The 61,878-nt window shown below is 43.9% G+C and overlaps 1 protein-coding gene across 7 annotated transcripts; it reads left to right on the top strand.

The window, feature by feature from the left end:
* Positions 1-1,385: 1,385 nt before the first annotated feature.
* On the top strand, positions 1,386-37,484 carry LOC115198711 (transcription factor EC). 7 transcript variants are annotated; one of them, XM_029760891.1, is made up of 8 exons: positions 1,386-1,466; positions 29,106-29,357; positions 29,934-30,035; positions 32,279-32,321; positions 33,731-33,787; positions 33,901-33,976; positions 34,893-35,040; positions 36,262-37,484. In XM_029760891.1, exons 2-8 carry the CDS (start codon positions 29,265-29,267, stop codon positions 36,727-36,729), a joined length of 987 nt encoding a protein of 328 aa, XP_029616751.1. In that variant the 5' UTR covers positions 1,386-1,466; positions 29,106-29,264; the 3' UTR covers positions 36,730-37,484. The 7 variants fall into 7 exon arrangements, with proteins under 7 accessions (XP_029616751.1, XP_029616746.1, XP_029616749.1 ...); XM_029760886.1 differs by lacking the exon at positions 1,386-1,466 and adding an exon at positions 23,318-23,565 and having other exon boundaries at positions 29,091-29,357; XM_029760889.1 differs by lacking the exon at positions 1,386-1,466 and adding an exon at positions 23,319-23,565.
* The last annotated feature ends 24,394 nt before the right edge of the window (positions 37,485-61,878 follow it).

Genomic DNA, 61,878 nt, shown 5'->3' with positions numbered 1-61,878 from the left:
AGGTGGACTAAAAAATGTTTTATTTTCCAACACGTGTCCAGTATCTGAGATAGAATGGGCAATTATCTAGCACCCCGGTGTTCTGCAATAGCTGGCAACAGAAAAAGAAGGAGCAATTAAATGGTGTTTGCGTTATGCACAGAGAGAGGGATAGGGATAGGGGGAGAGGGAAAGAGAGGGAGGGAGAGAGGGAGAGTGAGGGGGAGAGAAAAAGAAGGGGAGAGAGGGAGAGAGAGTCAGCCAGAACCTTGCCAATTACATCTCCATGTGAAAGAAGGGATGAAGAGGAGAAGGGCCATTGCTTAGGGCCCACACACTTCTCCTTCCCTTCCACCTCACTGCCACTTCTCCTTACCTCCCTATTAGAGGCACCTTCCCTTCTAGTCTCTGCTCTGTTTATTTCTCAAAGCTGTCTCTGAGTGTGTGGGGCCGTCTCTCCATTGCCTGAGCTCTAATGGGGAACACATAGGGATGACACGCGGACATTCAGACAGGCATGGGCCAGGGTAGCAGAATCTGGCTGAGGGGTCCTCATTTGTGCCACAGGTGATTAACAATGTAGGCAGAAGTTGCCCGACTCCATATCTAAACAAAACCACCAGGAAAATGAAAGCTGTCAACTTGTATGTTATGTATGGTTAGGGCCAATTATTTGACGCATGTGTACTACTGAGAAAGGCCCCATATTGACTTGTTGACGTACAATCTCTCTGTGGGACTATACAACATAAAGTAAAACATGGCATTTAAATTTATTACACTGTTTACAGACAGGCCCACTGCACTGAAGCATGATTTGGATGAATACTCCCCAATATGTCACTTTAGGTCACTTGCAGTTAGCTCTCGTTATTTACTGATAACATTGGTTTGTTGGCAGACTTGCTTTCCCAATTCAATTGCCCAGCTTGATTTAGTTTATGTATCAACTGAATTCAGTATGCCGCGGTAATTTCGATGGTTTATACAGAACATGATGCTCTTTATTACTACAGTGACACTCTCATGATCTCCTAAAAGATTTAGTAGCTTTGGGAAGAGACAAGGACATTACCCAGCAAACATGACCCCATGGCCCCATATGGATATTTGGTGAGCAAGGTGGGCAGGGGCAAACATTACAGAGTGGCTTAATGACTGTATAGGCCCTTGTCTGTCCTGTTTCTCTTCGACCCAGACAAGACCATTCGTGGAGAGCCATGTTCGATTCCCCGACTGATCCGCCTGTGGTGCAGCTGGTGAGGGGTCAACTAAGGGGACAGCCTGAGGGGGTGAAGCAGGAATACTTGGGCCCACCAGGACCACCTCCCCACCCCCATACCTGGCCCCAGCAGCACCGGCCCTACCTCTACCCTCCTCATCCTGCCTGTCCAACCCGGCCTGCCCGCCCTCCATGCCCATACCTGGGGGCGTACTACACAGAGCAGCAGCCTCCAGCCTGGTATCAACCACACAACACATGGAAGGTATGGACAACCTTCTTGTTCAATTTCTCACATGGGGGGGATGTACAACTCTTTACTTACAGTTGAAGTCAGAAGTTAACATGCACTTAGGTTGGAGTCATTAAAACTCGTTTTTCAACCACTCCACAAATTTCTTGTTAAGAAACTATAGTTTTGGCAAGTCGGTTAGGACATCTACTTTGTGCATGACACAAGTCATTTTTCCAACAATTGTTTACAGACAGATTGTTTCACTAATAATTCATTGTATCACAATTCCAGTGGGTCAGAAGTTTACATACACTAAGTTGACTGTGCCTTTAAAGAGCTTGGAAAATTCCAGAAAATTATGTCATGGCTTTAGAAGCTCTGATAGGCTAATTGACATAATTTGAGTCAATTGGAGGTACCTGTTGATGTATTTCAAGGCCTACCTTCAAACTCAGTGCCTCTTTGCTTGACATCCTGGGAAAATCAAAAGAAATCAGCCAAGACCTCAGAAAAAAAATTGTAGACCTCCACAAGTCTGGTTCATCCTTGGGAGCAATTTCCAAACGCCTGAAGTTACCACGTTCATCTGTACAAACAATAGTACGTAAGTATAAACACCATGAGACCATGCAGCCGTCATACTGCTCAAGAAGGAGGCGCGTTCTGTCTCCTAGAGATGAACGTACTTTGGTGCGAAAAGTGCAAATCAATCCCAGTACAACATAAGCTGAAAGGCCGCTCAGCAAGGAAGAAGCCACTGCTCCAAAACCACCATAAAAAAAGACAGACTACAGTTTGCAACTGCATATGGGAACAAAGATCATACTTTTTGAAGAAATGTCCCCTGGTCTGATGAAACAAAAATAGAACTGTTTGGCCATAATGACCATCGTTATGTTTGGAGGAAAAAGGGGCAGGCTTGCAAGCCGAAGAACACCATCCCAATCGTGAAGCACGGGGGTGGCAGCATCATGTTGTGGGGGTGCTTTGCTGCAGGAGGGACTGGTGCACTTCACAAAATAGATGGCAACATGAGAAGGGAAAAGTATGTGGATATATTGAAGCAACATCTCAAGACATCAGTCAGGAAGTTAAAGCTTGGTCGCAAATGGGTCTTCCAAATGGACAATGATTCCAAGCAAACTTCCAAAGTTGTGGCAAAATGGCTTAAGGACAACAAAGTCAAGGTATTGGAGTGGCCATCACAAAGCCCTGATCTCAATCCTATAGAAAATTTGTGGGCAGAACTGAAAAAGCATGTGTGAGCTACAAACCTGACTCAGTTACACCAGCTCTGTCAGGAGGAATGGGCCAAAATTCACCCAACTTATTGTAGGAAGCTTGTGGAAGGCTACCCGACACGCTTGACCCAAGTTAAACAATTTAAAGGCAATGCTAACAAATACTAATTGAGTGTATGGAAACTTCTGACCCACTGGGAATGTGATGAATGAAATAAAAGCTGAAATAAATCATTCTCTCTACTATTATTCTGACATTTCACATTATTAAAATAAAGTGGTGATCCTAACTGACCTAAGACGGGGAATTTTTACTGGGATTAAATGTCAGGAATTGTGAAAAACTGAGTTTCAATGTATTTGGCTAAGGTGTATGTAAACCTCCGACTTCAACTGTATGTGCAGCCTATGTGTTTGATTGACACATCTACTGAACATTGTAAAGCAGTGGTCACCAACCTTTTCTGAGTCAAGATCACTTTCTGAGTCAAGATCACTTTCTGAGCCAAGATCACTTTCTGAGTCAAAATGCATGCCGGGATCTACTACTCCATTTTTTTTTTAACATGACTTAAAAAACGTAAGCCTATGCAACATTAACCAATTAAGAACTGTACTGTAGCAATGAAGTTCGTGCAGTAAGCTATAGGTCCAATACCTTATCACTGTATACTGGCTTTGTTTTAATTGCCCTGCCAATGCATTGTTGTTCGGGACATTTTTTGAAATTATATTTCAAAATTTGACATTGGCTATATGATCACACCGGTAATAGATCAATCAGTTGTTGTATTACTTGTGAGGCACAGCTGAGTGCGCATACATTTAAATAATTAGCTTGTCATTTGTACTTTACTGGGCTGAAGGTCCCTGCATCTGATGGTCAGTCTCAGTGGAGGGAGAGAGCAGCAGACTGACATGCTGACCACACCACTTGCGTCGCGTGCCCTGCAAAATACATTTGCACATATATGTTATTCAATCATTGCACCCCCACTGCTCGCAAGCGTCTGTGTAGCCAGGCGCTAAAATAGAACTTGGTTCTATTTGTGACGCTTCACACATTGCAAGTCCCTCCTCTCCCATCTCCTCATTGGTTTTTAGGAGCATATACCCATGTGGGTGATTGAAAGATGAACTGAGGTCCACACTCCAGTCCAGTTGGTAGTGGTAATGCACCTTAAAGTTGGTTGCCAACCACCATATAAAGTCCAAAGAAGCCTGAAGTTTGCGAGATTACTAGAAACGAACTCGGTTTAACGTTACCCTTTCATCTGTGGATTAATTGTTGGAGTAGAGGACCTTGTGCATTTCAGGTAAAGTAACAATCCAATGTTTATATCCCAGGACAAATTAGTTAGCAACAGCAAGCTAGCTAGCTAAATTGCCATAAATGTTTAATGCTTTTCGACCTGTCCCCAAATTAATATAGTTGGTTCAGAGTTGGTTTTGATATTTCAACCTGTGTGTCCTGATCGCGTCTGGTGTGCATGGACAAAATCAACATGCGAGCGAGAGGTCTGGTCAGCATGTGAGTGTCCGCCTCTCAACGTTCCTCCGCTCTCCCTTTCCTCTGCTGACACTGACCAAAAAGGGACACCGTCTTCCGGCTGATGACGAAATTTGAGTTGCACCGCATTAATCCTGCCTCATGCACAAATACCTGTTGTTACTCCAATGAACAGAGAAAGTGATATTCTTCACTATTAAAAAAGACCCAAGCCACTAATAATAACAACGCAAGCCTATCGATACACTTTGCTACTCATTCATTACAGTGCTGGTTGTTGTCTGAGTGGAAGTAGGAAGAACATGCATTTTATGGCATATAAAAGTATCAACTTTGCTGTAGCTTTTTTTTATGCCTGTTACGTCACTGCCGACACGGTAATCTGAGCCATCCGATTGGCCAGCAGTAGGCCTAGTGCACTTGATTTGCTCTCCTGGCCTGCAGTGAAGTCAGAGGTTGTACCTTCAGACACATGAAATGGTTCAAAATTGGAACATTTCTCATACCCGGCGCGCAGGGCAGCTGAATTGGGTACACCTACCGCCAACAACGGGAGACAAAAAAAAAAAACATTGATGATTTATCGTTGGGTTTTTATACAGAATGTTTGACGATGGAATAGGAATGCCTCGGAGATCGACCAGTTCCGGTCGACTGTTGTAAAGTATGGCTGTATCAGTGAAGGCACACAAATCCTTTTCATTCATAAATCAACAAGGTGAATGATGCTCATCGTTCATGATCCTGTCACATTCTGGAGCTCAATATGGCTAGGTAGGCAACTAGAGCAACCGAGGTGAGGCCCCTAGCTCTGTTCAAGGAATGTGTTGTTACTGTCCCTGGCCCGGTGGTGGTGGTGGAATCTGTATTTTGATTGGATTAGACACCCCATATCAAACAAAACTTTGAGAGGAAAGCAATGGATGAGTGTGTTGTGTGAGACTTGGCTGAGTGTGTGTGTGTCTGTCCGTGCGTTCTGGCTGTCTCTGCTCTGCCATCAATACTTCATCTCATGATGTGTTTAAAAAGGCATGCCGATGTCCGCACATTTGAGCCAGGAACCACCCAAAAAGTCTCTTTGTGTTTCAAGGGTCCATTTCTCAGGAATTCTGTTCCACAGGATTTGGCCAGTATTTTCCCTGAGAATAAGTCCTCCTCACAAAGTGCTGATGGACCACTGAGCCAAGACATGTCACTGGAATTATAGCTTTCAGGGTTAACATGTGTGTGTGTGTGTGCGTTTATTTTGGTTGTACTAACACTAAATCCGGTTTCTTTTGAGTTTTTTTCCTCTCTCTCCTCCCCTGGCTTCTAGCTATGCAACTGAGAGTTTATATTTCCCAGTTTGGGGATGTTGGGGCTATTGTCTATGAAGTCGAATAACTCCCAGCTCAGTTACAGTTGGCCAAGACAGGTTACCCAAAGCAAGAAACGAATCAGACTTTCACCCGGTGTTGGGGAGAAGTCAGGGAAACTTCAAAGCAGCAATTCTGTTTTCTCTGGTCTGCAGGAGGCCTTTCATGTGTTAAAGTGTGTCTGGTTCAGGGGAGCTAGGGCCTTACCTGCATCTCGATGTGTGTGCCACTGAGTGTGTGTGTGTGAGAGAGAACGAGAAAGAGCGATAAAGAGTGTGTGTGTATACACCTGTGTATTTATTTGTGTGTACCAAGAACCAAGAAGGTCGATCCTATCAGAAGTAGGGTCTCCCCTAAGGTTGCTGGGGGCATGGGGGATGGATGGGAATCCAGCAGTGTGTATGTACAAGCAGCCCCTGCTGTGAGCCTGATTATGCCTGATGTTGACTGTCTCAGGGCAGGTGGAGGTGGAGGGGTTGGCGGGGGGCCCAAAGCTGACAGGCATATGGACCCCACTGAGGGGCTGGGTGTAGGAAAGGGGGGAGGTGTAATTAGGGGGGATAGCTAGGCTCCTTACATGCTAAGCCACAGAGATGCAGGCAGTGATTGGGCCAGACCACCCATCTGGGCTGGTGCGGTGCCTGGGGGTGTCGTGCTGTGGCCCACTAGGCCTGCAGTCAGTATGAGGGCGTCTATCTATGTATCTACAGACTCCAGTCCAGACCCCATCTCTGCTGGGATGAATCCAAAGGAAGAGCCAGAGGTAGGGTATTAAAGTCCCACAACCAGGGCAGCTGGGGTTCAACAGAAGAGCTTTTATAGTGTAGGCCTACACACACTCTGAGCCTGCCTGGGAGACCTGAGGGCCAGTTGCAATTACTATACAGTACTGTAGCATCTTTGAACTATACCTAGGCTACTCAGCTTTTTTAGGTTTCTTGTCTCTGGCCAGAATACTGTGTCAGGGAAACAGTCCATCTACCATATGGAGAAACACTGTTGAGTAGATGTGGATTCCCCTGGCACATGATTCTGATCCAATCCCTCTAAGTGGATAAAGGGAAAACCCAAAAATACATAATGTACTTTGTTGTATATGGAAGCTGGTGTTCGGAAGATATATATATATAAAAACACTTTTTTGGTTACTACAGGATTCCATATGTGTTATTTCATAGTTTTGATGTCTTCACTATTATTCAACAATGTAGAAAATAGTAAAATAAAGAAAAACCCTGGAATGAGTAGGTGATGTCCAAACTTTTGACTGGTACTGTATATCTCATACTGTACTTTCCTCCCCAGATTGATAAAAGAAGGAAATACACTTTTTCCATTCGCATGTAAAACATCCATTCCAGTATTAATACTCCCTATACATTAAAGCAAAGGCCTTGTTTGACATTTGGAGATTTCCGGATGTGATTCGTAACAGCATTTAAACGTTGTGTATTACGCCCCCTCGGGAAATAGTCACCTTTTTACTGAAGAATGTGTCTGTTTTTTAGGATTGTGTTTTGATCTTTGTATATTGTCGTGTATAATTACGTGTAGTTTAATGTGTTTATTGTATTGTGACGTGTATTGTGGTGCTATACGAGACCTTGGTCTCGGCATTGACTCCCTGTCAAAATAAAGGTTAACAATAATAATAACAACACGTTATCCCGGGGCAGTCCCATATGTCCAGCCTTTTCTTTCTACCAAAAAACGTATTTTGGCGAATCACTTTTTGATGTTTTGTAACAGATGTCTCTTTCCATGTATCAAATGGGTGCACAGTGCACTGTTTGGATGCTGGAATTATTTTGGAGTGGACGAACATACACAGGTAGCCTACTAAGTGACACACGCGCACGCACGCACGCAGGCACACACACACACACACACACACACAGAGAGAGAGTCCCAGTCCTGAGCCCCACCCTCACCTCTTCCTCCTAATAAAGTCATTGTATTATCCCTCCCTCTCTTCCTCCCTCCCACAGATGGGTTCTTGGCAGCCTCACCGGCCTAGGCTGGGGCTGGGGACAGGGACGGCCTTCAGTGTGTTCTGCCAACTCTCAGATCCCTGCCCCATCATCCACATACACACAGGGCCTACTGCACACTGGAACACTGGCATCCCTGGCCCCCATTAACAAGTGGCCCCCACATACTAGACGTTATGAGATTAATGCAGTGCATGTAGCAGGTGTCTGCCAAAATTCCATTCCTATTTAAACCTCCCGGCCCATACCAGCGGTTAATCCTATTACGGCTAATTGAGTGAAGTCGTCAGTCTTTTTCAGTTAAACCAAGTTCAGCCACTAATAGGATTCAAAAGAAAAGGTACAATGGTACAATGCATGAAATAGAATAAGCAACCAGTTAGTCCAGTAGTGTGTGGCTGGAGCAGTGAGCGGTGAGCAGTGGCTAGTAAGGCCAGAGGAGATCTGCCCCCCTGCTGATTTGGGATCTGTTTTATAATGAGAGAGGGGTGAGGCCGGGGTCTCTGGAGGCTAGAGGTGCTGAGAGGGAGATCAGGACTCAGTGGTGGGAGGGTGTGGTGGTGGGTTTGAAGGGGTTATGGTACTAGTGAGGGGTTTGAGGTGGGGGCCGTTGGTGGATGGTGACGTTCCTGTCTGATTATTGGATTGATCCTGTGCTCATCAAAGGGACCACACAAGGGACAAATGCTCTATTATTTGTGTCATGTTCATGTACACATGGACAATATGAACCTGGAGCCCATTTCATGCTGATCATACTTTAGAGAAATAGGACTTGCTTGAGCAAAGCCCTTAACGTTTCATAATTTCCCTACGTTCTAAACGGCAAAGCAGACACATTTTTCCTAATCGTTCATGACAGAAGCAGAGTTGATCTCGATTTGTTAACACCACCAGGTCAAATGCATCAGTGGCCTCATGAAAGACCCTAGCGTGATCTTATCTTCTCCTCCCTAGTCACCTCTGACCTGCTCCTATCTAAAGAGGATGAGAAGCGAGAGAAGAAACAACTCCCTCACACAGACCCACTGTGTCCTGTCATCATTTGGTGTAATTTTGCCCCCTCCCCCTCGTCCCTTCAGCCCCATCTCCCCTCTCCGGCCACCAAGTTAACTAGGCCAAACCAGGACACACCTATTACCAGTGGCGTCAGGACAGACACTGCCGCAGGAACTAACCTTTGGAGAGGGGACAGGGACCAGTCTGAGACTGGTCTTAGCCAGGGGTTCTGGGCTACACAGACTCCCTTTGAAGAGGACAGCCATGGAGACCAGGCTAGCAGTGCTACACAGTAGTTCCATGGGGTGAGATTAGAGACACGTCTGTCTGTTCATGACAGACAACTATTAGTCTCCCTAGGCAGACGGGCTGTTGCCAGGGTGGCAGGTTGCCTGGCCAGTAACAGAAAGGTTGCTGATTCCTGGTAAGTTGGAAAAATCTGCCGTACTGCCCTTGGGCAAGGCAGTTAACCCCCACGATAACTGCTTCCCGGGCGCCGATGACGTGGATGCCGATTAAGGCAGCCCCGTACACCTCTCTGATTCAGAGGGGTTGGGATAAATACAGAAGACACATTTCGGTCTAATGCGTTCAGTTGCGCAACTGACTAGGTATCCCCTTTCCCTAGGTCTGGGATTTCCGTCACTAGACAACTAAGGGAGCATTTAGAGGACTAGCTGACATAGAAAGAACACATCTTCTTAAAGTCCAATGAAGTCGAAAATAAATACAAATCTTAATCTGGTTTTGGAGATGCAAAAAAACTTGAAAATAAAAACCTAAAATACAATTAATGATGAAGTATGAGATATGCAATATCTTATATAAGCATATTTAAATTATACGCAACTAACTTCAATTTTAAAATCCCTCAATAAAAAGGCAAACTGGTTTAACGACATCCTGAAATAATATAACAGGTTTAAAAGAATGTGACCTTTCACTAAGCACGGAAGACTGGCCCAACATAGAACCATAAAATTCACAACTCTCCTTTTCTACAGTCTACTTAGAACAATCCCTTAAATCCCCTAAGTGTTTAAAGAGCTTACAGGCAAAAAAACAACAGCAATTACCGAGCTAATTCAAATCCTCACACTAATTCCATTGGTGGGTGCTGCACTGTGGACTCCTGTATATTTTATACATATAAATAAAAGTACATGATCTAGCTATAGAATCGCCCATGAAAACTTTACTTCCCTCACCCATCATCTCCAGATAAGGACATGACATCTCCGTATTCACGCTTTCAGATGGAGGGAGAGATAAAGTGGCCCCAACAGACAATAAAATACTGAGTTGCCGTCTTTTCCGACCTAATCACATTGACACGGGTGGCTTAACAGATGACGGCCCCTCTCCTCCGCCATGGCCTTCACGACTAGGATAATATGTCCTTTGTTTCTTCTATTTACATGGAATCCTCTGTGATGTTGAGGGTGTATGACTTGACCTGCAGCAGTAAGAGGGGAGCCCATAGCATTGGATCCCAATATTATCAGTTACAGTACAATGTCAAATCAGTGCTTCTGTTGGAGGTGGTCTCTCTAGCAAAAGAGATGTTATCTCAATGAGACTATCCTGTATAAATAAGGGTTTAATTCAATTAAAATGAAAGGGAGTAAGAAGAATGTCTCTCAGTGTTTGCAGTCCAATAGGGATAGGCCTATTCCATTCTAGCTTGGTTCCAGTCTGATTTATATCTGGCAACAGAGGAGTTAGAGGAGTCCATTCTTTTCTGAAGTGCACAACCCACGTATTGTGGGGTTTAGTATCTTACTTGGTAGGATAGACAGACAGACAACAATGTGATTGACTATACTTTATCTATACTATCTATCTATACCATAAATCAAGTGTGGCCTTTCCAACAGGCTGTTAACTGGCTCAAACTGTGACAGAGCTCAGGGCGGTTAACCCTTCATTCAGCTGTGGGAAATGAAAAGGAAAGAGCAAGCAAAGTCCACTGTGGAGAGCCATGTAGTTTTAGCTGGGTTTGACTTGTGGGAATCAAGGTTAGGGACAGAGAGTGTCTTGAATGGCTGGTTGAAGCAGGAGTTGTGGGTTTGAATTTGTTACGTAACAAACTACATCACTTTGGATAAAAGTCTTTAAATGCTAAAATGGTCATGAATGATTACACACAGAGAGTTTATCCCTCCTGTCAGAGACATTTAAAGTTCAAATGGTATGTCTGCCCCCTGGTCTGTCCTCTGAATTAGAGAGGGTTTAAACCAGGGGTGGGAAAACTACGGCAAGCGGGCCACACTAGATAGAAAGTACGTAGAAATGATAAATATACTATATACTGCCCTTTTTCTGGTCTGCAAATTGCTTTGGACAACAACAACAAAAATCAGGCCCGTGCTAAAACTTTTGCACACCCCTGGTCTAAATTGTCAATTCCCCCGTTAACATCACCAACCACAATGACCCCCAGATAAGTGAGGGGGGAGAGGGGTATTGTTGTTGTGGAACCTACGAACCCTAAAGATTAAGAACGAGAACCCAAATGAAACAAAGGGGGGGCCAGGAGAAAAAGGAAAAGATTTTAAAAAAAATTAAGAATTGGATTAATTGGCATAATGCAAGGTGGCTAGGCACAGGGAGGGAGAGTGTCAGTGTTAGTAGGCAGAATCCCCACCATCCTCAAAGTAAGATGGTCTGCACAATTAGCCATGTGACCCTTGACCCCAGTCAGAATAATTAATGAATAACAGAGGGGATAAAGACAAAAGACGTGGAGCGGTTTGGGTGAGGAGCACGGGCGGCGTAATACATCAAAGCGGGCCGGTAATTGGCCCGGTGGCTTTCGTTCTTTGCCCTATTTCTTTCAATTCATTGACTCAAAATAATGGGTTCAGGTTCATTATCAACAGGTCGTAAGCTCTGGGAGTGCAAAACTTTCAACAGTGGTAGTGGTTAAGCTGTGCTGAGCTGGGCTGTGCCATGTTGATGGGTGAGTGCTAAGCTAGCTATCCCCCCCCCCCCCCCGAGACCTGACGACATTATTAGCCAACAACGCCCAGGGAAAAGCAAGGAGTTGTACAGATACAGAACCGAAGAGTCAGAGTGGCCACCATATTTTAAGAACAGTTTAAAACGGAACAAACACTGCTACTACCAAGCGATTGCCATTATGCTGGAATATAATTGGTGTGGACAGGTAAGTCAAACGGAAATGCTGTTTCTAGCTGTGTTTTGTTTTCGTCACTCATTCCAAAGTTAGATTAGAAATAATGTAGAATAAATAACAATAATTATCAAATGGTACTAATAATATAATATGGCATCACTCTTTGAGAACTACGGGCATTTTACCAATTCACAAATAACATTTTCAATAGAGTACATGAATAGACCACGTGTATGCAAAGCTGTAACAATTGAATTCACTTTCAGATTAAGCAACTGTATTGTACACAAGGCCAGGAAAGGATCATCAAAGTTTAAGGAACTCTGATGATAAGATACATATCCCTTGGCCAAGGCCCAACCACTTGGTCTATAGATAATCATCTCTGGCATGCTCTTATCATGACCGCTCATTTTCTCCTGCAGTGTAGTTATCCTGTAGGGTGAGACGCATCGTTGAGTTAGGATAACAGGCTACGAGATCGACAGCATGTGCACGGGAAAGTCTGGTGACGTCAGCATTGTTATGGCTACATGATTACTGTAATATTATGATTAAACTAGTAGTCTAACGACCATGTAATACACACATGGTCATAGAACAAGTAGAAGAGGGAGAGAGTTGTGGCATTTCGAGAACTGTATTTTCTTTAAAGGGGAAAGCTATAGTAAAGGCTACAACCTGAGTATTTAGAAGGTTTTCTGAGCTTTCGTCTTTACACCGAGGTCACCTTTTACAGAAAACAACAAAAACAACAAAGAAAATATTTTGAGAGACATATCATGCAAAGAGAATCATAGATTGGTGTGGCAGATAGCCTATTGGTTAAGAGCGTTGGGCCAGTAACCGAAAGGTCGCTGGTTCCAATCCCCGAGCCGACTAGGTGAAAAATCTGTCGACGTGCCCTTGAGCAAGGCACTTAACCCTAATTGCTCCTGTAAGTCGCTCTGGATAAGAGCGTCTGCTAAATGACTCAAATTTAAAAATGTAAAGTAGGCCTGTTATCAACTCAAACTGAGGACAACATCAGGTTCACATACTCTGTGTTGCCTGATGACAGACAGAGGTGTGTATCTTGCAGTACCACCAGTGAGGGTTAGTCACAATACACAACCTATACTGGTGTTACTATTCTGGTGCTAACCGTGGCGCTGAAAGAGCGTGTGTACGGTAGTACATTCCACACAGGGAAAACACTGAGCCCCATTCACCTATCCCTACTATCAGGTGTCTCTGACTGTGTTTGCAGATGGCATTCCGTGTCAAAGGACACAATTCAGAAGGAACCGAAACATCAGATTACGTGTAATTAGCCCAACGCACGCTACATACCGCGGCGGAGAGAAGAGTGTAGGAGAGTTTAACTCAATTGCCTTAACCCGAGTTTTCAAGCAGAAGACACGTGATAGGTTGTTGTAAAAAAATAAAAATTACCTCGGCACTTGTTATTGTTTGAATCTAATCTCTTACAACTCACGTTTCTTTCTTTTTTGGAATCTGTGCTTTATTTGCTGTTAAAAGGTTTCCATAGTACCATTGCCTGGGTGTGCCATGTCAAGCAATTAATATCCTAATAAGTCTAAAGTCAGTCTTTTGGTCTGGAGGGCACCCCGCTGTGATGAAAAGACTGGTGCCATGTCATATTAGCCTCACACAGGTGCTCGCTCTCTTTCTCTCTCTTTCCGTCTCTCTCCGCTGCACATCAGATCATAGTAACGCTCAGCCCGAAAGAAAGGGGAGAGAGATGGAGGGAGAGAGGTGGGGGGGGAGAGAGGTGATGGGGAGAAGTGAGAGGAAAAGGGGGAGTGAAGAGGTGGTGAGAAACATCTCAGGAATGTTCTGTGCTCTGGTAGTGCTAGAGTTAACGCTGGGATTATTAGCCGTCCCTTGTAACATTAAAAAGACCAGGCTGAAACAACTGTTGGACCTCCTTAAGGATTGCTATGTTACACCTTTAAAGGGTTTAGAGGCTTACTGCTGAGCTGACCCACTCTGACATCACATGGAACACCATTTGAACTGTCAGGGCAGTTAGTACTCAGGGTTCAGTGGGCTTGAGCGAAGTCAAAAACATCTCAGCTGTTATCCTATTGTGAGATTAAGATTAAAGAGAACCTCCGATAATTTATTGTTTTTGCAGATTGGAATCCCTGTGATTGTTCTTGTTATCGTGCAATAGCTATGGTATAGATCAGGGATGGGCAACGTTGATGGGGGTGGGGGCCACCAAAAAAATCGGAACTCTGCATACCCCCATCCATGGAGGAAAAAATAAGAAGTTTTAGAGTTAAATACTTGCAATTCTACACATTTTGCCATGGGGCAGAGAGAAGATTTTGCAGTTTTGCAGCAATTGGGTGGAGAGAAATGTTTGCTAATTCGACCAAATTTAGATCGCTGGACGCTAGACTAATTTACCAATCTAAACTAATTTAGCTGACGTGGGCTAAATGAGCGACTGTTAGTGAAACAGAAAAACTGTCGATGCACAACCACATTTAGAAATTGCACCCTGTGTATTCTACTATTCTAACTCTCAACCGTAAATTGAGACCCCCAACAGTTTTTACATTCGTTTTTACGAAACTGATCCGCGGGACACCAGTATATTGTGCTGGTATAGATTGTGCTAGCCTACACCTGCTACTGTATGCATACAAATCAAAGTAGATCAGTTGGTCATGAGAGGGTTTTAGAAGCGAGGAGAACTTAAAAAGAAAAGTGGCTTCTCCTCTACACGCAGACAGGCTAAGAATACAGCTGATTCGCCGAGATGAGAAACGGAACTTATCTGATGTCTAACAAATCATTGTATATTTCCTCCGTGACTATCTTGGCGCTCGATCCTGGATCAGGTCCTAAAGAGATAGGACTGGGACAGGGGACGGAGACCCACGACAGGACAGGGGGAGACAAGGCCCCTCTTTGACAGGCCGGCCAAGGGAGGCTGGCACAGTGGTGTACTTTGTACTCTTCGCTCTGGGGGCCTCGTCTTCTTCAATATCAAATTAAACTCAGGCTGAGATGATTAATCAATTAAGAAAAAAGGGGGGCCATTGATCCAATTTAAAGCAGACTGGCCTGGACAATTAATGTATTAATCTATAAAGAAATGATTGAATATTACAATCTATTTGATTAAGTTATAACAGTACCGTTATGATCTATAGTAGAGTACTTTGGGGATAGTTTATGGTTCATTACATCCCCCTGTCTGTTGTCAGTGGAAAGAATGCATGCCAAGTTGTAAGTATTTATAGAACTTTAATAGATAGTAGAGTACAATTAAAGCCAGTAAAACAAACAAAATACAGAGGTCAATTACAGTGCCTTCAGAAAGTATTCATACTTCTTGACTTATTCCACATTTTGTTGTGTTCCAGCCTGAATTCAAACTGGATTAAAAATATTTATTATCTCACCCATCTACACACAATACCTCATAATGATAAAGTAAAAACATGTTTTAGACATATCTCATTTACATACGTATTCACATGCCTGAGTCAATACTTTGTAGGATTTTGCCTGTGCTTAGATCCATTCCATATATTTTTTATCCTGAAAAACTCCACAGTCTTTAACGAATACAAGCATACCCATAATATAATGCAGCCACCACTATGCTTGAAAATATGTAGAGTGGTATTCAGTAATGTGTTCTGTTGGATTTGCCCCAAACATAAGACTTTGTATTTAGGTTAAAAGGTTAATTGGTTTGCCACATTTTTGCAGTATTACTTTAGTGCCTTGTTGCAAACAGGATGCATGTTTTGGAATATTTATATTCTGCACTCTGTCAATTAAGTTAATATTGTAGAGTAACTACAATGTTGTTGATCCATCCTCAGTTCTCTCCCACCACAGCCATTAAACTCTGTAACTGTTTTAAAGTCACCATTGGCCTCATGGTGAAATCCCTGAGCTGTTTCCTTCCTCTCCGGCAACTGAGTTAGGAAGGACGCCTGTATCTTTGTATTGACTGGGTGTATTGATACACCATCCAAAGTGTAATTAATAACTTCACCATGTTCAAAGGAATGTTCAATGTCTGCTTTTTTTTTTGCCCATCTACCAATAGGTGCCCTTCTTTGTGAGGCATTGTAAAACCTCCCTGGTCTTTGTGGTTGAATCTGTGTTTGACATTCACTGCTCTTCTGAGGGACCTTACAGATAATTCTATGTGTGGGGTACAGAGATGAGGTAGTCATTCAAAAATCATGTTAAACACTATTATTGCAACTTATTCTGTGACTTTTGAAGCAAATTTTAGGCTTATTTATTTAGGCCTAAATATTTATTTATTTAGGCTTTCCATACCAACTCAATCGACTCAAGACATTTCAAATTTTAATATTTTATTAATTGGTAAAAATGTGTAAAAACCTAATTCCAATTTGACATTATAGGGTATTGTGTGAAGGCCAGTGACAAAAAAATCGACATTTATTCAATTCAGGCTGTAACTGTCACGCCCTGACCATAGAGAGCCCTTGGTTCTCTATGGTGTAGTAGGTCAGGGTGTGACTAGGGGGTGTTCTAGTTCAATATTTCTATGTTGGTGTTTTGTATGGTTCCCAATTAGAGGCAGCCGGTTAACATTGCCTCTAATTGGGGATCATATTTAGGTAGCCATTTCTCCCACTTGTATTTGTGGGATATTGTTTGGTTTTGTGCTTGTTGCACCACGTAGTCACATTTTGTTGCTTGTTTATTGTTTTGTTGAAGAAGTTTCACTGTAATTAAATATGTGGAACGCAACACGCGCTGCGCCTTGGTCCGTTTCTTACAACAACCGTGACAGTAACACAACAAAATGTGGAAAAAGTCAAGGGGTGTGAATACTTTCTGAAGGCAAATGGGTTACTAAGAGTGTGACACATAACAACAAATCCCCGGGGCAATAGGATTGTGATGTTTTGCAAAATGTATATCCAGTCATTATTCCCTTGGGTAAGACAGGCTAAAAAAAACATTTGTCACAGTATTTGTCAAAATGACACATGGCATGTATCAGAATTAACAAGGGTAATAAAAGTGACTGTAACATATGATTATGTGTAAACAACATTTAGCTGGGCTATGCAATGCGAGCGTTGAGATTTGTGTGCTGTTGTGTGTGTCGGGAATGTGGAGTTGTTAAGATGACTTATGGGCTTTTTGTACGTACAACATTTTCACAGTATCTGAGTGCATCCAAACAGTGTCTTGTGAGCATAACCACAACGATTTTAATTTACGATCTGGCAACTTTTCTTAAATCCTAATTGCTTTACACTGTATGTGGGTTTCCCCCTTGCTTCTACAACACAGTAACCACCTCGTAACAGGACAGGGGACAGGGTGCCCATCTGCTCTACCTCCTCCCCCCTATCCTTCACGCCTTCACTGGCTCACGGTTCTAACCTCAGCCTGGGTGCCTCTGGGTAGCACAGATCCCCCTCCTGTGCGCACGTGCACTCTGTCTCCCTCTCCCCCTCTAAACATCCAACTGTGCGACGACAGGGGACCAAAGACGCTCAGGACAAACGCGCCTTTGTCCGCCACACACAAACCACATATTATTTGTTCCTGTAAGGTCAAAGTTGATCAAATGTTCTGCTTAGTTCTCATTAAACAGCTATTGCATTATTTAATTTCCCACAATCAGATTAGGGGGGGTAATGAATATATCGAGTGAAAGGTTTTGAAAGGTGAATGGCAGATTTAGCCCAGATATATACTTATTGTGCACATTCAAAAGTTTGGAGGAGGATTTTACTCCAGGGAGATCCAAAAGGTCAGTTGGGGGAGGAGGTACGGCAGGGATGCGACCAGTACGGCAGGGCTGCTTTTAGTAACTCTGATATAGGAGGAATCAATAAAAGATTATTCACAACACGCAGTAAATATCACCCTGGTCGAAACGAAACCATTTTTTTGTGAGCTGTCAGCTTTTCTCCCTCAGTCACAGAGTAGATGATAAATCAAAACAATAGGAAAGCAGCGTGAGCTTCCCAGAACCAGACAGCCATGACAGGCCAGCTAATAGTTCCCTCTCATTTCATCTACCCTGACATTTGGTGCAAAATGGACCAATTGCTTTCCATTCTCTTACCTATATCTTACCAACGAGTGGAAGCTCGTTGTTTTCCTAATTGTTCCTGAAATAAGACAGACCAACAAGGGTTGGTTAAAACCTATTGCATTAAATGTACAGTGGTTGTGTTCAGCCTGACTATCAGCATAACAATTTAAACAATGTTGTGTTGCTGCCATGCTGTGTTGTCATGTGTTGCTGCCATGCTGTGTTGTTGTCTTAGGTCTCTCTTTGTGTAGTGTTCTGGTGTCTCTCTTGTCGTGATGTCTCTCTTGTCGTGATGTGTTTTTTTTTATCCCAGGGCTGTCCCCACAGGAGGCCTTTTGCCTCTTGGTAGGCCGTCATCGTATATAAGACTTTGTTCTTAACTGACCTGCCTAGTTAAATATATTTTTTTTAAAAAGAGCATAAAATGCTTATGACTCTTAACGTGGAAAAATATTAAATCAAGTAGGACAATAAAATGGTAGTGGTTACAATAAGACATAGTGTTTCACTTTTTCCCCCTTCAAATTCAATCAATTTGTGAAAATAGATTATGTCAATGGAAAGGCCATCAGTGAACATATCATTGCGTTAGGTATACAGTGCTACAATGATAGTATTCAGTCTGCTTTTGACATGCATATTTTTCAGACTACTACTTTGCTATCGGAACATCTACTTCAGAAAATGTCCAATATATCATACAGCAGTGGAGGCTGGTAGGAGGAGCCATAGGAGGATGGGCTCAGTGTAATACCTGGATTGGAATTAATTGGACGACATTAATGTGGTTTGCATATGTTTGATCAGTTTGATACCGTTCCATTGATCCAGTCCAGCCATTACAAGGAACCCATCTTCCTATAGCTCATCACACCGGCCTCCTCTGTTGTACAGGTATATTGCTTGGAAGTGAAAAAAACTTGGGTACATTTGTTCCATGAAATTGTGCTCTACTCGAGTTACGGTATTGACATCTCTTTACTGAGTGCATATCTTAGGACCTCAATGTTACAGAAGTGACCGCTTTGTACTCCCCTTCACTCTCTGCCAAAACACAGATTAAAGTAGCCTGCGACGCCACTTCTCTTAACATCACCCAGAGGATAACAATAAAGAGGATCCATTTAGTCCCAGACCAGTGGTCAACCAGGGTTAGGGACAAAGATGCCCTTCAAAACTGTAGACACAGACACAGCAGTTTACCCATAAGCCACTGCTCTGTGGCGCTGGGCAGCTTTGTGTCTGAGGGTCAGGGAGGATGGAGGAGTCATGTGGCAAGGGAGATGGCCATTTGGTGATTCAGGGGGAGGTGAGGGTTTCGTGAGTACCATCAGGGAGGTTTATGATTCAGATTTGTCACAGTATTACCTCCTGAAGTTAAAGCTGCTCGTGCTTGAGCAATGACAAGAACATCTATAGCCATTTGACGGTAGCCTAGCGGGTAAGAGCGTTGGGCCAGTAACCGAAGGGGCGCTGGTTCGAATCCCCGAGCCGACTAGGTGAAACATCTGCCGATGTTCCCCTGAGCAAGATACTTAACCCAAATTGCTCCTGCAAGTCGCTCGGAATAAGAGCGCCTGCTAAATGACTGAATTGTAAAGGTAAAATGTTCTGTGACAAGAGGGACACTGAGGGGACATTCTGAGCCCTCAAATTGTATTGATGCATTCTGTAGTTGGTGTTGATCATGCTTCTCTAAATCAGTAACATTTTATTTGGATAGTTTGTAGAGTATCTACAGATGGACTATCAGTAACATGTCAAAGTCTGTCTGTAGTTCATCTACAGGTGTTCAACAAACTATTTGTAGACAATCAGCAGTATTTTAACAGCATGTCTTTAGCCTTTCAGTAGCATCTCTCATCCTTTTCAAAAACATAGTGAATAAAAAAAACACCTGAAAACCCCATTCAACCCATGTACAGTGCCTTTATGTCTGTCTGTGAGGAGAACAAAGATGTTTTATTCTATCAAGACACCAGGAGCGTGCATGACAAGGTGGAGCGCACCTGATTGGTAGGGCTAAGCATGAAGTCATTGAAAATGGTGAAAAACATCTACATTCCCGTTAACGTGAGACGAGGAAATGATGGTTAACGTAGCTATTAGGTGATCAATTTTAATCTGATTAATATTGGAAGGCAAAATATTGTGGTTGCGCAACGTTGCGATATTGACGCACGGTTCATTTTCATAAATTACGAACCTTTAGCATTAATCATTCAACATTGACACAAACATGAAATGATGGCTGATAGAACATTTTGTTGAAAGTAACGTGCATTACAAACCAGAAACATGAAGAAAAGACCGATATTTGCACTTCTCACCCGCAGTTAATTCTGTCCCAAGGCTGTGTTACTCCCGCCCCACCGACAGGTACAAAAGTAACGGTGCAGTTGTTCTATTCTCTGTCTAAATAAGGGCACAAGGCGAGACCCAGATGCAGACACAGGAGGCAGACGGTTAGAGTCCAAGATGTTTATTAACAATCCAAAAGGGGATAGGCAAGAGAATGGTCGTGGACAGGCAAAAGGTCAAAACCAGTTCAGAGTTCCAGAGGTACAGAATGGCAGGCAGGCTTGAGGTCAAGGCAGGCAGAACGGTCAGGCAGGCGGGAATGGAGTCCAGAAAACAGGCAAAGTCAAAACCAAGAGGACTAGTAAAAGAGAATAGAAAAGCAGGAGCACAGGAAAAACACACTGGTTGACTTGAACATACAAGACGAACAGGCACAGAGAGACAGGAAACACAGGGATAAATACACCAGGGAAAATAAGCGACACCTGGAGGGGGTGGAGACAATCACAAGGACAGGTGAAACAGATCAGGGCATGACAGTCTATTTCATTTAAACTCATTTACCCTAGAAATGAAATTACAGTTGCTAATGGTAGAGGACATATATAAGTTGTCATAAAATATGGTGTCTCGAGCTCTATCGATATTCTGAGTAATTATGAAAAAAAATACAAGTGTTATTTTCGGCCCGGCTCTCCCCTACTATAGCAGCTCATTACCCTAGTTCAAGACAAGCGTATCACAGGGAGATCCATACAGGCACGCCTCTCATTGGCGCTGCTAGCTTCACAGGAAAATTGGCATACCTTCCAAATTTCCAATCTACCTTCTAATCTCAGTCATTTAAACAGGAGCAAAGAGAAGGAAGCGGGGGGGGGGGGGGGGGGGGGGGGAGGTTGACCTTAGATGCCTTAGCTCTCAGGTGTCCCTGTGAACAGCCTCTTGTCATCCATGACAGGGAAGGACCGGGCTAATTGATTTAAGGAGCGAAAATCACATTACTCCATTTCGCCGTAATTGCATCTCCTGCGAAATGACTAAAGAAGAACGGTCTCGTTCATCTCCCCTCTCCACCCTACGGACCTATTAGAAAGTGTATGAAATAGTTTGTAACGTTGCTGCTCCTCTTCTTCAAAAAAGACTCGATTCGTGTGAGTGTGGGTGTGTATGAGTGTGTGTGTGTGTGGGGGGGGGGTGCATATGTATGTGTGCATGTGTGCATGTGAGTCTGTGTGGATGGTACTGTTAGTTAGCCAAAGGGTCATTCAGTCAGTGTTCGATGACCTCTTTAGGCTACGGATGATTAAAACAGAAACTGAAAGATATGCGTTGGACAAATGATATTGCCGCTAATTAGCTAATTATAGGCTTATCTAGAATTAAAAATCCACGCACTTAAAATGTTACACGCGTTCGAGAAATGCAATGATGTTCCTAATTCACTCATATTAGAGTTTACAATATCTACTGCATGCTGTCGGATTTTGTATGTCGCACAATAGATATTGTGATTGGTACGGACGGGCAAGTCTTCATTAAAACCAATCGACATTATATCCATCTACACAGTAGACATCCCTCTATTCCCCATGTACCGTAGGCTACGGTACATGCGCATTGTAAAGAAACGTACGAATACAAGGTCAACATTTCCAGTACAGGCACATACCACCCCTATACCAACATCAAGCGGAATGTAACCGTTAGGCACACATATAACACTGACATTAAAATGGCTGTAATATTTAATTTATATATGAATCATTAAAGGGAGGTGCAGCGGCTATTATGCATTCCTTTTCTAGCAGGATAAAACAGCCCTTAGATGTGGGAGCAGGACTTTGAAGTCTTGTCTCAGAAGCAGGCCAACTCTTACAGAAAGTACCTTGCTCATGTTTTAAATATATCTGCTGTGGTGTGTGGGACTAACAAAGGTGAGCATTCTGGATGGGCTCCAAGATGAATGGAAAGTGGCCAGCCAGGAATTTCAGCAGTGGCGAAAATAGACGGAGGCATAAGGGGTCATACAAAGGTACGCTCACACACACACACACGCGCACACGCACACGCACACACACACACACACACACACACACACACACACACACACACACACACACACACAGAGAGGGAGCTGAACAAGCACTTGTCTGAGAACTCCAACTTCCTTCCCAGTTGAGAACTTCCTGTCCACTAAATGTGTCCACTAAACGCAGAACAAAATGATACTAAAACATTGGCTAAAGTGTCACTTCAATTCGACTGCTCATTTACTCAGATAATTAAAACGGTCAGTTAACACAATGACTCCACTAAGGCCAGTAGCCTAACGGTATCAGCTTAAGGATTTCCCACAATAATAAAATCATGAACCGTTCAGGCCCGGAGACATGTGTGTTTATTACGTCACAAACAAGCCTCCCACCAGAAAACGAATTCACAACAACATGCTTCTTTACGACACTGCGAGACATGGCCTTAATTGAGCATTTAAGTGTTAAGTTTTAAGCATGCACTCCAAAGACCATGTGCTTGCTATCTGCTTCATTGTAATGTAATTTGAACCCTTATTGCGTTCACTGTACATAAATTCAGCTCTGATACGCTTACTTAACTGTTCATAAAGGAATTAGGGTGTTCAATCATCACAAATATTGATACAGCTGACATCGACTGAAGTAGGGAGAATTAAGCAATAGTGACAAACAGACACAACAAAATGTTTTTGCAGAATATTTGGCAGAGGAAGCGTTTCAAAGAAATACTATCAGTCTCACTCCTGAAATATGGTTCCCTAATGGAAGAATCCATTTCCCAGACTAGGTGTTTGTTGGCTTGGACATTTTCGCTGATTGTTTTGACATTATCTAATGCTACAGGGTCAAGAGGTTGAGTCACACAAGCTTCCACTTTGCTGTCCTCAGTACTTCTGGTACAGAGAGGTTCTGGTAAGCACAACGCCTTCTGAATGCCCAGTGAGACCTGTGTGTGTTTGTGTGTGTGTGTGTAGTAAAGGGATTCCTGGGGAAGTGAGTGTCAGTGAGATAACCTGGGAGGAATGTGCTAATCAGAGCTGAAAGGGTTTCAGGCAGGAAAGTGTGGCAAGTCGGAGGCAGGAACACAGACCTATCCCCCCCTGTCTGCTTCAGACCAACTGCCATCTGTATTTCTGCCACAGTCAGGCCTTTTCCTAACCCAATGTTAGGGTTTGCGATGAGTGCTCGGCTCACGCACGCCCACACACACTTAAAGGAAGCGGACCCGCTCTCCAAAAAGCCGATGTGTCATACCTTCCTTTCCTGGAACGACATACGTTAGTTTCAGCAAAGCTCAGGAAGCGCACATGGCAGCTCCTCTCTTCTTCTCCTTTTTCTCTTTCTGGGATCCTGACAGACAGGCAGTGCGGTAGCGCTTCTTCTTCTGTTGCCTTGAGTCGTCTCTGTAGGGGGAGGCCGTCACTCTCGGAGCCATGAGTCAATCCTGTGTGGTCAAAGTTATCACTCTGACTGAGATCCAGATACTGCCGGTAGGTGACATCAGCAGGCAAAGGAGAGAGCGAAAGAGGGGGATAAATAGGGAAGGAGAAAGAGGGGCATAAATAAGGAAAGAGAGAGGGAGGAAAAAGGGGGAGGGGGGGTCTCTGCAGGTTCACCCAGGATACTGCATGTATATTGAGGTACTAGCAGATCTTGTGCTTGGATACAAGTGAAAGTGCTTTGTTTGGCTGATGGGGTGTCTACGTATGGGGGGTTATTGTAATGGCATTTTCTGTGTGACCTATATAACACTCACTTACTACTTACACATGCACATACACACACGGTTCCAAAGAGCATGATCTTCAAGGCTGACATTCCAAAAAAGGGCCATTCTACTCAGTGTGGAATTATCTCTCCTCCCTCTATACAATCTCAGATGTGTGGTCACAACCATCAACTGGTTAGCTGGCTCAGCATATCCACAGGAACCATGTCTGAGAACACATCTGCCGTGTTCCACATAGGTCTGTATCCATTTCTGTATTTACACCACAGAAAGAGCATTACTGCGTAGCATTACTGGTAGTAGTATTACTTCACAATACTTCATGCTTTATAACACTAAAGGTTGGGATTCATAGTAGAAATGAATCCCAACAGTTGTAAAGTTATGTCCAGAATTGAAAAAACCTGTCCAAGCGAAATAATAACCCAGTGTTTCATAATCCAGATTAGTCTGAAGTGAAACAAGAACTTGGGTAAGAGTGAAACTGAGTTAAACAATAGCTGGCTATCTAGAATAGTGAACAGTAGCTACCTGGCAGTGAGATCTGTGACATACAGAGGCGTCATCAAAGACACTGTGCTACTGCAGGGCTTCACTGTCTGACTTCAAGGAGAAAGTACATACCGAGGTAAATCAGCGCAACTTTGTCACAATTTAAAGTAGATTTGAGTATGGATATTATGTGGAGTTTGTAGAGTACTTTTAAATGTTAAAAACATCAATTAGCTTAATTTGATATTTGAAAGCATGCTTAGTCACTTTTGCACGGTCTGACGTGATGTTGTTAGAAAGTGAATGCTTTTTTACCAAGTTTCGTCTTGAAAATGATTTCAGCCCAACTTTTTATGACCCTCTTCATCATAAAAGGTCATTTAATGGGAAGCCTGAATCTGTCCATACATTATTCGTGTTGTCTTGTTGACTTTGACGTACTGCGCATCCCATTTAACTCTCATTTATCATAACCGACAGAACATTTCATAAACATGATGCACTTTCTTTATCAGTGCCATCACGGCTATGTCGTGTGAAATAATGCGGTATGTTATACATCAGAGTAGGAGACAGACAGAAAAAAAAGAAAAAAAGGAGAAGACAGACAGTAAGAGTCAGTCCCAGAGTGATCCATGGATCAGATCAGTAAAGTTGTCGCTCCCTTCTCTGCCTGTGAGACATTCCTCGTTTTAGTGGCTTAAGCAGCGAAAACAAAGTTATGAAGTGGGCACAGCTGCCGTCCTAATAGGAATCAAAGCTCTCATGGATATTCTCCCCACCAGCCATTAGAAAAACAAACGAACAACAACAAATGTATGCTCTGATTCAATCATAAGCCGACTGCATTGGGAGTACAAAATATGTCTGCCTCAGGCCTACAGTACATCTACAGTGCCAATGTCTGTTAGGCATACTGCTTGATGATGTATATGCTAGTGGAATGATATGGACAGCGTTCAACTACGTATCTTGTACAGTGGGACAGAATAATGGCATGGGTCGAGTGCACAGACAAACATGACTTTGGGTCATTTTGACATAGGAGAAAATAATTATAAGTGATATCCAAACCAATAGGGTGTGTGGGTGCGGGAGCAGACGCGACAATATAGTCCCGACACGAATCTAAGGTTGCTACCCAGGCCGGCTGGTCGTTCGTTCTATCGGTTCGGTGGCCAGAGACGCGACCCAGTCGTTAAAGTCTTTCTGTTCTGTGTGTATGGACGCGACCCAGTCGTTAAGTCTTTCTGTTCTGTGTGTATGGACGCGACCCAGTCGTTAAAGTCTTTCTGTTCTGTGTGTATGGACGCGACCCAGTCGTTAAGTCTTTCTGTTCTGTGTGTATGGACGCGACCCAGTCGTTAAAGTCTTTCTGTTCTGTGTGTATGGACGCGACCCAGTCGTTAAGTCTTTCTGTTCTGTGTGTATGGACGCGACCCAGTCGTTAAAGTCTTTCTGTTCTGTGTGTATGGACGCGACCCAGTCGTTAAGTCTTTCTGTTCTGTGTGTATGGACGCGACCCAGTCGTTAAAGTCTTTCTGTTCTGTGTGTATGGACGCGACCCAGTTGTTAAAGTCTTTCTGTTCTGTGTGTATGGACGCGACCTAGTCGTTCGTTCTAAATATTCCATTGCCATACTGGCTGGCAACGTTGTTATCCCTTGCTTGCAAGCAAGCTAGCCAACTACGGCTAACTTACAGTCACGTCAAACAGCAAAGTAACTGCATTTGCATTTGTTTAAAATGTTTTTTAGTGACATTTATTGGTGTACATTCATAACAATGAGCTAATGATGCGCGATTTTGCCTGGTATAGAAAATGTGCTCTCTCATTAGGACACTGTTGTTCAGAGGAGCTAGCCAACAACACAGCTAGCACAATCACTTCAAACTGAAGCTGGAAAGACTGCAAACTAGCTCCATTTAGTTTTCTATTGAAATTTCATTGTATATATCCATAAAAATCGGGCTAACTGATTCATGATTTCGACTGGCTGAGATAAACTGTCTGCTTGTCCCGACAAGTGCATTACTATGGCACAGCTGGAGATCGAAATGTCAATATTCAACCAATGTCGCTGTTTATACAAAGTTTATACAAATCTCCGCTGTTGAAATCCAAATGCTAATCTAAAAGAAATGGAAGATAATGTCGAGATGTTTTTTTATAGAGGAGATCAAGTTTATAAATTGCCTGGCTGGGCTGATGAGACAGTGGATTGCGCAGTGAGATGGAACAGAGTAAATAGGCATTTCAACGTCATTGCTTTGGCCACTGGTAACTTGTGGAATAGAAACCGTCTGGAATGCAATTTTAACCACGAAGCATCTAGGATTAGACCCACCCGTTGTATAAATGATGATGCATTTACATGACACTTCAACATTCTATGGCAGCCATGTTAGCTCCCCATTAACATTACATGGGTAATATTCAAACAATGCTACGTAACTGATTTGTCTAGAATTCGAACAAAATTCCCAATTCTAAAAGTCGGCCTAACTCTTTAAATATATGACTCTGATCATGACAATCCACTGAATGACAGAAGGGACGTCACAATCAGTTCTAACAAGTGGAATAGAATAAACACAAACTCTTCCATTTTCAAGAGTGTCAAAGTCATTTACAAATGTCTACATCGCCGATTCTCCGGGCAGATATCTTATTCTGTGCCTAGTGAACTGCAGTGTGTCTTGTCTTCATGCACAGTCCTGTCATTGTCGTGCCGCGCATTAGTGACAGAAGATACATTACTTGGCAGGAATCTAATTAGAGGTCCCCTAACAATCTAATAGGCATGTCTCCTGCTGCATGTACAGTAGAGAGAAGGCTATTAATCCAAGGACAACCTCTATCTCTTCAGACAACAAGCTGAGTGTAGTACGCTGGCAGTCTTTCCATCCGCTGTGGAAAAATGTTGATTGAGTAACAAATGGCATCTTGTTTAGCCCTTAGTTGCCAGCGATGAGACTTGGTCTCTCTCTTCATTGGTGACAAGTTCAGTATTGTCGCGCGGGAGTACATTCTGAGCAGGGCCAGTCTTCTATGTGAGCTATGTGGACGACAGACGACAGCACTGGTGTTGACCAAAAATGCTGATTCTATACTATCGTTATGTGCATCTGTGTCTGTGGTCAAATCAGGTGCTTCTAGTACTTTTGTTTAGATTATAATTCTTTTTTTTACAACCTCAAGATGTTGTTGCTAGTATTCGAGTAAAGGGGAGCAAGTGGTCACAGTTGTCTGCTGTGGTCTGGAGCTAAAAAAAAGTAATTCTGAATGTTCCTGTATGATGACAAGGATTACAACTTCACAACTGTAGTACAGACCTAAGTTGACCTGAGTTGCTTCTTCTCTGTATTGAATAGCTACTCCTAAAAGGAGACAAACGTTTACTGTCAGGAGTTCAATCAGCATGGCAAATGGTTTCCGGTAAAGACGTTCAATCCTCATGGGAATTCACTGATAGTAGATAATAAAACCCAATTCATCCAGTGAACCTAATAATCAATCAACCAATTCTTCCCAAAATACTTAAGCAACCGTAAACCAATAAAACAAACCTGACTACAATGATCCCCTTTATAGCCCTAGACAAGAGTATAACATTTTTAGACAAGAGGATAAAAATAGGGTCACGATAGCTACAGTACTAAAATTAGCCCCCGGAATAGTCCATCTAGGGTTATTCTTTGAGTAATTGACATTAGACAATGAACGGCCAAAGGAGAGGTCATGGCAGAAATGGCCATCCAAAGTTATTTAAAAAAGAAGAACAAGAAAGAACCAATTGTGCTAGAGTCAACTACTAGACCCCCGAAGGAGATCGTAGAGAGTCCGGACTAGGGGTCGATCGTGATTGGCCGATAACTCCCAAAAAGAAACAGGGCGGTCCCGTTGAATTAGTCGAGATATGGACAAAAGCCATAGGCAGATATCCTGTTGGGATCAAACCCGGGGGTAATCTGATGAGTCTCTGTTTGAAGTGATTATCACGGAGGGAAACTAAGGGATCGCCCGGCTTCTCGCCTAATTATCAAATTTAGTGCAGAGCCTTAAGAAGTTTATAAAGACACTGGCTGAGGACAGGAGGGGACAGTCCTCAACATATCAACTCACCAGGATAGCCACCGGATAGCAGCAGCTTAACCGCAATCCTACTGCTGCTTTGAGCTGTTCTACAACTAGCAGACCAGACCTGAAGACAGTTGTTCTCTCTCTGACTGATGAGAATGCCACACTTAAGTGACTGTGGTTACTACAAGATGCGAGACGGAGCCCGAGTTTCCAATGTAAGGATTAATGTTTCAATAGCAACAGTATACGTACTCCAATGACGTCGACTTGGACACTCTGTTGAGATGTTCATAATTGGTTTAGTAAGTTGATTGTAGTTGTATGGTGTGTGTGTGTACATTTAGGGCATAGACATTTGAAGGATACTACATTGGGACATCTGCTAGTGCTCTACTTACTGTTACAACTTTTTACACTTACGGTAAATCCTCTTCTTACTGCCTGTCTAAGGTTTGATTTGTCCGTGATTTGCTTGAGAAGTCAAGAGGGTTTGTCTTGTATTCAGGGGTAAAACATGATTAAGAACAATTTGACGAAACAGCTTCGACATGACTCACGACTTGCTACGCTATCAATGCTCTCTCTGAGACTGCACTGAGCGGTGACTTTTGTATTTTATGTCTATCTTAGATTGCATACTAACACTAAACTCTGTTATATGAGACTACATAGTAACCGTTGCCTGTTGTGTTACCCAATAACTGATCTTAGGTCTGTATGGAACAGGTCCAGAGCCACCTGGAGGGCTCTAAGTACCACCTGCACCAGGCCCAGAGTCAGCAGGTCAAGCAGTACCTGACCCTGGGTTCCAAGCTGGCCGGGGGACAGGGGGGCCACCCTCACCCCACTGTGCAGGGAGGGCAGCTCCTGGGCACCGTTCCAGTGATGAGGAATGGCCACATGGCCCCCCTCAGCGATGGCAGCACCCCCAGCAGCCCCGTTACACTGCTGACCCTGGCATCCAACCACGACAGCGAGGTGAGTGAGCGTTTTGATTGATCTTTTCAACATCAGTAAGTGTTCATCTAGGTACCTTTGATATTTAGTGTTGGGATTCAATCAATCTATTTGTTTGTTTTATCTCAATGTCTTTGTTTAGTGGGTCCTTACAGTGCCAAAAATAGTGATTTAATCACACTATGCAGGTTTGATTACAGAGTCCTAAATATCTTTTACCTGAGATACCGGCTGTGTAAACAACTCAGTTATCTCTAGTGACCTGCCCGTTCTCTTTGAAATGCTCAGCAATAACTTCAGAGATTCAGTTCCTAAAGAGAATCTTTGTTAAGGAGGAAACTAGTTTGATAACAACATTTTTTTCCCCCACCATGGCTGATCTCTTCCAGCATGGTGGTGAAGAAATGTCTGTTATTAGATTAGGATCCTAACTGTCCCACCTTCTGAATGATAGGTTTAGAGATGATGCAAAAAGACATGTTACATTGAATTACAATGAGAGCATTTGCTCACCTAGCGTTATAATTACCTGTTGTTGGATACATAATGTATCTGAATTGAACTGAGGCTGGTACAAATATGACTATTTTCTTTTAGTTTCCAATGGATGAAGTCATTGATGACTTGATTAGCCTGGAGTCCGGCTTCAATGACGGGGGCTTGGATTGTATGGATCCCAGCATCATAATGCAAAACAATGTAAGTATGACTAATCATATGAACTATTATATCAGTCGCAAACGTCAAGGGAAAAACACTTATTTGAATTGCAAAACTAAGGGGTCAAAACAGAAGAAATGCTATCGACATGCAGGTGTTTCTGTCTATTGATTCTTGCTGACCTTATTCCTTGATCCAGACGGGATTCCCAGAAGATCCTTGATCTTCTTGACACTCATGAAGAGCATATATTGGGTAGTTAAGTTCAGTTTTTAAGTTAAGTTGCTTAACTAACTTCTTTAAAGGACTTAAAAGGGGAATATGAGGAACTACTTCCTCTGCCAAACATGAACTTTCAGGCTCGACTTGCTTGGGGAAAAAAAGAGCTGGCTTTGTGTGAGGTCAGATTAAGTCCACCGATGAGTCAAAGTTCATTTCACCAGGGTTGAGGCTTAAAGCATTTCTCACATTTCTCAAGAACAATACGGATTAAACCGCAAGTGATGTCATTACACGGTAATTGATGACAGTGTGAGAATAATGTGTCAATTAATATAAACACTAAGTCTGTGGTTCTTCTTTTTTTGTTGTTGCTGAAAGCCCTACATGGACACTGGTCATTACCAGGGAGTTTGGGAATGGTAGTCAAGAAGACAGAGGGAGAACGGCGAGACTATGCTAGATATCTACTACAACAACAAAAAGATCTTGTTCAGACTAGGCATTCCATTAGAAAAATGCATGGATGGCAGCAGAGACAAGTGCTCCCAGTGCGAATTATATCTGGAGTTGAATTCCAAAAACAAAGACTCATTTGAGTAGCGATTATAGACACACCTGAACTCACCGCAGAGGTATGTGGTACTAAAGGAAAATGTGTTCCCGCCGCATTTCAAGAGAGAGGCATTGAGGAGAGGCCAACCAGACAGAGAGATAGAGATGAAGAGAGCTAGAGAAAGACAGAGGCAAGCAGGCAGGCATGCACACAAACACACACATAGAAACGGAGAGAACAAAAAAAACGGGGTGACAGAAAAGCAGAGGGGTTGTGTGTGTGAAAGACAAGACCGGGGGGGGGACGGGGGTGTAGAGAGTGAAGATCAGAGCGACAGGAAAAAAAGGGAGAGGAGGAGAGATTTAGAGCGAGGCAGTGAGGCATTGGATTGGGTTAATGCCTACACTCCCGATGGGCTTGTTCCGAAATGATAGCGAGCTTAAATGGATCAATTCATTCTAATTAGTCATACAGTACGATGCATCACGTCGTTTTGTCATGTCAACATATCCCAGGAACACAGATGGGAGCGGATTGAAGTGATTACGATGTGAGCAGTCGGGGGACCGTCGCAATCTTTCATTTTGATAAGTAACCCCCCCCCCCCCGTTAGAGATAATGACAGAGAGAAAGCCATCTACAGGCAAAGCAAACCGACTGCAAATATTGAAATGTCTACAGTTCCTTCTTTTTCTCACACTCCCTCCTTCCTTCCCTCCCATAACTTGACCTCTATTCTTATCCCTCCCTACACTACTCTAGGAACTGAATTTCACACATACACAGTGACAAATTGTCTTTACACAGCTTGTGGCATCTATGCCGGCTTTTGTAGGATTCCCAGAAATACACAGCTCCCTAAGATTAGACATGCATACATGCCTTCCCTCTGCATTCCAACAGAGTTCCTAAAAGAGACCGTAGTTATCCCGCTTGTTCGGAAAATATATGCCTATTTTCTCACAGTGGACAAGCGGCGTAGAAAAACAGTTTGGTGTCTGTTTGGGTGGGTTATGACCCGGCTTTCATCCAGTGGGGTGCTATTTTGAACACACAGACGCCTCTGTGTTCTGGGGCCCTTTCAAGCTGAGTAGCCATAGTGGCCACTGATAATGGTACTATTAGGCTAGTAAACAGCGGCACGGAGCGAGGTCGTACCCCCAGAGAAGGACCTGAGAGGGCCTTAGGGGACGCAAACAGGGCTGGTGGGGAGACATGGAGGCCCCTAGCCTCTCCTGCTGGATCACACAAAGCAATGCCCTGAGGGCTGAGAAGTGACAGGACTGCCAATAGTGCTATGATTGCCCTCATCTGAAAGCCTTCCAAATTCCCGCCACCATTTCAATGCTTTCAAATGAGCCAAAGTCAAATCTGCTTCCAAAAGTTTCAATGACTTAGTGAACTTGAGAGGTCCCCGAGTCTGAATGAAACGTTATCTCTCTGGTTCTGTGCGTTTGTGTTCAACCAATTCCCTGACATCTTTCTCCTCTCCTTTCCTTCTCTCCAGGTGCTTAGCAGCAGCATGCTGGACATCTATGGGTGTGAACCAGGTATGACTACAGCCCCTCATGGCCGAATGACACCCACCTCACGCCCCACTAAGCTCACTACTGTAAAAAGGGAAGTCACAGGTACGAACACACATCATAGCACTGAAGATGATCGAAATAAGGATGGAAGTGTGAAACTCAACCACGTACTGCGGCATAAAAGCACAACACTCTAGGTGACACATTCCTGACAAGTCTAAATTATGTCAGTTACTGGCATCCATTTTTTTTTTTTAGGAATGAATAAGTTAAGCATTTTTTTAAGGTGCCCGACAACAGGAAACAAGAAAGAGTAATCCATTTAGTCATTTTTCTTCTTTGGCTGAGTAAAATTATGACAAAATGCTGTGTAGGCCCTCTTCTTCAACCCTGATGTGTACAGCGTTAATCCTACACAAACTTACTAAGTAAACTCATGAATATCCTTAGATTAAGTTTGTCAGCTCTCAGCCGATTGCCATTGTGTATTCTATACAGCATCTATAACTTGTCAGTCACTTTATTATAATGCAAGACAGTGCAGGTTCAACATGGATTTGTTTTGGATAATGCACCCGCTTCTATAGGGTGCATATTCAGTAGCACGAGTTCACTGTCTAGTCGTATCAAGTCCAATGAAGAAGGAAGCTGAAGGAAAACAGGACAAATATGTTCACATGTAGCAAATAGATTTTTCCCTTAAATGTGTAGTGTTTGGATTACAGTTGTATCACTCACATACCTAATTATCAATGGCCTCTGTCCATCGTCCCCGACACAAAGGACCTCTGAGAAATGTTTGATAAATGCCATGCATCAAGTAAAGCTAATTGATTTAGGAAATAGAAAGGATGCCTCAAGAACGCTTCACTCCGACGAGAAAATAAGTGAATTAGTATATTTTTCATATAAGTGTGCGGTTGGGAACAACGGGCAGTTACACAGAGGTCTAAATGATCTTATTGAATCAACAGAGACGGATGGAGAAATCCAATCACAGGTTCTAATTATATCATTTGGGAGAAATGTGAATGTGAATGTGAATATGAATGATATATCATGCCTTTCCCCTCATGGGGAGATCAGCAAATTTGTTAAGCAGACTTAATTGCCAGGCTGAGTGGCTTAAAAGAGGACACAGATTTTCCCACAATGAACCGAAAGAGAAGAGATGCAGTTATGTATGCCAGGCGGGCTGGGAGCGAGCGGGATAAATCGAGCCCTTTCACTATGTGTGTGTGAGAGTGTGTGGAAGGTTCAGACTCTGTGGAAGGTTCAGGCTTTGTGTCTGTGGTGGCGAAGATGATCTTCACCCTCGGTCTGCCACCCCAGAAATATCCAGGCCAGAACTGTGTAGCAACTGACTGGAGTTTCTTGGATACTCTTGTGTGCGTTTCTTATCGGGCTGTGTTCTTCTTTGTGTTTCACAGAACATGAAACGAGAGTGATGGCCAAAGAACGACAGAAGAAAGACAACCACAACTTGAGTAAGAGTCGTCGCCCTACTCAATACAGAGTACCTTCAGAAATGTTGTGTGGGGCACTAAAAGTAACTCAGTCCTCTCGCTCGCTCTCTCTCTCTCTCTCTCTCTCTGACCAGTTGAAAGAAGAAGAAGATACAATATCAACTACAGAATCAAAGAACTTGGAACGATGATACCAAAGTCGAATGACCCGTAAGTGATCTTGCGCTTATTACACTTTTCTCAGTGTTTATTATGTTCAAAGCGTTAGCTAACCTGACTCAAATAAACTCCCCACGATCAAGCCTATTGCCATGAAAAGAAGCGCAAATGTCTGGCTGGTGTTAAGCATATCGAATACTAAACACAGGCCGCTAAATGTTGTTAATTGAATTCAAAATTAATACTCAAGAGCACATTTCGCTTCTATTTCAAGGGTGTACTTGAGTAGCTATTGTAGTCTTCACGCTCTGCAAAGTAGTGAGTCTGTGTCCTCCTTGGGCACTCAACAGTAGACTACAGCTTAGAGCTCAATGATGAAGATTGGGGTCAAACGCAAAGAAGGCCACCACCCATTTGAATCAAAGTTTGAGCACAATTGGCCCACCAAGATGGAATACGGAAGCCGGAATTGAATCCGACTGGCCCAACAGCAATTTAACTTTTGATAGAATTGAAATGGAAGGTTACCGCTGTCGCCGTGCCATTAAGACAAGATAAAGAAGATTATTAGCTGTGGAACAGACCAACGTCTTGTTCCAAAGAAAGGTGAATTTTACAACTGCTTCCTCCTTTTAAAAAGTAATGGTATCAGGGAATGGGGCCTGCACTCTTGGCTTCTTCTAAAGTCACATTTTCCCCCCTCTTCCGACACCTATTTTTACTTGAGGATTAATTTTACCATACAAGCGGTTCCAAAATGGACTTTCTGCAGACGCACTTATACTTAACTATTCTATTAAAATTCCCATTCAAAGGCTGGATGTAATGTCCGAGAATGAATAATTGGCCATGTAAATCACCATTTCTTATTCATATATAAAAAATGGGTCCCTGTGTAAGTTTTTGTACAGAACATTCCGCTGATGCGGTGAATAAAAGGTTATCTTTTTACGTCCCTCTGCCGTAGTGATATGCGCTGGAACAAAGGCACCATTCTCAAGGCGTCGGTGGAGTACATCAAGTGGCTGCAGAAGGAGCAGCAGCACGCCAGAGAGCTGGAGAACAGGCAGAAGAAGATGGAGCAGGCCAACAGGAGGCTACTGCTCAGGATCCAGGTATGGAGAGAGAAAGACAGACACCCTCAAAACCCGAGAGCCCCTTACCACTACAGATCCCCAACCCAGCGACTTCCCCATCCTTAACACCATATCAATGTGCACCATCACGGCCCTGAGACCTCACGGCCCTGAGAAAACGGGGCGACTGGGTATTGACATGGCAGCAGAGCAGAGCCAAGCAGACAGTGGGAGACGTTGCCACATGTCCTCAGCCACTGAGACATCGCAATTAACCACCAAATGAATCAGCACATTCATGGCTCTGGCTCTTACGCTGAACTCACAGTGAAGCTATACTTCTCAATGTAACAGTGTCATCCTAAAGAACGCCGCGACCAACTAAAACACAGAAAACACAAACGAGACGAAAAGAGACATTTCATGTGGAGAGAGCTAACGAAAGCCTTTAACGGAACGTTAGCTTCACAGCGTTAGCCAAATAAGCGCCGATGACCGTTGATAACACACTGTAGGGAGAAAGACAGTTTCAACACCAAGCATCACCCACATAAACATCACACTAGTCTTACTTAAATATACTGTTGGAATCCTACAGAAAGATGTTGAAACTGAGAAAAACAGACGGCTATAACATTGCATCACGTAACGTGGGAACAGCAATGCCTCTCACTTGCATTCCTCTGCACTCTTTTTATCCCCTGAGTTTGCTTAGCTAAACGACATGCTAGGTTAACCGTTATCAAGGTAGATTGACAACAGACTACTTTCCATATTGTTACTGCTCATAGAGCGTCGATGGGGAGGCGTGAACCATGTTGCTGACCTGCTGGTAGCTGATTGATGAGGTTTTGTCATTGGTTCCTCCCCGTCATGTTTACAACACATATCCCGAGGGCCCTGGCTGCTTCCTGAGAGGGGGGTCTGGAGAGGAGGGGTAGATTAAATGGATCGGCCTCCACTACATTAGAGTGCTATTTAAAGTCAATTCATAATCATCTACCAGACTATGAGGTATGTGTGCGTGTGTGTCGGGGAGGAAGGGGGGGAGGGGGTGTGTGTGTGTGTAATGCGTATGCATCCGTGTGTGTGTGTGTGTGTGTGTGTGTGTGTGTGTGTGAGGGTTGCCAACTCGTACCGAGCTCATTCTAAGAAAAGTAATCTCCTTCATTAAAAATCTTCTTCTTCGACACTGTTCCCATTCATATGTATTTGAGAAGAACACTGTCCTGATCCTTGGTCCTTTTCTGTGCGTTTCAGGAGTTGGAGATCCAGGCCCGTGCTCACGGCCTCCCCAGCATGGCCACTGCCCTGGGTACTGTAGAGCTCTCCTCCCACCTCCTCAAACAACAGCAGCAGCAGCAGCAGCCCTTGGCTCCCCAGTCACAGCAGGGTCCCCAGCCACCCCTGTATCAGGAAGAGCTGAACGGGGAGTACCTCCAGAGGACCTCCATGCCAGCCATGACCACTGGGGGCGTCACTGGGGTTACAGACCAGGGTCAGGGGGTGGTTGACTGCTCCACCACTTTCTCCGACCCGCTGTCTCACTTCACAGACTTCTTCAGCGCCACGCTCAAAGAGGAGCAACGGCTGGACGAGATCCTCATGGACAACCCGCTCTCGCCGTTCGGCACCGACCCGCTTCTCTCCGCCGGCTCACCCGACGCCTCCAAGGACTCCAGTCACAGGAGCAGCTTCAGCTCGGACGATGGCGATGACGACCTATGATCCCTGACCTCTCCGCGACCCCACGGTGACCCTGTGTCAAAGGTCAAAGGACATACAGCAGTTGGTCACCCTCACAAAGTGGTGTAGGGATTTGTTCCAGCCCAGCACCAACAAAACATCCGATTCCACTGACCAGCTCGAATCATTGAGAGCTTGATTAGTGGGCTCAGGTGTGTTAGTGCTGGGCCGGAGCAGAAGCCTGCACACCCTGTGGCTCTCCAGGACCAGGGTTAGTTACCACTGGCACTCCCACTTTTTAAAAACTTTGGTGGAGAGTGCATACCTCGCGGACAGAACCAGAGTCGTGAGAAAAAGGGAGAAAGACAATCGGTCCATACTGATCATATAATACTGTTCCATAATGCAATGGACACTGGGGTTGTTGTACACCACTGTAAACTATACTGTGTCTTTGCAATATGCCAAAATAGGACAGTGTCCTTTTCAGATGTGTACTATTACAGTTATTGTATAAAATGACTTTAAAACCATTGAGGTTCACTGATGGGCCCTATCTAGAGCTAGTTACTGGCGGTTCCTCTTCCAAACAGAAATTAAAATGGAACAGTGATGCTAGGCGAAAAGCCTAACACTTCCTTTGTTTGTCTTTAAATGTATTTTTACAAAATGTTGTATGTATTTATGTGTTTTAATCCATGTATTCCTAAAAAAACATGACATTATCTAACATGCTCTCTTTTTTTATTCTTAGTGGGGGTGGGGAAAATATAATAAACCCTTTTTTTTATAAATCAGACTTGGCGTTTTTTTTATCATTATAATCACACATGCTTACCACATACCCAACACAAAAGCTCTCGTGTTTCATTTGTAATATTGCCTACTCTATCACAAATAATTACAATAAAATAAATGATGGAGAGACCTCCTGTTAACTTTCATTATTCTCCTATCTGACAGGAGCAGTCCAGTTATGAACCAGGAAGAGTGACAGAGAGGTTGATTATCACATAGTCAGAGAGGCTAGACCTATGAGGTTAAACTGATGAATGAAGGTCCATACAGGGGAACTGTCTGAACAAAGGTGAGAGTGTGGGTAAAATGAAGGTTTCACCCAGGGTGACAGACAGTAAATGAGCGACAGAGAGAAGACAGAGAGAATGGGAAAATGAGGAGTGATGATGACGATCCAGATAACGGCTCTTAAGGACAGGGCAAAGGCAGAATTAAAGGAGAGTATAGGCTTTAAAAAAACGTGGTCGTTAAAAGTTCTATGAAGAAGCGAGATGCCTGATTTGAAAGAATATGTCAAATTAATCATTGAGAATCAAAATAGTTGCTTAAAAACTTTACTCAGAAAAGTTTAGTCAGACTTGTTTTGGATACATATAATGCTGTAATCTTTAGAAGAAATCTTTAATTAGTGGATATTTTCTAATCATGTTCAAGTTATGCATTAATAAAACAACAAACAGTCCAGAGTGGAAAAAACAACATTTCAATGCGTTTCAGTGGATAGCCTGTGTTCTTCATCAAAGCTCTTCTAAATTAATGTTTTAGAATGTTATTAGCTTGTATGTTTCTCCCATAATGAAATCGAAAGATTTCTGCTTGCATCTCCTCTCGAGCTACAAAATAAAATTGAACCACCAATCATTATGAAATATAGGCAGGCCAACTACAAAGCGATGAGTGATGTTTACGGGTAATTGGCCAACGCAATTATGGAAGGTAAATATGGATTTTCATTAAGGAGAAAACATGGAGGGTCTCGAAGAACTTTGCGTGACTAAAATACATTTTCCAAAGGCACAATTTACATTTTGATGTCAATACGATTCTCTCCAGATACTCTCCTATTGCAAAAAAATATATAAAATAAATAATTTGGATACACAAGCTTATCATTTTGTGACTAAAAGAATCAACACATTTCATCAATTGAATGCATTTCAACCCTGTCCAGTTTCCTTGCTACATCAAAGACAATATTGAACAAAGTTCAAGGGCTTCTACTCAAGGGCTTCAAACAGTGATGTGGCCTGAGGCAACGGTGACATCAGAACTAGGAACTTTTATTCGGGAATATCGCAGTTCATTAAACCACAGCTTTGGAAACTCAGGGCCAAGACAGGGACACAACGTGTCTTATTTGGATTGACAAAACAGTCGGACATTGTTAAGAGTATCCGATAACAGTTTAATATAGGAGACATTAACCGATACATTCAATAACTAAAGATGTGGTGCTGCCATGCCCTCTGTCTAACCTTCTGCATACGACAGAGATTGTAATTATTCTTCTACTAGAATAACTGCCAAAACTGTGTGGTTTGTAAAATAAGCTTTCCATTGCTTTATTGTATAACTTCTGTGCGTAGCTGAGCATTACCTCAGCACTTCGAGGCAGTAGTAGTTCACTGCCGTAATTCACCAGTAGGTGGCAGCAGTATGCTGTGTACTCATGTCACTAACCCAAAAGCTCTCATTTTACCAATCCCAATACGAAACCAGAGAGTTATAGTACTATTATGGTTGATTTAACGAGCAAGGCAAACAAACAAACCCCAAAAAGGCTTTCATGTTAATGTGAAATTAACTCCTTACTTTCTAATATATATTTCAAAAAAAAATGATGAACATATCATTTTAACATTACCCCAGTAAAATTACAAGGAGCACATTTGGGTTTCTTCTAGATGTACAGTATATGGGCTCCAATACAGACTCACCAGTCTTATAAACCCAATAGATGTAATGAACCCCAGAGGTGCTAGCGCGGTGTTCTGTCACCACAACAATTTCTCACCCCTTTTCCCACTAAAGTTGACACGGATGCTGCAGAGCTGTCACCTGTACAGCGTGCCACAGCTGCCAGCCTAGCGCGCTACAATGCTTTCACCTGCTGAAGCTGCCAATGGCAACTTTGGAACACAACGAGCGCTCTGACACACACACACACACACACACACACACACACACACACACACACACACACACACACACACACACACACTCGCATATGTATACGTGCGTGCGCATAGGCACACACACCATATTCTCACCTCCTCACCTGCCACACCAACCCGAGCAGGAGGGGGAAAAAATACAATTTACAAACAGTCATCAGCATCTGGCCTGTGACAAGGCTTGTGCACAAGTTAAATGAAATTTGACTTTGAGTAACAAAGTGACAGCAGGGCCCAAACATCAAGTGTCATATGTATTTTCATGCCTCGACTCAGAGTTGCCGTGTGGTAAACAACATGCTGATTCTGATCCAGAGATCCTGGGCACTGGATACATATGGTAAATTGCACCCCATTGCCAATCTAGTACAGTACTTTTGACCATGGCCAAATGACACTGTATTCCCTATAATATAACGCACTACTTTTGACCAGAGCCAGTGTGTCATTTGATATTTGCAGATACTGTAGCACTCCTCTGCCATACTGTACAGTACCACCCCAACATATTCCATGATCCTTTGGGGCTGGGCCTCCAGTCCATTGAGCCTTTTACGAGGCGAGACCACACCATGACCAGTCTCTCACAAACTCCCACGTCACACGCTAGCAAACCATCACATTAACGACGGAACACAAAGGGATGAAAAATAACCAGCTGGGCTCCAAAACCCTATAAAATTAATGCGATTTCCAGAGGTTTTTACGAATCAAAACAGATGTCAAAACATTTCTTCAAACAAATTGACTTCCAATTATTTGCGCCACACAATTCCAGATGTTCAACAGATGGGGGGGCGAGGGGGGGGACCAAAGGTGTCTCGAACCGCAGTTTTGTTTTATTCTGACAGTAAAGGCAGGCGGTCACAGTTGTATGTGTTTTAAATCAGTGGGCGGGGCTGAGAGGTGAGCGGAGGGACATGGGCGAGAGAAAGAAAGCACATCATTAGGAAAATGTCAATCCAACCAGCGACAGAGAGAACAGAACACCGTGGCGTTCATATAGTCAGTTAATATCTCTGTGCTGAAAGCCAGGACCAACCGAATCAAGGTTTCTCTGAAATGCTAATGTCATCCCTCTGCATATTTTTCTTTCTTTCTTTCAGTGTTCAAATGAAATGAAAAAAGGAACAATTACTGAACTCACTATTTCATATGCGTGTTCACATGAATAGCCTAGGCATCTGGTCATGCATATGGACATACATTCAATTACATGGCCAGATGTTGTCTATACGCACGTCTATGAACATACCAAGAACTACAGTTTAAGAATGAAGCCGGCAGCCTCCTTTACGCCACAGACTCGGCTAATAGTGTGTCTAACTGCACCGTGTCCAGGGAATGATCCCGACTGGCTCTGATCCCATTATAACCAGAGCCCTGGGGCCTGAGGGAGCCATTGGGGATCCACCAGGGATCGAAGATGTCCGTGTTATTCAGCCTGGGCCCATAGAGGAGCCATCCACTGGGGCTCCATTGGGGTTCCCTGATTCAGCCTCAGTCTCCTCACTAACGGGCTGCCTTTAGCACCTCCGGCCCAGCCTCTGATCTGAGGGGGTCAAAATATCCCTTCTCTGACTCTCTCCCCCTCTCCATCCATAACATCTCAGGCTAACGTATTCTAGTGGAGCAGAAAAGCAGGTCCGTTTTGTTGGGTTAGCATCTAACTTTCCCCGTTTAATTCCTCCACTATTGGGAACTGCTATGTTAATCCTCCCATCATTGGCCCCCTCTCCCACTCTTCCTCGTTCTCTCTCTGCTAACCTTCTGTAATCCGGGTGACCTTGGTGGAGCAGTGGGGATGGCGGGGACGGTGGGGGGATGGCGGGGCCGTGGCCATGGAAGGTCCTGATTGATTTGTAATTCAAAACGGGAGCAACAGGTCTAAAGCTGTGATGGTCGCCGCTTTAACTGCCACCCTTACCACCCCGAACCCCCCCAAACACCTTAGGGGGAAACCAAGGAAAGCAAGCGGGGGAAAATATTCTATAAAACAAGAGAAAAATTAAAGTTGAATCTAACAATGGAGAGTGCAATTGGCCAATGCGCTGTAGTGTGTCTCTCTGTTCTTCTGCGCGTCTCCGGCGTAAGTGAGTGTGTGTTAGTCAAGAGAGAGACGGAGGTGAAGCGAGATGCAGGGCGTGACGTCTGGGTAAATGTCAGCCAGGTTTGGGGTGGATATGATGATCATTACCACAGTGAGATAATTGGCTCTAGCTGTGTGGGCCGAGGTGTTTGGTGAGCGCCTCTTCTCTCCAATGGGCATCTTTCTACTCGTCTACATTATTCATCTATTCATCCACCTCTTTATCTCTCTCTCCTCTTCTCCCTCACCCAGGAATCCAGGCCATCGCTGGGCCTTCATTCATAATTGATGGGTAATTGTTTATTAAATGCAAGACCTGACCCTATTATGTCTATTAACCATGTCTGCAGAGTAGTAGTGTGTGCACTTCCCCATATTCTAAAGATCTTACCATCTCCTTTAGGAGATGGGATCGTATGGATAAGTGGGTATGGATGGATGGATGGACGCAAGGGAAAACAGAGGTGTAGGGAAAGGGGGGGAAGAAAGAAAGGGAGGAAGCCGGCCGAGGGAGGAGAGGAGCGAGAGGAATGATAAAAAAGAAAGAAGTCGATGCGATTGGCCCGCGCGGAGTTAGTGCGGAGTTCAGTCAGTCTCCGTACAGAGTGAGAGGATAGGACGAGAGACAAAGGAGCAGAAATAACCTCTTTTACTCTCATTACATTGACTCTTAATCTCTCCACGGCCCGTCGTGGGCAATCCCAGCTCTGGGCGTTTGGAGGGTAAAGCCTTCCGACGAGACCGTCCGTCAAAAGCGGATTCATTACCTGAGATGGGACTGCGGCTGCGTGCTAAATGGCACCCCGTTGGGCTACGGTCCAAAATAGTGCACTATGTAGGGAAAAAGGTTGTCATTTGGGAACACAGCGCGAGTGTCTGTCTTGCCACCACTGAGCCCAGTTAAATGTCGTCTCTGCCAGGGAGGGACAGACACAGAGAGGACCTGATTGGGACCAGGCACCACTAGAGGTCAGTGTGGCTACAGAATTAAAAGGTATGTCTCTAAATGCCTGACAGGGCTGAGGCTAAGGCTTGGACTCAAGCAGATGCAAACATCACAAAAGGGAGGACAAAATATAATTCAGGTGATGGAAATGAATCGAAATGAAATGATTAAGTTCAGTTAATTACTCAGTAGCTTAGGCAAATCAGCTTAACTTATATCAAAAATCATTACTTCAGCTAACGCGTAGTCAGGCAGGCAGATTCCGGGAAGATATTTAGCCAACATGTACTTAAAACAGCCTATATCAGTGTATATAAAGTAGGAACTCGGTTAATGGATTAGATAGCATACTGTGTGCCCCATGTATCCTAACACATATTAATGTGCCATTAAGTTATATTAAGTCTTGGGGAAAACAGTAAAAATAAAAAAATAAAATGCATATCCACAGATGGCTGAGTGTAGAAGGAGGAGTTGGGGTGTTTTATTTCCTATCGTACCTGGTGTCATATTATACTAAGTGTTTGTATAGTCAATGTGATGCCACAAAGTGATTGACAGTTTTGTTCAATACAATTCCCTTCCCGAAAATAGAAGAAAAAAAAACTTTTTACACACATCCATTTAATGAAAGCGCTCATTGGAATATTATAGTATCTTTCCACACACACACACACACACACACACACACACACACACACACACACACACACACACACACACACACACACACACACACACACACACACACACACACACACACAGGCAGAGAGGTGAAATGAAAGGAGGAAATATTGTGTGAGGTGTAGTGAGTGTAGCGATCTGTATGATGGAATGTCATTACCTTGGCTGAGTTCAAAGTGATTAACACGGCGTGTTAATTAAGAGCTCGGAGCCTAAGGAGTGGGTGTGTTGCTAATCTTAAGGACACAGTTGTGAAGAGTTAGCTCCTCTCTACACATAAACACACAGTAGAGATCAGCTACTGCTGGCTTCTTTTAAACAAAATGGATTAAAACAATACGGTTCACAATAACAGTCTAAAACAGAATCTGAATTTTAAAAAATGGCATATTGAGTTAATCAAAGTCAATGTATGCTGTGATAAAATAGCACATTTTACAACATGATAAATACTTAATAATATTACTAATAATACTTATGTTTGTACATAAGACAAAATGTAATTGAAACATTTTATATTACACATACAATGCTGTGTAATAGAGTGCATTTTAACGGTAGACACTGCACTTCAGGCTCACCTAGTGTTATAGAAACCTTGTGGGAAAGTGCACTCAGTCTCAACTCATAACCAATGAACGCAGCCTGGATAAAAGGGCTACTAGTGAAATCAACTACAGGTACATGTGAACAATGGAACATACTATTCTGAAGCAAAATATTTGGGAAATGAAATACATTACAAAACTAATAACAATGAAAATGGTTCAAATTAACAATGACTATAAACCATTAATAAACTTTAAAACATTTAGATCTCTCTCTTTAAGAACGTCAGGTGTAGGCCTATATCAAATAGCCGTAAACCGATCTAAAGATCATCAAATCAAATATGATTGGTCACATCCACGTGTTTAGCAGATGTTATTGCGGGTGTAGCAAAATGCTTGTGTTTCTAGCTCCAACAGTGCAGTAATATCTAACAATACACACAATCTAAAGTAAAGTAAAGGAATGGAATTAAGAATATATACATATTAGGATGAGCAATGTAAGAGCAGCATAGACTAAGATACAGTAGAATAGGATAGACTACAGTATATACATATGAGATGAGTAATGCAAAATAAGTAAACATAATTAAAGTGACTAGTGTTCCATTATTAAAGTGACCAGTGATTTCAAGTCTATGTATATAGGGCAGCAGCCTCTAATGTGCTACTGATGGCTATTTAACAGTCTGATGGCCTTGAGATAGAAGCTGTTTTTCAGTCTCTCAGTCCCAGCTTTGATGTACCTGTACTGACCTCGCCTTCTGGATGATAGCAGCGTGAACAGGCAGTGGCTTGGGTGGTTGTTGTCCTTGATGATCTTTTTGGCCTTCCTGTGACATCGGGTGCTGTAGGTGTCCTGGAGAGCAGATAGCTTGCCCCCGGTGATGTGTTGGGCAGGGATGCACCACCCTCTGGAGAGCCCTGCGGTTGTGGGCGGTGCAGTTGCTGTACCAGGCGGTGATACAGCCCAACAGGATGCTTTCAATTGTGCATCTGTAAAAGTTGAGGGTTTTAGGTGCCAGGCCAAGTTTCTTCAGCCTCCTGAGGTTGAAGAGGCGCAGTTGTGTGGGTGGTCCATTTCAGTTTGTCAGTGATGTGTACGCAGAGGAACTGGAAGCTTTTCACCTTTTCCACTGCAGTCCCGCCAATGTCGATAGGGGGGGTGCTCCCTCTGCTGTTTCCTGAAGTCCACGATCAGCTCCTTAGTTTTGTTTACGTTGGGTGAGAGGTTATATTCCTGGCACCACACTCCCAGGGCCCTCACCTCACACTCCCAGGACCCTTCCCTCACAATCCCAGGGCCCTCACCTCCTCCCTGTAGGCTGTCTTGTCATTGTTGGTAATCAGGCTCACTGTTGTGTTGTCTGAAAACTTGATGATTGAATTGGAGGCGTGTGTGGCCACGCAGTCATGGTTGAACAGGGAGTACAGGAGGGGGCTGAGCACGTATCCTTGTGGTGCCACAAGTGTTGAGGATCAGCGAAGTGGAGGTGTTGTTTCCTACCTTCACCACCTGGGGGCGGCCTGTCAGGAAGTCCAAGACCCAGTTGCACAGGGTGGGGTTCAGACCCAGGGCCTCAAGCTTAATGATGAGCTTGGAGGGTACTATGGTGTTGAATGCTAAGCTATAGTCAATGAACAGCATTCTTTCATATGTATTCCTCTTGTCCAGATGGGATAGGGCAGTGTGCAGTGCGATGGCGATTGCATCGCCTGTGGATCTATTGGGGCCATAAGCAAATTGAAGTGGGTCTACGGTGTCAGGTAAGATAGAGGTGATATGATCCTTGACTTGTGTCTCAAAGCAATTCATGATGACAGAAGTGAGATGCAATGGGACGATAGTAATTTAGTTCAGTTACCTTTGCTTTCTTGGGTACGGGAACAATGGTGGACATCTTGAAGCATGTGGGGACAACAGACTGGGACAGGGAGAGATTGAATATGTCCGTAAACACACCAGCCAGCTGGCCTGCGCATGCTCTGAGGACGTGGCTAGGGATGCGGTCTGGGCCGGCAGCCTTGCGAGGGTTAACGCACTTAAACGTCTAACTCACGTCAGCCACGGATGCAAATCTCCCCCCCCCCCCCCCACCGCGATGTACACTACTGAACAGTAAGGAAACGGAAGTTCCAATGGCAGACCCTCTCAACACTGTTGAGTTGATTAACTGAACTAGAGAGAGAGGAGCGAGGAGTGAAACGCCCATCTATCCCAAAAGCCTGTTGATACCAGCAACGCCTGCCGGTGATTATACAGGGGTAGAGCAGGCTAATGCCATCCAAATGAATGAGCAAGCCAATTTCAATGAGCTTATCTGTTGTGCTGTGCATAACACACGCGGAGTTCTGTAAATAATACCACGGCAGCTGTCACCCCCAGCTCAAACACATCGTACGGAGCAGCTACGTCGCTAATGCCATGTTAGGATTAGCTAACACAGATGAGTGAATATATCATGAACTGAAGAGAAGTCCTGCCAGGCCAACAACAGTTTACAGTACAGAAGGAATCTTCTGCAACAAATAAAATGTAATTAAGGAGTGGGGAGGGAAGAGCAGAGAGAGGTGGGGGGCGTACACACACACACACACACAACATGCAAATGCTCCTTTGTTACTTGCCGTTATGCATCCTAATACCCAGAGAGTAAAATACCTTTTTTCGCATTATGGAATTTGTCATGTTCAGTTGGAGCTGTCATATCTAGGAGTGTGTGCGTTAATGTGTATAATCTGCTTTGCAACACATCAATTATGATGGATATTCCTCCAGCGCCAGGGTTTTGATAGCAGCCTTTACGGTAATCAGTCTTCTCTTGTTAGGCAAGCAACCTGTTTAGTAAATAATGATCCACTTTGGCGGAGGCTGGCTGCTGTGTGTGAGTGTGAAAGTGAGTGAGTGTGTGTGTGTTTGCCAAGGAGCAAGGATCAAGCCGAGTGGATACAAAAATGCTTTAGGCTAGAATTCAATCAAAGCCGCAATGTGGAAAACAAATACATATTTTACAAATTCTTCCACACAATCTTTCACTGTCTCACCCAACCATGCCACAGAGTGCATGCATACCCGTTGTGGCTTCCCCCTTAAATAGGAAACAGGTAGAAAGAAAAAAGTGAGAAGCTTTGCCAGCTTTCCACCATCTCTCCCGCTTCCTCTCTCCATCCCACTCTCTTTCTCTCCCTCCCCCCATGTCTCCCTCTCCCCACTTCTCCCCCCACTCCCTCTCTATCCTCTCACTCTCTGGGGCTGGGGCCTCGGGGAAAGAGGAGCAGAGCCACAGTCCTAATTCGCTGCTCAACCCTGCAGCGGGCGTAAGATAACAGCAGGGCTTAAAACACCCGGCCACTCTCCCTGTTCCCTCTCTCTCCTTCAACAAAGGCCTGTTTGTTCAAACTTCCACACCTGAGACTGCTGGAACATCAGCACACAGCCGCATCACCGTGAGGGCGTCTTCAAAAATAAACATGTTTAAAACAAGGCCCTCCCGTTTTGCTTGGCTCAGCTCCTCCTCGTATCCCCCTCCATTTTTTTTCACGCTCTTATTTGGCGTGGAGACGGAGAAAGGGCCTTGAGAGGCTGGTGATGGTGGGGGGCTGATTACACACACCAACGGGCTCTGGAGGGCTTTAGCCCCTGAGGCCCATCGGGAGCTGCATGGATCAGATGGAGGTTTCTGTCAGACCCAACACTTCAGTCAGGCCTTCACTCTATTCCCCCAGCATCAGCACAAACCCTGACTGATCCGCCTGGAAATCACTCACAGACCCTGTGCTGTATGTATATTGCGGTGTAGTGTAAAGCACCGTAGACGGCTGTATTGAAGTTGCTAGAAGTGCTTAAACAAATTCAAGCCTTATATTGCCAATCAACGGGAGAATTTGGGGGAGGGTGAAGGGGAGGAAAGAAAATGGCCGCCAACTACTTATCCCCCTCAGAATCGACAGTTAAAAAAGCAAGAGGAAAAGAGTCACAAAACATAACACTTTTAAAAAATGACAACAATCAATTGACATTGACAATGATGTGGCAATGAAGGAAAAGATAATATCAGATACTTTCACTGTTTGTTTATTGTCAATATATTCGATTTACTTCACTACCTCCCTTAGTTCTACCCCTAGAAGTCAATCCATCAGGGTTGAGTGAGTGAGAGAGAGGGGGCTTGAATCGTCCCATGACAGAAGAATGAGTGCCTAGCTACCTATCCTCAGTGCATTCAGTGGTGTGGAATGGCTTTATTTATGAAGTAGTGCAGGCAGGCAGACAGCGAGATAATGCAGTCAGCCACACGCTACGGCCAGTAGCCATGCAATCCTCACACATTTTAAAGATTGATGCTGTTTTGCGTGAAGAATGGTCCCTCATGTGAACGGCAGTCAGGGGACTGAGGGCAAGCACCTACATCAAACGGTGCTGGAATAAAAAAAAGAAGACAGATATTTCTCTTCTGCAACTGTCTTCTACAAGAAATTGTTGGTGTTGAAAATATTTCAAAAGATATGATTTTATGTTATTACATTCATCTGATTTCAATGTCGTTAACTGAAGGCAGTCACATGTGAGTTACGCACCAGAGTATTTGAATAGGCCGGAGAAATGAAAAAATGCCCTTGAGATGATCTTCCCCCTCTATCGGTTTGCTTGATCATCAAGTCGGACTGACGGGCAATTAAAATTACACTCACGTGACACGGCCATTACATTCTAATCAGCAGCATCAGTAGCTACAGTGCAGTATTCACTGACTCTTTTGACGCATGGTGTTGAGTATAATTTTTGGAATTGTGTGAGGGAAAACAGTTGCTCTCTAACTGGCCATAAAAGCGCGAATAGATCCCTTTTTTCGCAGACACCTGGGGAACTTTCCAGTCATGGAAAAGCGTGTCTCTAAAAACAGGAAATCAGGAAATCTCTGCAGTGCTGCCCAGAGAGGAACAACTCCTCACCAAAATCAATCCATTAAACTCATTACAGATACACCCACTGTCCTGTATACTCCCTCTCCGGCGCTCGAGGTCGTCAGGCTGCTCATTATTATGTACACCTGTCACCATCGTTAGTCGCATCAGCGCCTCATCAGACTCACCTGGACTTAATTACCTGCCTGATTAGTTTCCCTATATATGTCACTCCCTTTGGTTCTTTCCCTAGGAGTTATTGTTTCTGTTCCATTGTTTCATGTCTGTACGTTACTCATGTTTCTTGGTTTGTTTCCTCGTGTTATTTATTATTAAAGTCACTCTCTGAACTTGCTTCCCGACTCCCAGCGTACACGTTACAGAATAACGCCTCACCAACGGGGAGCATTTTTTTGTTTCTTGTTAGTGTAGGTGACGTCGGGTCCGGGTGCTGCTACCTATTTTACCTCAGCTTAAACCTGACACACCTGTGGAGTAGTGAAGCATCAGGAACACATACCCCATTGTTTCTTCACTTCATTCTGTTACCAACTAACTGCAATCCCCCTTTACCGAGGGCCACATGCAGTAGTCCCAGTGGTGTATACTGAGCAACTAAGGTGAGTTACTTTTCCCTTTAAACAAAGTAAACAAACGTAGCTAGGACAGTCTAAGTTATTGAGCTCTGACATGATACTGGATGGGGCTGGCCTATGACAAAGTTAGAACTACACACTCCCAGACAGATTTTTAACAGCATGACTAACATGGTTAAATGTAAACCAAATGCCAATACATGCTACAGAGGAGCATCTGCCGGCAAGACACTTGAGAGGAACTTAAGGTTGTAATCATCAGTATCACCGAGAGTGTGTAGTGCATCATACAAGTCAGACAGGAGAGGAAATACTTTTCCATCTTTTCACAACCCTTAAAGACTAAATATAGAGTCTGGCTTTTGTACCGTCGGATCACATATTTCAGTCTGACCCCGTTTCAACAGACAAAGAAAGCACTCAATGTTTTTTCCCCCTTCCCTCTCCTTTTCTCAACACGTTTAATATCTCACTTCTTCGTCTGCCCGACGCGATAGGATTTACAGCTAAAACAACAGCGGGGGGCTCAGATGCGTTCGCTCAGTAAACTGCCCGTTCGTTAAAAGAGAGATGTTATACTCAGGTCACGTTGGTTCCCATCTTGTTTTGCCAGGTGGAGCCGCCACAGTCGCGCTGTTTTGATACAACCCAGCTGGCAGAGGCCGATACCAGTTTAGTCTGAGGAATCAGCCTGTGCAAACAAACACGCGGATCCCCGCTGCATCTGCCAACCATTAGCTATGTATCGGCAGGGAAGGGAGGGAGAGAAACAGAGAAACAGAGAGAGGGATGGTGTGTGTGTGAGAGAGAGAAATGGAGAGTGGGAGAGAGAGAGATTGTGTGTGGGCGAGAGGGATTTAGAGAGAGAGAGAGAGAGAGAGAGAGAGAGACAGAGAAAGGGAGTGCGGGAGAGAGAGCGAGAGAGAGGAGGAGAGAGAGAAAGAGAAGAGAGAGCGAAAGAGAGGGAGGGCGAGAGAGATGGAGGACGGGTGATAGGTCCTGCTAAATAAGCCTGATCCTGTTTCAGAGCAAGCAAATAAACAATAGCCCCAGCATCATTATTCATTAGAGATGATATGGCCAGGGAGGTCTTAAAAGCACACCTGCTCTGTGTGGGAGGGCCGCATGCCCACTCACTGACTGACTCCCCCAAGCACTGGTCCTCTGAGAGGAGTGGGCTGGCCAGACGTCTGCATACTTCAAACCCCATGGGAGATACCACCTAATTCTTACAGGTGTGGTGAGTTACCTCCATGCACTGTGAAGTGCTACGATGGGGGTTATTCAAAGTGAATTTATGCCATTTATTCATTCTTCATCCTTCTAAAAGTACAATTCAACAGCGCAATATGAGTAAGTAGGTGAAGTGAAATCCAGCATTGTTTTTATGGAGAATTCCTGGGGTGTGCCAAGAACACGTTCCCTGCAAACATGTATCGGATTATATTTTCAGTCATTCCAACACAATGCATGAAACTGATGAAACATTTGCTCCGCTAAGCAATTCCAGAGTGTCAGAACGATTGAAGCTTACTCGTAAACACGCACTTCTCCCGGGAATAGTAAATTGTTACAAAGCAGGGAAAAGCTTTTGTGTTGATGGCAGAGAAGTGAAAACCACACATTGGTTACAAACCCTTTTGGTGTGTATGGATAGCTTTTATGCTTGAAAACATCTCCAGTGCCAGGGGTAGTGTGACTAAGAGAAAGGAGAGAGAGTGAGATAGATAGAGAGAGGGAAATTAGAGAAAATGTCAGATAGAGAGAGAGAATGAGAGAAAAGGTCAGAGGAGGGAAATGGAGAGTGGGGGAGCGGCGGAGCTGTTTTCATTGGCACACCTGCGTTGAAAAACTCCCGGTAACAGGAAGGTCTAAAAGTAAATTACATCACCGGCCAAGCCAACAAAAATGTTTCTCACTGATGTAATTTGACAGTGATTTTAATTATGCTGACACTTATAAACTTATCAAATTATTGAGCAGTGAATACTGCAATAATGCCACACTGGCTGCCTGTGCTTTTTCAACATTTACTCTGTCACACCCATTTCTCTTGTAAATACACAAAATGAAATAAATGAACATTTGACTTCCTAGTTATGGCAAAGTTAAAGGGATAGTTCAGGATTTTCCTAGAGTCAGATGAACTTGTGGATACTATTTTTATGTCTCTGCATCCAGTATGAAGGAAGTTAAAGGTAGTTTTGCGAGCCAATGCTAACTATCATTAGCATGCTAGCCGTACCCAAAGACTTCCAGTCTTTGTGCCAACCTAGTTACCCCTCCTGAACTACTGTATTTGATCAGAGCCTAGTGTGTGTGTGTGTGTGTGTGTGTGTGTGTGTGTGTGTGTGTGTGTGTGTGTGTGTGTGTGTGTGTGTGTGTGTGTGTGTGTGTGTGTGTGTGTATTTCTCTGTATTTAACTCCACTGGGCTTTCCTTTCTTCCCCTGGCTCTGTTCATTAGCTGAATCTTGTTCCCCTGCCCCGCTCCACAGCACCGCTCCTGGTGCTAATCATTCTTAATTTCAGAGGCCCCTCAGTGCCCCCACTACCCCAGCTATCCCCTCCCGGGGCCCCAACACAACCCCCTCACCAGAGCCTGGTCCTCCAGCCTCCACACACATTAACACTCAACACAGAGTGGACCACACCATGCTTAACCTACTATAGCACCACCCGGGTCAGGCCTGGTCAGATATAGAGATAGATACTGAAGTAGTTTTAATCAATCTACAATAACAGACAACGGCTGGACTGTGGGGTCTAAAGGTCTGGAAGACTCAAACCAACATTATTGGTAGGAGAGAGAGAGAGTTCAGAATGCTAACATTGACACTTTTCATCTCAGATGAGTGGCTCATGCATGCCGGCTGACTTGTTACCATAGAAATCAATTCCATAGCACACCACCCTTCACCACCCATGATTGTCTCACTGTTTGGGAGGAGAGACTGACATAGCTGTATGTATGTTAAATGGTTGAGTAGACGTAATTAATCACTTGGTGCTGAGGGGTATTTTGCGGAGGAATGGCGACGGCGTAATTTGTTCCAATAAGGCGTATCTGAAGGAAGGGGAAACGTGCTCAACCACGTTGCAGTCTGAGAAAACATTGTGGAGGAGAAACAGACAGCATGGAGCACTGAGAGAATCCTCCTTCCCCACTATGTCAGTCCCGGCTGGGCTGCTACTCAGGCAACCCTCCCCTGGTTGGCTGGGGCTGCTCACTCTGCGTGGGAGGGAGTGACTCTGGAGACATCATCAGCCACTCCACCATGAGAAACCTTGCTGCCTTCAATCACGTTGTCGCCTGTAATTAATATTAATCATCGTTCCTCCATCTCAGTTCTGCTGCTGCTGATAAATATTGATATGGTGCTGTGATGACGATGAACAATAAGAAAATAATGTACTGCTAACATTGGGCGAGGTCGTGAAAATGTGAGAAATTGAATACGAGCAAGCACATGCACCTACACACACACGACCCCCCCCCCCCCCCCCACCACACACTATCATTTTCAGATGACACGGTTGGTCTGTACGCTGACAGTGAGGTCACGACCCTGTGATGACCACACCCACAGTAGGCCCGGCCAGTCACGGCTGGCTCCTGGTTCAAAAGGAAGTGACACGTTGACACCCAACTGCCCTCTACTCTCCCCCCGTGTGGACTGTTCCTCTCTCCTGAGGGCCTGTTTAAACCGCCTGTTTAAACCGCCTTTCACAATTTAATTGTCCCTAATCACTGTTGAAGGTCAAAGCCACTCAGTGAAACAGTGCCTCAGTCTCAGCACACACATGCACACTCACACACAGGAAACTTCCAACTGTCACTGCCAACTGGGAATCAGCGATTGGACAGCCATGCGTTGCCCCAGCAACCACCTAGGCTAGCTACACAGCACTGTACTGTACTTCAGTCCATTATGAATAGGTTATTTTGTAAATACTGAAATGGAGTGAAACTGTAATTAGGGCCCTTTAAGGTCCAAGTAGTCTCATAGGAATTAATCAGAAAAGAAGCTGAAAATTAACAGTGAAAACATACAGTTGAAGTCGGAAGTTTACATACACCTTAGCCAAATACATTTTAACTCAGTTTTTCACAATTCCTGACATTTAATCCTAGTAAGAATTCCCTGTCTTAGGTCAGTTAGGATCACCACTTTATTTTAAGAATGTGAAATGTCAGAATAATAGTAGAGAGAATGATTTATTTCAGCTTTTATTTCTTTCATCACATTCCCAGGGGGTCAGAGGTTTACATACAATCAATTAGTATTTGGTAGCATTGCTTTAAATTGTTTAACTTGGGTCAAATGTGGGTGTGCCTTCTACAAGCTTCCCACAATAAGTTGGGTGAATTTTGGCCCATTCCTCCTGACAGAGCTGGTGTAACTGAGTCAGGTTTGTAGGCCTCCTTACTCGCACACGGTTTTTCAGTTCTGCCCACAAATTTTCTATAGGTTTGAGGTCAGGGCTTTGTGATGGCCACTCCAATACCTTGACTTTGTTGTCTTTAAGCCATTTTGCCACAACTTTGGAAGTATGATTGTCCATTTGGAAGACCCATTTGCGACCAAGCTTTAACTTCCTGACTGATGTCTTGAGATGTTGCTTCAATATATCCACATCATTTTCCTTATGTTGCCAGCTATTTTGTGAAGTGCACCAGTCCCTCCTGCAGCAAAGCACCCCCACAACATGATGCTGCCATCCCCGTGCTTCACAGTTGTGATGGTGTTCTTTGGCTTGCAAGCCTCCCCCTTTTTCCTCCGAACATAACGATGGTCATTATGGCCAAACAGTTCTATTTTTGCTTCATCAGACCAGAGGACATTTCTCCAAAAAGGACGATCTTTGTCCCCATGTGCAGTTGCAAACCGTAGTCTGGCTTTTTTATGGTGGTTTTGGAGCAGTGGCTTCTTCCTTGCTGAGCGGCCTTTCAGGTTATGTCGATATAGGACTTGTTTTACTGTGCATATAGATACTTTTGTACCGGTTTCCTCCAGCATCTTCACAAGTTCCTTTGCTGTTGTACTGGGATTGATTTGCACTTTTCACACCAAAGTACGTTCATCTCTAGGAGACAGAACGCGTCTCCTTCCTGAGCGATATGACGGATGCGTGGTCCCATGGTGTTTATACTTACATATTATTGTTTTTACAGATGAACGTGGTACCTTCAGGCGTTTGGAAATTGCTCCCAAGGATGAACTAGACTTGTGGAGGTCTACAATTCTTTTTCTGAGGTCTTGGCTGATTTCTGAGTTTGAAGTTAGGACTTTAAATACAACCACAGGTACACCTCCAATTGACTCAAATTATGTCAATTAGTTTATCAGAGGCTTCTAAAGCCATGTCATAATTTTCTGGAATTTTCCAAGCTGTTTAAACGCACAGTCAACTTAGTGTATGTACACTTCTGACCCACTGGAATTGTGATACAGTGAATTATAAGTGAAATAATCTGTCTGTAAACAATTGTTGGAAAAATGACTTGCGTCATGCACAAAGTACATGTCCTAACCGACTTGCCAAAACTATAGTTTGTTAACAAGAACTTTGTGGAGTGGTTGAAAAATGAGTTTTAATGACTAAGTGTATGTAAACTTCCGACTTCAACTGTACATCGCTATAAAAATATCCACATTTCTGCAATTACACAGACAGACAGACAGACAGACAGACAGACAGACAGAAAGCAAGAGATAGAGAATATATGAGCTGTAAAAACAGAAGTAATCATCTGTGTGTGTGTGTGTGTGCGTGCGTGTGCGTGCGTGCGTGTGTAGACTAGAGCAGAGGATGGTGTCTGAAGGTCACTGAGACATTGAGGCAATCACCCTAATGAAAACAAACGAGGGAAAGAGTGGGGCTCTGCTATGCCTCAGTATAATCACACGCGCGCGCACGGCCCGGTGCACACACTCAGTCTCACACACACCGCATTGTTATTTTATTTACTATACATGCTCATCTAGCCTTTTGAGGCCTCACCGGCCACTAATGACACTATCACATGAAAAGACAAAGAAATACGAGAAGGTTGATCCTGGAGGGATGTATATATACAAGGCGAGCTAGGAGCAGGAGGCATTGCACACGACTGTGACATTCAGCCTAAAGAAGATGATTAATGGCACAGTGCGGTATGTATCATCATATAGCATGGAAATATTAACATGCTCACTTTGACTGTACAATACCTTTACACTGAACAGTCTTACCCTGACTCTTAAAGGTCCGATGCAGCCGTTTTTATCTCAATATCAAATAATTTTTGTTGGGAACAATTAAGTACGTTACTGTGATAGTTTTAAATTCAAATGGTCAAAAATAAACAAAAATGTGCTTATTAGCAAAGAGCAATTTATCAAGCAAGAATTTAGCTATTGGTTTATTATCTAATCTACCATTTGGTGATGTCACCAGGCAGGCCAAAACTTAATCACACCACAACAGGCTGATATTTCAGGCCATCTTTTCAAACAGCTCTTACACTTAAAAGAGCATTATCATCATTTTCACAATTTCACAGTATTATTCCAATCTCATAGTGTGGAAACATATAAAATAGGGATGTAACGATTCAAATGTTTAAAGGGAAATTTCAAAATGTTTCTCCAGCACTACCCCAACATCAACATAATGTGAAAATTGCGTGTTTCTATGGTGTTACACATGGTGTTGAGTATAATTTGTTTAATTGTGTGATGGAAAACAGTTGCTCTGGCCATAAAAGCATGACACCTGGGGAACTTTCCAGTCATGGAAAAGTGTGTTTCTAAAAACAGGAAATCAGGAAATCTCTGCAGTACTGCCCAGAGAGGAACAACTCCTCACCAAAATCAATCCATTAAACTCATTACAGATACACCCACTGTCCCATATACTCCCTTTCCGGCGCTCGAGGTCGTCAGGCTGCTCATTATTACGCACACCTGTCACCATCGTTACTCGCATCAGCGCCTCATCAGACTCACCTGGACTCAATCACCTGCTTGATTAGCTCCCTATATATGTCACTCCCTTTGGTTCTTTTCCTAGGCGTTATTGTTTCTGTTCCATTGTTTCATGTCTGTACGTTACTCATGTTTCTTGGTTTGTTTCCTCGTGTTATTTATTATTAAAGTCACTCTCTGAACTTGCTTCCCGACTCCCAGCGTACACGTTACAGAATAACGCCTCACCAAAGGGGAGCATTCATTCGTTTTTTGTTAGTGTAGGTGACGTCGGGTCCGGGTGCTGCTACCGGAGCAACCAGGGATAACTCAGCTGGCTCGTCAGGCTTCCATGCCTCAGCCGGTTCGTTAGGTTTACAAGACCCGGTTGCCCTGCCAAGCGTCCGTTGCCGAGTCTACCGAGGATGCCTCAGCCGGCTCGTCAGGCTCCCCATGCCTCTGCCGGGTCGTCAGGCTCCCGCGCCTCAGCCGGGTCATCATGCTCCCGCGCCTCAGCCGGCTCGTCAGGTTCCCGCGCCTCAGCAGAAGCGACTGGCCCGCTCCTGGTCCCCGGGATCATCCCTCTGGTTGGCATCCTGTTTCTATGTTTTGTAGTAAAAAAAAAAGCATTTTTTCGCAACATGAAACCTTATTAACATCCTATTGATCAAACAACCATAAAAAGGTAGGCTCTCTCTCAGTTATGCACATCAACAAGACAAATAACTAATGCTAGCCAGAGCAAGATGAGCTAAAATATAACGAAGGAACATTAGATAAACCCTCTCAAACTTTTTCAGCTAGTTGGCCGTCAAAATTCAAAAGGCACTCGCACATCTGAGCAATCTTTTTTACAGGTGCATGGTAACAGTTGAACAAGATGAAGGAAAAAGGAAAATGCTCTGACGAAGGCTGTGAGGCCGATACGTAAGCTTATTAAAGATCAGTGATACTATCAAGAGCAGTGTGCAGTTTCCTTTTTCCTTCAGCTAGCCGTCAAAATTGCACTGATTAATGATGGGGAATTGTAGCCTACTCGTCCTTCAGCAGCTGGCTAAAGTTGCCTAGCTTGCTAGCTAGCTACTTACAGACACAAATGAGAACCTCACCCTGACCATTTTACTCGCCCTAACAGAGCTGGTTAGCTAGGCTGTTGTGAGCAAACGGGAGGAGAAGCTTACTCCATAAAAACTTACAAACGGTGAAAACAATTCCATTTTGAGATGGTGTGAAATCCAAAGTTGTGCTATATATTAATTGGGTATGTTATGGCACATTTTTTAAGATAGATATTGATACATTATTAGCTCAAACACTTAAGTGGGTGATGGTGATTTCAGATCAAAAGTGGTGGGAGTAAAAAGCATACATTGCACGAACCCCCAATCTGATAGTGGGGTGGTAGATGCCCACCAGTCTCCCTTATGGCTCAGCTCAGGTGACTACATACGCCATACATCCTTCTCTCTCTCTCACACACACAGTCAGCTCAGAGAGGTCCAGCTCAGAGAGGTCCAGCTCAGAGAGGTCCATCATTAGCAGATTTTAATTTAGAATGGAAAATGTATGTTTATGCAACAAATGTTAGTGCATCAAATCGGATCTAACTGAATTGGGTCGATTCGTTCCCTCTAATCAGACCAAATCGCATCAAATCGTACAAACTAAAATGCATCTTTCCTGTATCTTTGACAGTAAAAAAAGTGCAGTCAAAAATGTTATTTTCCTGTGTTTTATATATGCAGTATTTCCACACTATGAGGTTAGAATAATACTGTGAAATCGTGAAAATGATGACAATGCACTTTTAGTGTGGGATGAAGCCTGTTGTGGTGGGATTTTTGGCCTGCCTGGTGACATAACCAAGTGGTAAATTAGTTAATATACCAATAAGGAAGAGAGTTTCAAACCTCTCCTCCTCACTCAGACAGTCCTAGCAAAATTGTTGCTTGAGAAATTGCTCTTTGCTAAGAAGCCATTTTTGTACATTTTTGTAAATTTTAATTGAAAACAAATCACAGTAAGGTACATAATTGTTCCCCAGAAAGGATTTAATATTGAGATAAAAATGGCTGCATTGGACCTTTAACTGCCAAATAAAGTGTCTTAATAGGGCATTGGGCCAACACGAGCTGCCAGAACAGCTTCACTGCGCCTTGGCATGCATTCTACAACTGCCTGGAACTCTATTGGAGGGATGTGAAATTACATAATTTGGTATTTTGTTGATTTTGGTCGAAAACACTGTCTCAGGACCCGCTCCAGAATCTCCCATAAGTGTTCTATTGAGTTGAGATCTGGTGACCAAGACCCCTCTTTCAAAGTCAGTCTTCTGTCTTCAAAGTCACCTCTTCTTTTAGCCATGGTAGACAAAATAATGGGCAACTGGGCATTTTTATACATGACCCTAAGCATGATGGGATGTTAATTGTTAAATTAACTCAAGAACCACACCTATGTGGAAACACCTGTTTTCAATTGACTTTGTATCCCTCTTTTACTCAAGCGTTTCCTTTATTTTGACAGTTGCCTGTATATATGCCCATTTCTTATGCACCATATACATATGCCCCTTTCTTAATCTTAATGACATGTTAAACAATCATTTTCTTTATTCATCAGAACTGATTAGAATTACAGTGATTAAGAATGTGATTTCAACTGCACAGTTAAATTTTCACATGAAAAGCCCGGAACATGCGAGAGAGACTTCTGTCTATGATAGAGAGAGAGATTGAAAGAGAGTCACATCGACTTGCAACACACATCGACTTTGAGTGAATGAACCCCGTTTCGTTCGTTGTCTAGATGAATGTAAAGGCCAGGATGTGGGGCCTTAATTAACAGGGCTGCTAATTAACAAGCGGTTGTAAATCGGGACACACACACACACACACACACACGCACACATGGTGGGCCGCCACCACCACAGTAATCGCACGCTTTGTTGAGGCCAGCACCAGCCCACTACTCAGTATGCAGCCCGCCCGGCAAGCCCCCGTCTACCAATAACATGAGTGAGAGATCATTGAGACATTAGCACTGATCAATAAATGGAGGCCCCACTATTGCATATAAACCATCCCAACGGAGGACAACAGCCTCAGGCAGGGCAACGAGAGGAAGGAAACGCCTCAGAGAAAGGCAAGGACAGAGTGGGGAGGGATGGGGAGAGAAAGAGGGAAGGGCTTGAAAAGGAGGGAGAAGAGGGGAAGAGGGAGAGAGAAAGGGGAGAGAGAGGGAAAGGAAGAAAGAGCCCGCCACATCCTCTCTGAGCAGCAGGTGAGCAATTGGTTTTGACATTTACACCCACACACACCGCTAACTTTAATTAAGACGTGATTGTGTTGTTTTATTGAACAGATTTTACTCAGTAGGAGGAGAGACAGACTAAAGTGAAGTGGCTGCTACAGTAGACAGGCCGTGGTGGATGCTCTACCTACTGTACAACCACATTCCCCATAACAGATTCTCTGAAGGTATAACTCCAACCGATAGGCTTTTTTTAAAACCAGAAAGTGGAAAGCTGATCAATTCAACTACTCATTGAAGTCATATTTACAGTGAAAAACGACACATTGCAGAGCCATGATAAGTCCGTCTAAGAGCGCAGAACGGCTGTTGACGATACCCAGCAAGGCCTGTATCCACAAAGCGTCTCAGAGCAGGAGTGCTGATCTAGGATCAGTTTTGCCTTTTAGATCATAATGAATAATATGATATGGACAGATCCTAAATAAGCACTCCCACTCAGACACTTTGTGAATACAAGTCCGGCACCTACTCTGAGAGGCTTTGTGGATACGGGCCCTGGTGTGCCACAGACAGCCTAGTACAGTACACGTGTACTGACGTCAACCTCTCGACTGTACCTCTCCACTAAACAACCTGACTCAGCATCTCTGTCTCTCTCTCCACTGAACTCTGTTGAGCCGTGCTCATGCATTCTCTCTCAGAGAAAGCCTGGTGGTTTAGTTTTCATTTGGAGGGGATTTCGTCCCTATCAAGCGTCAGCAGTCCAGTATCAAACGCATGTGAACACTGTGCTGTGGGGCTTGTAGCCATGTAAACAGCAGCTGGCAGTCCTCCAGACCCCCTCCAGTGGCGTGGAGTTGTGACACTGATCCCAGCCCTATCGCTCCCTCACAGCACACACACACCCCCCCGTGTAATAGACCCTTCAAAGCTCACCTCTATCTATATTTTATTTGCGTCTGTGCAGTGTGTGTGTGTAGTGTGTGTGTGTAGTGTGTGTAGTGTGTGTGTATGTTTTCTTCCCTCCTCCTCCTTCCTTCGCCAGCCTTGGATTCTTTATTGCTTGTTGTTGACATTGATCCCTTTAGCCCTCAACAGGAGGCAGCAGGGGGGGGATCTTCGGCTGCTAACCAGTCGCCCGCCACCTGCTACCACACTACCCATAGTGCACTGCACTGCTCTGCCAGGGCAACAGACAGAGAGCGTTATTATTGAGCAGGTCAGGACTCAGGCTGAATCCCAAATGGATCCCTATTCCCTATATGGTGCACTACTGTTGGCCAGAGCCCTATAGGGTACCCTGCGGGCCCTGGTCAAAAGTAGTGCACTATACAGGGAATAGGGTGCCATTTAGGACGTATCCTCAGACACAGCAGACAGCCAGTAGTGCTTGAGGCAAAGACACTCACACTGAAATGATGTTCTCAAACAGACTCCATGTTGTCCTCTTTATTCTGACAGCGAGCGGCGGAACATCCACAAATAAATAATCATCTTGGCCAGACGTGACTGCTGCTGCCATCTCAGGGCTGGAAGGGCTGGAGAGAAAAATGTTGTTTTTATTGTGGGATGGTGCTGTCTGTGTGACAGGCCAAGTGCTGTGTGTCTGTGCCACCCAGACGCGGGCGATATGGGTGATATGGGTGATATGGGTGATATGAACAGTGTCTAAAGGGTTTCTAAGGACACATTGAGGGGGTTATAGTCAGTTCCAGAGGGCTGAATGGTTATGACAAAGGCCTGCTATATACAGACACATATTGTGTGGAATATAAAAAAGAATCTATGATGCAAGTTCTCGAAATCAACAAGGTCTTGGTGGAGAGGGTAGTTTAAGAATGCATACAGAATTTTAAGCATCGTTATGAACTGCCATTTTGTTTTTGCATTTTTGCCAGAGGGAATATAATAGATTTTTGTGTTGACGCCGGTTTATTTAAATGGCTAGAGCAAAAATAATCTTAAAATGCTGCTGATGATAATGAAAAGAATAAAATAACTCCCCAGCCGGCTTATAAAAGAAAGCAGACAGATGTGTTTGAAGGTCCTCCTTCAAAGCCCGGCTCGACAGCATGGCCGCGTCGGGGGAATATCTGTTATTAATTGAAGTTAATTTTCTGGGATATCAGTTTGCCGGGCACGTGGGAAAGATTGATAGCCCCGGCCACTGTGTCTCCCGAGTGTTGGGAAAATGACACTGTTCCTTCACCAGGGCTCTTTCACTTTTATCATCACAAATCAAATG

Source organism: Salmo trutta, chromosome 8 (genome assembly GCF_901001165.1).
Source record: "Salmo trutta chromosome 8, fSalTru1.1, whole genome shotgun sequence".
NCBI classification, from domain to species: Eukaryota; Metazoa; Chordata; class Actinopteri; order Salmoniformes; family Salmonidae; genus Salmo; species Salmo trutta.
This window is presented reverse-complemented; position numbering and strand designations above follow the sequence as displayed.

Excerpts from the sequence above, each read along its gene's own strand:
- LOC115198711 (XM_029760885.1), top strand. The coding sequence starts at position 28,529 with ATGAGAATGCCACACTTAAGTGACTGTGGTTACTACAAGATGCGAGAC. Across the intron at positions 28,595-29,090 it reads ACGGAGCCCGAGTTTCCAAT|GTCTGTATGGAACAGGTCCA; the intron begins GTAAGGATTAAT and ends AACTGATCTTAG. Across the intron at positions 30,036-32,278 it reads GCATCATAATGCAAAACAAT|GTGCTTAGCAGCAGCATGCT; the intron begins GTAAGTATGACT and ends CCTTCTCTCCAG.